This window comes from Oryza brachyantha, chromosome 8 (assembly GCF_000231095.2).
Source record: "Oryza brachyantha chromosome 8, ObraRS2, whole genome shotgun sequence".
Taxonomy (NCBI): Eukaryota; Viridiplantae; Streptophyta; class Magnoliopsida; order Poales; family Poaceae; genus Oryza; species Oryza brachyantha.
Window position 1 is genome coordinate 10,912,181 of NC_023170.2, and position 67,975 is coordinate 10,980,155.

Here is a 67,975-nt window from a genome sequence, read left to right on the forward strand (position 1 = left end):
CTTTGCTTTGATGCGGGTGGAGGATTTTGCGATTTTGCAATCAACGGATTTTTGGATCTTGCAGTATCAATGCTTGTGTGAGATGTCAAAATTCTGTTTTATTCAAGAATCCATTAGTTCTCGGACGCATTATTATTATTAGCTCTTGTTTGTTTACTAGTTTTCGGTTTTGACCTTTGCTGTCCCTGGAGGGAAATTCTGTTGACTTGTCCAAAATTCAGTCTGTGGCAGGATGCGCAGAACAGAGTTTACCTGATTAAAGAGCTCGACAGGCGAACTGGCCAGGTTGGTGGCTCCAGATCTGGCGTCTCTGTACCATGTCAATTACAACTAAGCTGCCTCTGTTGCGAGTAAACAACAGTAACTGTTTTCCTGTACAAACTTCAGGGCCAGTCGGCAATATCGGTGGATGATACCCTGAAGGTTGTTGCATGCAGGTAATTTCTGATATCTACTCTGTGGCTGCAATCTAGTAGTACAACTTAATTGTGGTGGCAAAGGGTCTTCTTTTTTTTTTCCAATTGTTTTTGGTGCTATATTGATTTGTGCTCTAAAAATTTGCACAGCTTGTTTATTTTGAGACTTCAGAGTTGTAGTGGATGTTTAGTGGTAGTTGATCATCGTCTAAACATCATTTATTTTTTAGGCAGCAAGGAAAACGGCTGGCCTCCCTTGAGATGGAGCTGGCTGCAGCAAAGCATGAAGGTTTTGTGGGGAAATATACCTACGAGACAAATGGAACTAATTCTAGAAAGAGGCCATTGATTGTTATTGGAATAATGACAAGCTTTGGGAGGAAAAACTACCGTGATGCTGTCAGGAAGTCATGGCTTCCGACAGGTACCATTTCATACTTGCATTTCTCACTCCCTGTGGTACTTTTTTCCTACAATTATAAATCAATAGGGTCATTCTAGTATCGATATTTGGTTGTCATAATTGAGTTTCAAGTTGTTGTAAGTTACTACTATCCCCATCCCAAAAAGACGTCATTCTTTACTATGAACCTAGATAAGGGTATGTCTAGGTTTCTAGCCAAAAGAGAAGTCTTTGGGATGGAGGGCGTACTTTTTTATATTGGGGTATGGGTTTTTCTAGCTGGTTATTTATAAATCACTAGAATGTTTGGCACTTTAGTTTTCATTTGATATGACTGCTGAAAACACGAGACCCGAATACAAAAGGCTTGATGTATGTCCATAATCTGTCTACTCTGCACTGTGTACCTATAACTGAAAAACATTAACATTATATAATACTGAGTTGTAAGAGCATGAAAGATCTGTTTGATAGAGCTCATCTACAGCAACTTTCTATTTGGTCAATGATGTTCACAATTTAGACCTTTAGGTGGCTGACTGGCATGGAGAATCAAATAGGGCATTTCTGTTGCTACATAATAAAGTGGCACCTTTTTTTTTTAAAAAAAAGGTGGATGGTTATCAGTTGATGAAAATAAAATGTGCTGGTTTTATTTCATTGTTTTCCCAACTTACTGTTGCATTAAAATGATGTCTGTTGTTTGGGTGATTTTAATTACTTATCTGCACAGGTTCAATGCTGAAGAAACTAGAAGAAGATAAAGGCGTTGTAGTACGCTTCGTAGTTGGAAGAAGGTACCATAGACGCGTTTGCTGTAGTATAATGACCATCTGAGATCTAGATATCTGATAGTTCCTTATCCATGTAGTGCAAACCAAGGGGACGCTTCAGACAGGGAGATTGATGAAGAAAATAGAAGTACAAAAGATTTCATGATCTTGGTAAGCCTGATTGATAAATCAAACCTATGATGGTACATAATATACAACGTTGAATGTTTATATCAAATTTGCTCTTTGTCATAATTTTTCTCTTATTTGTGTTGATTATATGTCACTTCAAAACCAGTTAAATGGCACGTATGTGTAGTTGGTTATATATGCCTTCTAATACAACAGCATGAGCCTTCAATCCAAAGCAAGTTGGTGTAGACTAATTATGTATGCTTTTTTAGTATGTGAAAAAGAAATCATGCACTGTGACTTTCAACAGTGGAATATATTGATTCTCATATTTTCAGATAATTTGTTTGGCTTGTTGGTTTACTTCGGTTCTTGACTTTGACTATTAAATTGCATTGTAGGATGATCATATAGAGTCTGACGAGGAGAGTCCTAAAAAGACAAGAAGTTTCTTCGCTAATGCTGCGGACTCATTTGATGCTGAATTCTATGCTAAGGTCAATGATGATATATACATAAATGTTGGTACGTAGCATTTGTTCATATCATAGCTCTATTAGTGATTTGCACTTCTATTCAATCTGGTATACTTTTGTCGGATCACTGAGACTTCTTTCTGTTCAAAATATTTGGATGCACATGAGATATTATACTGGTGATGAAATTTAGAAATGTTTGACCAGTACACATCCTTTAATACAAAAGTGACAACTGACAACTAATTTTGGTTCAAGGGTATGTATTTGGTTTTTCTATTAGCCTTTTTGTTATTGCCTACAACATTCCAGCATATTTTCTTGTTATGTAATTGTGATGATAATGAACATGAGAGTTGGGAGTTTGGGACAAAAGTTTCAATAACTGTGGTACATCTAAAGAAATAAGTTATATATGCCTGGGAATCGCACTGACCTGAATAAAAGGTCAGTATAGACGTTCTAGATGCTGGATGGCTATCTTTCGCGATGACTCTATAGCTGCTATAATTTTGAAATGATTACACAAACTGTCCATAATATGGGACAATTTTGGTTTGTGCAGACACTTTGAGTGCAATGCTCAAAGAACACTGGGACAAGCCTCGTGTCTATATTGGCTGCATGAAATCTGGCGAGGTCTTTTCTGAATCGTGAGTGCTTTCAGCAATTTTTTTTGGAGGATACTGGTGTTATATTTTCCCTTTGCACATTTTTCCTTGTTGGGCAAACTTTTCTAACAGCTTCCTCAAAAACAGGAATCACAAGTGGTATGAACCAGATTGGTGGAAATTTGGTGATGGAAAAACGTAAGTAATCTACATTATGAAAACATATATTGTGTATTTTCTAGTTGGGACATTGAAAAAACAGAAAAACAAACTATCTTGGCTTATCTATTTCAATTTATCTACTAATAGGTACTTCCGCCATGCTTCTGGTGAAATGTTTGTCCTCTCAAGGGCTGTAGCTCAATTCATCTCTATAAACAAGTAAGAAACATGCTTTGTGCAATTATTTTATTGAGAAAATACATTGTGTACCACTGACTTTAGCCCAATCCCACGATTTGCCACTGACCTTGTTTAGTTCTACCATCGACTTTTACTTAACTTCTACGATTTACCATTGCCGTCCAGTTAGCCTCCATTAGTACTGTTTATTTTTGTTATAATGAGCAAAATGCCCCTAGGTTGAAAACTTCCAAAATGTTGAGAACAAACCGAAGTACCAAATTCTAAGTTTTTGGTCAAATTTTAGATGTTTTACAATCTGATATTTACATATGAAATTTCAGAATATTTGAAAAAAAATGAAAGTTTTTGTCCCAGGGGTATTTCAGTCATTAGAAAATGAACAGTACTAGTGGAGACTAATTTAACGGGTAAATCATAGAAGTTAAGCAAAAGTTGATGACATATTATAGAACTGAACAAAGTCAGTGGCAAAAACGTGAAACTAGAATAAAGTCAGGTGGTATATAAGTAGATTCTCTCTATTTTATTGTGTAGTTCAACAAGGGCCCAATAGGTAGAAAGGAAGAGAAGTTTCATTAAGTACTTTTGGTGATGTATCTTTGGCACTTTTATCTGTAGGTCTGTTCTCCGGACATATGCACATGATGATGTTAGTGTAGGATCATGGTTAATTGGGCTTGCTGTGAAGCATGTAAATGAAGCAAAATTATGTTGTTCATCCTGGCCCTCAGGTATTTATGCATCCTTATGGAAAATCTTACTTGATCCTTTTTTCTGCTTGATACATGGTTGTTAGAATGTCCATATGGCCATGTCTATTCAAATACCATATCAATATTGTGAATGCGTTCATCACTGAAACATACTGAGGAAGGTTGGAAAGGTAGGGATGTGACACCAGATTGTAAACTTGGGACAGATAAGTTCTGGATACCTTGAGGCAGGATAATAGGTACTCCTAAGAATGCTTGAACTTACTCACAGTAGCTAGCAACTAACCAAATCTTATCTCTTGAAGTGACTATCCCAAAGACTGTCCCTACTGTGGTGTACTATGTATCTATTCCACTGCATTTGTTTCCATACTAAACAATAATATTATATCTAACCAATCAATTAAACAACTTTCAGCCTTATCTTTGGGCTTATATTAAGTATGAGCAAAATGGCTTATTGATGGTTAAAAAACAATTTGTGGGTAAAACTTTGATATATGTGCTCTTAGCAATCTAAAAGCAAAGACTGAAAAATGAACTATGGTGAAAAAACCTCAAATCAACTCCAAATTTAAGTTTTAAAATTAAAAATTTGGCTTATAAGCATAAGCAAAAAGATGAGGCTGAATTACTTGAATTTTCAGTTTATCACTAATCAATCTCACACTGTTAGCTACACATGTGGTTATGCACCTTGTCTGCTGCTACCTGGTGGGCCATGATGTGCACATGCAAACAGAAAAAAGGATTCAGAATTATATAAATTTCCACGAAATTTTATAAAAGACAGGAAAAGACAATGTGGTCGTAATCTATGTTTAAAGAAAATCCTCTTAGTTGCAAAAATTGTAGCGGTATCTATCCAGGTAGTAGCCTTCTAAGAATATATTGCAGTATACTGGATAGTTTGTTAGTCATACTGGGTTGGACAAGAAATTGAGAATATATTGCAGCATATATTTTGGATCATTTGTTACTCGTGGTGATGCCACGTTGCCACCAGGAGTGCAATAAGAATGTTGATAGGGGCGTGAACCCTATGAGAAACAACCCAAAGTTCTTTTGGACCATGTTGAAACATGGAATTCCATGGTTCTTACCATAAGCAATACATTGCACTCGTCAAGGCTGGTCCCTGTTATCTGTTTCTAAAGCTGACTAATATGCTATTTTCTCCACTTGAGAATCAATGTTTTCTTAGCATGGGATTTCTGTTTCAGCATTTGGTTTTAAATTTTAGATTCCACATGTTGACATGTATATCACGTTATGGGTTAGTTAGAGTTTGGGTGGTGTAATGGTGTTGGGTCTATTTACCTGCTGTTAGTTAATGGTCCTGCTAGAGGTCATGTAGAAATCATGCTCTCTTTCTAGGACGAAGATCGGAGAAACAAAATGTGATTGATCTGCTATTTGTGGTTACTACTACCACCTATTTGTGCAACTATGCTTGTGTCATTAGGTCATTTCAGTACGAACTTTCAGAAAACTTAAAATGTTAATGACCCAAAAAAAATGTATTTTCAGGAGCTCTGTGTTCAGCTCTGTGAGGAGCAACGCCTTCCAGGTGAAGAATTTTGTGAAAATTATGTTAGGATCAAGATGATACAGAATGAAGCATACCATCTGCGGACAATGAGACCAAGCTGGCGTTTTGAAGATTTTGTCTTTCTTCTGCCATTTTATGTGGCGACCGTTGAGCATGCAACTATAGTTCAAACCGAAACATATATATCTTCATTGCAAAGGAAAAAATCTTGTATCTTTTTCCTGCAAGACCACACTGCTAAAATCAGGGATCCTAACAAAATTCCATCTGCAGATTGTATCTTGGTTTTGCCTGTCGCTTGTAGATGTCCACCCTTACCATTCTTTTACTGACAGACACCATTGTTGGAGTGACAGAATCTAATAGCAAATCAGGAGATTATTTTGCTCCCATCAGAGTACTGCATCTCAAGTATCTCCAACATTTGTTGCCTTGTACCGATGGTTGTGAATCCTGATACATAATGATTTGCTTGTTTGTCAAACGAGTTTGACATGTAACCCTCAAAAGCCAAAACCAATTTTGAATCATCTAACTTAAATTCATAATTAACTCAAGGGGTTTTTAATCGTCTTCGGCACCCTTATAAGAGTATACTCCTTCCGTTTCATAATGTATGACTTTTTTACCTGCGATGTTTAACCATTTGTCTTATTCAAAAATTATATAAATATTATTTATTTTTCTTGTATGTTATTTTATTATCAAAAGAACTTTAAGCACAACTTATTATTTTTCTAATATTTATACTAAATTTTTGAATAGGACGATTAAAAAATTCAAACATATCAAACGTCTTACTTTGGGATTTGGGAATCGGAGATAGTAATAAATAAAATGAAGTTATCTTTTTGGCTGCCGTGCCTTCTCTTGTCTACCAATAACAAAAGAAATTTCTGGTGACCAAAATTCCAGATATTTGACTTCCTGCTCTTCTTGGTTATAATCTTTTATTTGTGAAGCACATCTAGCAAACAGGAAGAGGGAATGAATGCCCACGGAATCTAAAACCTAATAATATTCTTCTGGGGGAAATAAGAAAAAGAAAAGGATGGGTTTTTTTATTGTCCCAGTGTTTCCTGAGGCTGACTGCTGCAGTGACGCCATGCAATGAATAGATTTTGAGGATGACAACACGCCAAGCACGCTGGTTTTCTTGTGGTTTGTTGGCCAAGAGTCCCCGGTCTACCGTTCTTATTCCAAATTCTTATTTTCTTTCTTTTGGTCAATTTTTTGTGTTGTGAGTTTTTTTCTAATAATCACTTTCAGATGTCTTTTCTATTACAAGTTTACAATTGGTTGTCCGTTCTTATAAGTTATAATACGAGTTGTTTATATGTAGGGGTTAATTATATGATTAATTGTTGATAAAGGTGTTAGCAGATGGGCAGAGTACCCTCTACTGTGCATATGTATTTGGGGAATATGTTGTTGGTAAAACTTTTTTAAAGAAAAAAAACATGGACTATAAAAAGTTGAATAAGTCATGGCTAAACACACTGAATAATAAATTACAGGAGTAACTTTTTAGAGTGAGTATATTTATTCACATTTATATTTGTCCATAGAGAACTATCCTACTTAAAAGCCAACCTCAATATAATAAATAGTTGAGATAGGTATATATTTTACACACATATTTTTTCTACGTTGATGCATAAGCCATCTACGATGGAGATCACATGAAAATGAATTATTATACGGACGTAATTTTTTTTCTACATTTTCTACGTATCAGAATTTGAGTGATGATAAATAAAGTCATGCACATCTGGCTTACTCATGACAGCAACACCACCAACGCTCTCTTTTTTTCTACACTTTGAACCAAAAGTTATATGTGCCATACGTTAACAATATGATCTCAACTATAACGATATCTAAGGTACGCGCACGTCGTGTTCGAGACTAAATTCTACTTCTTAAAGCGACCATACTAATGAATATATATCATAACATCAATATCAATTCTCACGCTAAAGCTGCTTTGTATCGTCGGCTCATCGCTGATTGTCTCCGTATCACCGCTATCACAACATTCGTAACATGAATTTAAAAAGGTTTAGGACTATTTTTTTTACTTTAGGGGGTGTTTAGATGGCAAATTTTTTTGGCAGAAATGTCACATCAAATGTTTGACCGGACGTCGGAAGGAATTTTCGGACACGAATGAAAAAACGAATTTTACAGCTCGTTTGGAAACCTCGAGACGAATCTTTTGAGTCTAATTATGCCGTCATTAGCGCATATTGCTTACTGTAGCACTTATGGCTAATCATGGACTAATCAGTCTAAAAAATTCGTCTCATGATTTCTTCCATAACTGTGCAATTAGTTTTTTGGTCCTTTTATGTTTAATGCTTTATTTAGATATCTAAAGATTTGATGGGATGTTTTTGGAAAAAATTAGGAACTGCAAAGTGCCCTAATGCTTCCGACCTTTAGGGTCCATTTCGGTAGGGCTCTAAACTCTAGATCCTAACTCCAAACTCCAACTCTAGTGAGAGCTGCTCCTGTGAGAGCCGGGGAGCAAATCAAAACTGTTTGGCTAGCTTGGTCTGCTCCAGAACTCCTAAAAGAGAATACGAAGTAGATTGATAATAATAGCCTTGCGGATTATGTGTAGTCATGATTAAACCATAATTTAATGATGCTTCTTTTCATGTAATTAAATACCGATTATTTTTCTTTTGAACTTTAGCAACCCAACTATATGGTTATAAAATACTATAACACACAATATAAATATTTACTAATAATATATAGTAGCAGGAGTGGCAGATAAAGTAATTACAATAAAATAATAAAGGATAGTGGGTCTTTGGCATGGAGTGAAGTTGTAGAGCAGCAAAAACCCAACTCCACCCCTGTAGTTCAATTTTCAGGAGCAGCTCCGTCAACTCCGCTCCAAAAAAAAATTAGAATCTATATCGTTTAGCACAACTCCAGCTCTAATTAAATTGAAGTTAGAAGCTAGGACCGTGCCAAACTGAGCATTAGCAACTCGTGTGGTAGATAGAAGAAAATGAGATCCCCGTGGCAAACCCAAAACCTAGCTTGTGGTCACCCCAAACGACCCCTCTTCTAGAAAGAGACCATCAACGCACCTCTTCCTCTCTCCTCGCTTTCGGGACTCTCCCCCTCCTCCCTCTCTCTCCTCCTCCTCTCCTTCTTCTAGAGAGAGAGAGAGAGGGGGGGCAGCCGCCGCAACGCAGTCGCAGCGCAGCGCGCCACGTCCTCCGCCGATCGAGAGCGAGCCGTTCGGGGCCGCCATGGTGGGGTGCTCGAGGGGCGGGGGCCTCCCGGCCTGGATGACCGCCGCCGCCGCCCGCGTCGATCTCTCCGGCGCCGGCGGCTCGGGGGCCTCCTCCCAGCCGGGATCCTCGGGGTCTCAGCAGGCGGCCGCCGCCGCCGACCAGGAGCTCGGGATGGCCGAGCGCGCGCTCTCCGCCGCCGGCGCCGCCTTCGTCTCCGCCATCATCGTCAACCCTCTCGACGTCGCCAAGGTTGGGGCCTTTCGCTGCCTGCGATTTTGTTCCCGTCCACTCGTCTGATTTGATGGCTCTAAAGTTGATTCCCTTTTTTTCTTCTTCTTATTTTGGGTTTGCTGCAGACGAGACTGCAAGCGCAGGCGGCGGGGGTGCCCTACTACCAGCCGTCCCAGATGGCGTCGCTCGGCCCTGACGCGGTAACGAATCCGATGATCTCATTGCGTGTCGTGTGGTCGTGGTTGCAGTAGCGAGAGATTTGATGTCATCTGGGGGATTCGTGCTTTTTTTCTTTGCGACTTCAGATGAAGTTTGTTGTGGTGCTTCGACAGTTGATTGGGATACTGTGGAATGCCGTTTGTGTTTCTGTTTGTTCTGCGGCGCGACGGCCATTGTTATGTTGGGCAACTAGTTGATGTTAGCCAAGCTGAACTTATGAATCGTATATGATTGAGCGGTTGGTTTTATTGATCTTCGTGCTCCTGGAGAGGGGCATGTTTTGATATTGCTTAATGTATGTGGATGGTGCTTTCCTTGATCACCAAATCAGTCCATGGGGCGTTCAAAGTTCGAATTTTGGTTTTGCTGTTTGATAACCATATGATAATCAGACAATGAGTCATTTATAGATGATGGGTGGCCGTGCAACTGTGGAAGTTGCATGAAGTTCATTACATGTGTAAGATTATTCTGCTTGAAGACACCCGGATAATCAGTAGTTAGTCACCTGTATTGTATGTTGGCGGGAGGAAGTTGTGTTCACTTTGGCATGTGCTATACTTACACTTGTAGCTTTAAATTCTGATAAGGGCTGCACTTTGAAGGTGAACTATGTTGGAATTTTTGCTTGTGTGCAGGCAAGTTAGTATACAGTGCTAAACACTGTTTTGTTTAGGGCTTTAGGCAAATAATGTTGGTGAATGTTATCATGTAGGCAAAGAATGTTGGTGAATGGTATCACGAATGGTGAAGATTAGTTCTGATCACCTATGTACATCTTGAACATCTGTACATGTTAGTTTTTATTTCTGTATTGCTATTCGCTGGTCTTGTTTGATGTTGGTAATTTGAATCTTTCCTGGTTATATTATATTTCTCAAAGCTAGATTGTTGTTGTCCCTGCTATATTTACCTATGGAGAGAATAGCTACACGAAATGTTTTGGAACATCATCTTTCAGATCCATGCTTTTTATTTTTTTATTATGTTACAGTTTGTTTTTTCCTTTGTTATATCCCTATTCTTGTTAGTACCTTTTTGTTCATCGCAATCTCATTACTTATCTGCTAATTGTAAGAAACCCTACTAGTCTCTTAACTCTTGAGCGTGCTAGAAGAATGCTACTTATGTCATGCAATGTTTTCCAGATATTGTCTGATTTTAGATGTTCTCCATCATGTACACGCGGTGTCATTTATGGAAGTGAACCTGTTTGCCCACCTGACTGCTTTCAGTACAAGGGAACACTTGATGTATTCTTGAAAGTTGTTAGACAGGTATTGTGGCTTTTGATTGTTCATGTAATCAGCACCCTCTAGGCCACAAAGTTTAACACTTCTGTTACTTGATTGCTTCAGGAGGGATTTGGTAGATTATGGAGAGGTACAAATGCAGGCTTGGCGTTAGCTGTACCAACGGTGAGTTATCTTTTATGTTCAATTTCTTTACTCAATATGCTATGTTATTTCTGTGGTGTATTTTTACATTTGAGTAGCATCTTTTGAGTAGTTCCAATTTCTCTGATAAATAATATATGTGATATAGGCATTACCTGCACTACTCTATGTCACTTGCACTTACCTTTTAATGTGTTCAACATATTTCTTCCAAGATTGTTGTCTTACATGCCAAGAAATTTGACACCAATAGCTTATATAGCAAAGAGAAAAAGGCCCTGAAATTAGGTCTACCATGCTATTTTTTTTGAATTGGGCCTTAATCTTTAGACACATCAATCTTCTGAAATAATATATATATCACCTAATTTCCTGTCTGTACATTTCTCCATTTCTTCATGTATTATTTTGCACACCCTAATGTTTGTCTGCCGTGTGGCATGTTAGTGTTTCTGCTGAATCTTGTCTGTTCTTAATGTGCTTTGACCACAAACAGGTTGGAATATATTTGCCTTGCTATGACCTATTTCGCAACCGGATTGAAGATTTTACACGAAGTAATGCTCCTGGTTTGACACCATATGCCCCATTAGTAGCAGGATCGGTTGCACGTTCTTTGGCCTGCATTGCTTGTTCCCCAATTGAGTTGGCAAGGACACGGATGCAGGTATAGATCTCGCAACAAATGTATACATTCTTTCTTTCTCATTTATAGCACCTAACAATCACTATTCTGTCTTTATAGGCATATAAAGAATTTCGACCTGGAGTAAAGCCTCCTGGAATGTGGAAAACATTGGTTGGTGTTCTTTCACCACTTGCAAGTTCAAGTCAGAATGGTGAGTTAATTCTATTAATTTGAGAATTTTCCATGCATAATAAATTATTATACAAATACCTTGTTTTCATAGTCAGATGTCAACTTCAAGTATCGATGTCTTTATTCCAACAAATGAAATTGTTTATTAAGGAAATAAATTCTTCCTAATTCACTACTAATGAAACAGCACAAAATTACCGTGTTCTTTGGACGGGTGTGGGTGCACAACTTGCTCGTGATGTTCCTTTCTCTGCTATTTGCTGGTCAACGCTGGAGCCGGTTATTCCCTGTTCTCTGTCTCTTCATTATGTTTTTATTTGTTTATTGTGCATGCCACTATCATTTGCTAAATTTATTTCAAAAGTATATGGTATCTTCGCTTACTATCATCATGTGCAGATTCGAAGAAAGCTGCTTGGCATTGTCGGAGAAGAAGGTGATGCAGCTAGTGTTCTGGGGGCAAACTTTGCTGCTGGCTTTGTAGCAGGTAGTCTTGCTGCTGGTGCTACATGCCCTCTAGATGTTGCTAAGACGAGAAGACAAATAGAGGTTTGCACATTCTTGCCCACTTCCTACGTTTGTTCCTGCAATAAAAAAATGCTTCTGTTTTAGCATCCAAATCACATGCCCCACAATGCGACTTCTTTTAGAAAAAAATTTTTTGCCATCAATTTCATGCTCTGCATACTTGTGTTGTGTACAATCTTGCTCGTTTTGTTTCTGTTTATAATTTGCATTAATCATGTCATTTCAGAAGGATACTCAAAAGGCAATGAGAATGACCACCAGACAAACATTAGCTGATATATGGAGGTATGTCTTCCACATACTACGAAGGCATTTCATTCCCAACAAATAATATTTATTTTCCAATGGTGCTATAACTTTATATAGTTTCAAACTTGATCTACTTACAAGTTAATGCATTGGACGTATATGTGTTTGACTTAGCTGATTTGGTTAATGGCCTAATTAGATCCAGCAGAAAATCATGTTTTCTTGTTGCAAAAGATAAATGTCCTCCGATCAAGTTAGGTGATCGCTCACAATATTTTGGTTTGTATTTCAAAATGTAGGTGTAATAATACCTTTTCCATAGCTTTATTGCATTCCATATCTGAGAGTTCTTGGCTAGGTAATTAGTTTCAGATGGACTGATTAGTTTTAACCTGGCAGCTCTGGAGGTCTGAAAGGCTTGTTCACCGGCGTTGGCCCACGTGTCGCACGTGCTGGCCCATCAGTTGGAATCGTCATTTCTTTCTACGAGGTTGTCAAGTACGCTCTTCATCAAAGACACGCATCGTGACCAAGATTTTGTGCCAAAGGTGGAAAGATCTGCAATTTTGTAAGAACACAGCTTACCCAGTCAGCCAACTCTTCTGTACTGGTCGGCTAGTTGCGCTTTGGAGGGACAGGCTCGGGTGTAACATAGAAGGATAGAGTGTTCAACAGTCAGCAGAACTTTTCATGGATCGGACCAGTGTGGCCTGATACTTGAAGATTTAAAGTTTTTGCCATGGAGTGAGCTCCAGTACTCGAGTTCTTTTTGTCAGAGATGGACCATCATCATCTAAGCTTTCCTATTGCACCAGAAGCTGGAAGTGCTTCGATTAACTTATTATAGGAGGACCCTGTAGTGGAAGATGCAGCACTGACACTGATCAATCAATAATACCTCTCTGCACGTACTATCCCCGAACCACAGAAGATGCAATTTTGTTTGTGTTATTTCTGAGACGGAGATGGTTTCTGCCATCGTTTGTTTAGGACTGGCTGTTGAACTCATTTTAGTTCCCTTCATTTGATATGTTAATTACGCAGTAATTTTTGGACGAGTTGTTAATGCTATTCGAGCGCGAACGAAACCTTGTGTATGTCGGGCTGTCCAAGGTCTGACCCTGCCAGAAATGTGAAAAAGGATAGGAAAAATGCAGTCGTGGGCTCGGGATTATTTTGTTTAAGAGCTACCTAGTTTGAATAAACTATTGAAAAGTGGTACAAAAGAGCCACTCATTGGTTCCAAAATATAAATACTTTTAGATTTTAGTATCGTTTTCGGGGAAGTACTATCACCAATATTGCTTGTAAACCTAAGTTATTTGAAATAATAAGAAAGTTTGTTAAATGAGTAAATTGTGCTATAGGTGCACAAACTTAGGAAATGGGTGTAATATAGTACACAAACTTGTAAATTGCTTGTCTCTGTCAGTGCATGTAAACCAAAGCCAAAAGGACATGACTAATCGCACTAAATTAGACATTGATTTTGATCTCACATAGGCTCAAACGTCAAGATAATGTCATATACATTTGCACACTCTTGTTCACTTTATATATATAAGATTTAAAGGGAATGTGAAATAAATACAAAACAATGAAAAAAGTAAATAATATGTACGAAAGTTATTTGCACATATGACATATCACGTCCTAAGCAACTCTAACTCAACATAATTTGCCACGATATGTCGTTTGGAGCATGATTTGTCATAATATGTCGTTTTGCAACCTCTTTCACTATTTATTGTCAAAAAAGTATATCGTTTTGAACTTGGTTTGCACACACTAGCAAGTTCATGAACCACAATGAGCATTGTCTAAGTTTACGTATTAAATTGCACCCACCTAACAAGTTTGTGTACCAACAACACAATTTACTCTCGTTTAATTATAAATCCAGTAACATCACCTTTACATGATGATTTTTTTTGGTTTTTTAGTAGTCAATGTTCAAAATGTTTGAATTATCACTATTCAAAAAATAAGAATAGCTATATGTTAGTACAAATGCAGTAGTTATATGATATTTTTTTTACTGCTTGTCGATGTGGATTTCTTAGGTCATTCTTGGTGCAAGAGTTCATCGCGCGGTTTCCAATAGTGACACATGATAAAAAAAATTGAATGGATAAATGAAATAAGTGCCCTCAATGCAAAATTTCACTTCACAGTATCATATGCTAGCATATCACATAATTACTGCATCTAAGTGAATAATATGAGTTGATTAAATCTGTGGAGATGAAACAAATTACTTTCAGTGGTTGTTTCAATTTAGTATCATAGTCTAAGTAACCGTGTACACTAACTTTTTAACTCCATGAAACTCCAACTCCATGCTCTCATCGTAAATTCTATACCACATCATCATTTTTATTGTTATCCAATGAGATTGCAACCCTATCAAGTATGTCAAATTAGAGCGGGTATAATAGGCTAACTCAGCGGGTTGTAAAAAATAACATGTCATCTACATTCCTATGTGGCAAAGAGATAATTGAGGAGAGAGAATGGAGCGGGCAATAGCACGATTACTCATGCATTATAGCCAGCTTGCGGTTAGTGTTGACTTTAGAAAACATGTTTTGTGGGCCCCACACCAACCTTATTAGATCATATGCGACCTCCTCTCCCGTTCCGCATCAAATGTGCCGTGGAATCGACATTTCCACCAGGAGGGCGATTTTCCTCCTGCCAGGAGTGTGATCTCTCCTGTGTGTTTTTCCTTTTTTTCCCACACAATCTCCATCTCTCGCGGGCGATCTCCATTCCCCATCTCCTGCGCGTTGTGTGTACACAAATAACTTCTTCTCCAAAAATCCATATTTGTTGTGCCACATATGAAGCCCATGTCTTGCCGGACAAAGAGGGAGGTTGCACCGCCTCCTCGAACCATGGCAAACTCATCTTGTTCTATTGGTTCACTGCGCTGTTGCCATCTTGGTTTCCTCCGCCACCGTCGCAAGCCATGGCAGCTTGTGCATATGCTCCTAGGGGTCTGTTTAGTGGATCTTTAGATTCTGAGAAGCAACTTTTTGGTAGTCAGCTTCTGAGAATCTGGAAAAGCTCCTAAACCCAGCTTCTACAGCTTCTGGATTCTCAGTTCATTTTCTAGAATTTGTAACTACAGATTCTCAGAAGTTGTGGACCGTTTGGAACAACTTCTGCTAGAAGCAGCTTTTAGGAAAAACTGCAGCTAGGAGAAGCTCCCCCAAACAGGTCCTAGAACGACGGCTCCAACTGTTTCCAGCGTTGGTGCTTGCTCTCCTTTGGTCAGCATGTCAGATGTGCATCATAATCTTGAAGAGTGGTATGTTTGACTTTTGATTTTATTAGTTGATAATGGTATGCCAAGATATATCCCGTTGTGCGGTTTCAATGAAAAATTACTCCAACACAAAGATGTGTTTTTAGTGATAATCTCGAAGATAAGAAACTTGCTCGCCAAGCAACCATGATTGAAACATATCAAGATTTAATGAATAAAGACACAAGTGAGATTCTTGATGATGTTAGATCTGAGTTTGTGTCGATGTTGAAATGCATGAGAGAAGACATATTAAAAAAAAATCAATGAGGTATGCATTTTGTTGTGTTATTTTCGGTAGTTTATCAATAGAGCACAAGAACTTCTATCTTATTTTAGTTATTCTTTTGTTAAATGTCGTGTTGTTGTTATTCCTAGAAAATTGCCTACTATGGCTTAGTACTATTTAATTTTATCCAAAAACATCTAGGTAAGTGTGGTTTATTATCTGTAATCCTTTTATTAAATGTCCTTGACATTTGAATCACTGTAGCTTGTTTGATTTATTGTTTTAAACCATTTTCCATTGTCTAGCACTCTAGCTAAGTTGTTATCACTTATGTTTTGGATCTGTACGTAACAAAATGGCCAGAAAAGATGGAGGCCACTATTGACCACAACAAATAATTCCTTCGTATAAGTATTAAATATTTAAGTGCTTTAACCAACGATAACTTATATCAACTTAACTATAAAATAGATCTCGATGACATGAAAATTTTTTGAAACTGTACTGAAAAGACTTTATAACCACTAGGCTAACAACTAGCTTTACTATTGACCTTGATCTGAGGCGTTGTTTAGTTTGCAGAATTATTTTGTAAAAACATCACATCAAGTTTTTAAAAACACATTTTGAAGTATTAAACGCAATCTAATTACAAAATAAATTTCAGATTCCACCTGAAAACTGCGAGACGAATCTTTTAAGTCTAATTAATCCATCATTAGAACATGTTGGTTACTGTAGCACTTATGCCTAATCACATCCTAATTATGCTCAAAAGATTCGTCTCACGATTTTCTCCATAACTGTGTAATTAATTTTAATATTCATATATATTTAATACTTTATTTAAATATTTAAATATTCGATGCGATTTTTTGAGGAAAGTTTTTGAACTAAACATGACCTAAAAGCGTCGGAAGCTTAGCACGATTCTCGAGAGCAGATCATTCAGCTGGTCTGTCAAAAAAACGCGGAAGAAAGTCAAACCCGTTCATGCCAAAAAACGAAACAGCACGTGAAAATAAAAAATAAAAAAAATACATCTAAGACAAAAAAAAAAAAAAAAAAAGGAAAACTCGTCGTCTCCAACCTTCCGTTTCCGTTACTCCCCTCCTTCCCTCCCTCCCATCCCACCTTCCCCTCAGATCTCCAACCCTCGCCCTCCGCCTCCAAACCCTAGCCCCACCTCACCCCCCTCCGCCCGCCCGGATCCGGCCACTCCGCCCGCCCCAGCCCTGGCTCCTGCGGCGATGCGGGGCTCCATCGCCACCTACCGGGAGAGCCTCTCCCGGCTCGCCGGCGAGGTCGACGACGCCGCCGCCGCCGCCGACGAGGAGGCGGCCGCGACGGCGACCCCGTCCCCCCACACGCCGCCCTCCTCGGGGCTGCGGAGGCGCTACTCCTCCTCCTCCTCCTCCCGCGCTGCCCGCCCCGACCCCGCCGATCCCGACGAGGTGCCGCGCCGCTGCTTCCCTCCCTCCGCCCGCGAGCCTTTTGCTCGAATCGATTCTTGACCACAGTAGCTCGAGTGCTTAAGTTTCACTCGATATGAATTTATCAGCTCACATTGACAGGATGCTACGCTAGAGGGGGCATGGATATCCGTGTTGCCCAACTAACTCTTGTGGGAAAAAAAAATTTAGCTGTCATTTTGCGGAGCCGGTGGATATTAGGCCAGTCTCAATGGGGTTCATGGAGGTGTCATACACATTAATTAGGTGACACATCAGCAAAAAAAATGAATATTTGCATGAAACTATGAGGAGAGAGAGGGAATTCGTTTCATGTCCATGAAACGTTTGGGCACCGTTACCAAGTCCTCGGTAACACAGTGAAACTCGCATTGAAGGGCTTGAGGCGTTTCATGTGATCAAACAATGTCTCCATGCAATCAAACTTTGAGTAGTACTTAAATGCTTTATTTAGCTTTGAAAATGGTATAATGAAACGTTACACTGTGAGTAGCTGTTTCATACATTGTTTTATCGACTTAGCTGTTTTGAAAACTGGGTAGTGAAACTGAGCATTGCGACTGGCCTTAGTAACAGGGATTAGTACGCCATCTAATACTTTTGTTGTCGATTGTTCTAATTCTTGCGATGAAGAGCTGTAGGGGTCATGGAGTTGGTGGTGATAATGTGTTTCCGCTGAACTGTTGTTAATTAGTGCATACGGAAACTTTAGGTTTTTAAGAGTGTAGACAACTACTTCGCCTGGGAATGCTGTGAACAATGGAGAGTCAAATGGTCTGGCTGGTGACCTTTTGTATGTCTGAGCGAGGTTCCATTTATTGTATGGTTTAGTATTTACCCTAAAGCACTTTGGAGATTTGGAGATAGAACTAACAATTCTCTTTAACAATGGTGCAATTGCCTTTTTTTCATTATAGATTTCTAAACTCAAGGAAGATATTCAAAAGCTTCAAGCCTCGGAAGCTGAAATAAAGGCATTGTCCTTCAACTATGCTGCGATGTTAAAAGAAAGGGAGGTATGTATGGTTGAAAGGTCTACCCATATCTGATTTGCAGGCCTTTTTTACTGGAAACATTATTTTTTGGAATGCTGAACTCATGTCTTGACACCATTTACTGCAATTGAATACTGCTGTTTGCCCTGATGGGATGTCATCGAAGACATCAGTGAAATTTACTGGCTATACATGGTATACAATCTTTCTAAAGATCCCGCGGCTATGTTGACAGGAACAACTGGGAAAACTTCGTGAAGAAAATGGCTCATTAAAAAAAAATCTGGAGAGTTCTAAAGCAGTTTCAGCCAATTCTAATGTAATTGGGTGGTTCACTTTTAGGAAGTCTTATTGATCATAATGTATGCAAAGCTGTAACCTGTAAGTGCATCACTAACTTTAATTTTTTGTAGGGTGCTTTGGAAAGATCACCCCGTGGACTTCAAAGAAACTCAGTTCAAGATAATCCATTAAATATCTCAAAGCAAAATGGTTATGGTGGTGGTGCATCACAGGGTATCCAGCCAAATGGCTTGCACTCAATGACAGGGCATCGTAAGGTAGTTGAAGGCTGTGCTGTGGCATACTGTTTATTATTATTATTATTTTGTACCTTGTATTGTTTTCACACCTTTGCCATCTTTGGAAGATATTGATATTTTTCTTTTTGTCCTACGTGGACAGTTAAGAAAACTCTTCATTGGAAATACCGCTTACTCTTTATTGAATGGAAATTATCTCAGGCAGATGTCTCAGAAGGGGAGCGATCTAACTTTGCTGCTAAACAGGCTAGCCTTGAAAATGAAATCAAGCAATTGAAAAGGCAACTCAGTGAAAATTCTGAGAAAGAAACTGAAACAAAAAGGAGGTTAGAGGGTATGTCAAAGTCTAGTCTAAAGTATTCCATCTTTAATCAGATGGTAAACCATCTCCATATAATTTATAGTGTCTTTCTTTCTAAATACTTATTTCTACTTTGCAGATGAACACAAGCGGAATGAATTTCTACAGCAGCAGCTAAATGAACTAAATATCAACAAAGAGAGGGTATGCCTTTTAAATTTTTTTTATGAATATTAAGAAAACCATATATATTCTTGGGCTTCAGTGTGCGTATCAACTTTACAAACTATTTATTATGTCTATTGGTTTATATTACTATTTCTCCCATGATGCACCATCTTCTTCTGGCTGCATGCAAGGCAAAGTGAACATCTTTTACTAATGATCTCATAGATTTCAACTAGCATGGAAGAGCTACACAAGGAGTTGAGTGAAAAGGAGGCAAAGTTGAGACGCGTACAAGAGGATTTGAGTAGAAGGGACAAGGAGCATGTGTCAGATGCTTCCCTTCAGAGCCTAAGAAGTATGGTGATGGCTTTACAGAAGGAGAACTCAGATCTAAAGGTCTCACTTAATGGATTGATCACTTTTAATGCTTTGTAAATGATTCTTTGAACAAAAGATATTGTGTATCAAGAATAGCTGGAAGAATCATACTACAAACAAAGTTTACATTTGAAATTTTTTACTTCTGTAGATAGAGAAGAGCAGGCTTGAGGCAGATCTTGTGAGGAAGAAAAGTACATCACAAACAAATGATGGTGGTGCATCAGATGTTAATGAGATTTCTGATGCAGAAAAGGTATGTTCCTCTATGAAATGTAGTAGTTGATGTCCCTGGAACGTACATGGGGCAGATTGTTGGGCATTCTTTGGTTCAGTCGAACCATTATTTGTTGTTTACTTTGATTTATTCCATAATCAGAACTTTGATCTGACATTATAACCTTTAATATGTCTGAATTTTACTATGATGAAACAAAATCTTCTAAGATGCTAGCTTGTAAGATAGCGCTGCATGCAGTCAGCTGAATGTCTTCTAGTGCATAGCATAGTTGCCAGTTGACATTTCTAATGGCAAGAAAATAAATATACTGATGTGCTTGTAGTTCAACTGTTAAGGTTATGGAAGAAGTGACTTCGTTGAAGAAGGCATTACATGATGCTTCCTATGAACGAGATAAAGCAATTCAAGATTTGGCTCGGTTGAAACAACATTTGCTAGATAAGGTAAGCATTTGATCTTACTTCGTAATCGATATGCCCAGTTTTGTAATGACCTAATAAATAGAGGTTTATTGCTTTATTTGTATGCTCTAAATCTAACTTGTGTGCAACAACCTGCACACATTTAACTAGTTGTTTAAAAAGAATGATGGGATAGATGGTTCTAGACTTCTAGCATGCTTATTGACATACTATTTTTCATAGGACCTTGAGGATCAAGAAAAGATGGATGAAGATAGCAAACTCATTGAAGAATTGCGTGTAATCTGTGACCAGCAAAGGGCTCATATAGTGCAGGTAGAAAGGGCTTTGAGGTTTGAGATGGCGAAGCAGGAGGAGAGCAAGAAGACCATTAATGAAGAACAACAGAGGTCAAATGAGCAAATAACAGATTTGAAATACAAGCTTGCAAACTGTATGAATGCTCTTGAATCGAAAAACCTGGAATTGCTTAATCTGCAGACTGCCCTTGGACAGTACTATGCTGAGAGTGAAGCCAAGGTGATTTAAATCTTTGAACTATTTGTTCTTCCAGATTAACGTTTTCATTGTAATTTTTATGCTTTGATTTGGTCTTGATATCTATGTTTATTTTGTTATGTAGGAACGACTTGGAGGTGATTTAGCTATGGCCAGAGAAGAACTGGCTAAATTGTCAGAGTCATTGAAGGTACAGAGTACAAGTTCATCTTCCCTTATAACATGTACATGCTTTGAGCAAGCATTTGTTGATTTTGTTGGTTGCGGTTATCATTAGTCAGCATCACTTAAACTGAATTCTGCTAGATTATTGTGTCCATATTCGTACTGCAATGCTATTGGTTTAAAATGATATCGTAAAGCTATTATTTTTTTGCAGGTGGCAAACCAAGCTATTGAAATTTCAAGAAGAGAAAAGGAAGAAGTAGCTGTCAAACTTTCACAAGCAGAGAGGATGTTGGCAGATGGGAAGCGCTCCATGCAGAAGCTCGAGGATGACAATTCAAGATTACGACAAGCACTGGAACAAAGCATGACAACACTTAATAGGATGTCACTTGATTCAGATAATTCTGTTGACAGGTGTGGAATATTAATTCTTATTCTTCTTATTTAATGATTTTAACGTATACATATATGCTTGGACAGCTGGGTTTTGATTTTGTAATTATGCACTTATAAGTATAGCATAGTGAGTGATGAAGTTTGGTGGAAAACAATGTTGTGCTAAAGATGATCTATGCTATAAAGATCTTAAAAACTTTAAAGCATGTATACAGGATAACCCATGAACAAATTTTAGGTAGGACAAAATTTGTACCAAAATCAAGAAAGCGGTAAATCAGTGAAAGACCTATATTTTTCCAGAGATTGTAAGTGTCCTCTCCTTTTTGGTTCTAGAAATAATTGGTGATTTATATTGCGAGCCAGCTATTTAATGAGCATAACATGCCATTTGCAAGGCTGAAGCATTTTTAAAAATCTTTTTTACCATGTTTACTGCTGAAGTTTCCTTGTTATGCACAGTTTATATTTGCTTATTTGTCCTTGTACTTTCTTGTGATCTACCTGTACTTGGCTACATGACAAATGAATAAATCAAAATTCTTCTTGCAGACGCATTGTGATCAAACTATTGGTCACTTACTTCCAACGAAATCACAGCAAAGAGGTGCTTGGCTCCTTCAAATTCTTTATCGTGCCATGAACTTCGCAATTAGAAAACTAAAATAACACTTCAATATGGTTATGTCCAGGTTTTGGATCTTATGGTTCGCATGCTTGGCTTCTCTGAGGAAGACAAGCAAAGAATTGGTTCTGCACAAAGTAATGCTGGGAAAGGCGTTGTCCGTGGTGTTTTGGGTCTTCCAGGACGCCTAGTTGGAGGCATTGTTGGCGGAAATTCAGCAGGCATACCTACTCAAGCGTCTCAGGACAACCAGGTGTGATCTCTATGTGCATTGCACTAATCATTTGCTTTCGTGATGATAATTTCTGAAGGCATGGTATATCTGAAGTTTAGTAGCAAAGTTAAGAAAATTAAAAGTGCTTCATCTGCTATATCTGGTTTTCTTATTCTCTGAATATTTTACATTGTTTAGCTAATGCCGACATCCTCTTTCTGACATCATCTGCAGTCTTTTGCGGATCTGTGGGTGGACTTCCTGCTCAAGGAGACGGAAGAAAGGGAAAAACAACGAGAAGCATCTGAAGCTGCAAGACTGTCGCAAGAAGAGAATCAAACTGCCAGCACGAGCAACACGTTAAACGTCTCAAACCAGGCACCTGGTATTTCTACAAGTCAACAAATGTTTGGTCGTCCAGATAGTGAATTTGCAACGGTTCCACTCACATCCTCAACATATACCCCCACACAGATTCCCTTTTCAAGACCACCCCCAAGATGATTGTGATCAAAGTGTACAGTATTGAATGCCTTTTTCTTGCAGCGTGCATCATGACATAAGCTATTCGTTTCATTTGTTGACAATGTTATGATATAGTCAAATTCAAAGTTACCCCTTTTTGTGCCCCTCCTTATCCTCCCCAGGGATATAAAAATGTCATGTGTAAATGTACTCCTACCGTTTCTACAGCAAATGGAAATGACAAATTGCCAGAGTATATTTGTAGATTCTACAATCGGAACCCTTTGTAGTTTGTACCCTTCTTGTTCTGATATAAAACTGAGGATTTTTGTTTTCAAAGCCAGAGGGTTTTTTGTTCCTGAATTGAAAGCCATGCAAGGTTCGAATCTGGTTGCACCATCGATGCATCACGGAGTGGAGTGAACACAGTTTGACCGTTCATTTGGGATTGAATGTGATGCTCCACTTGCCTGCATCTCTTGCGAGGACTGAAGGGAGGGAGCATTTGCTCTTCTCTGTATTGTCACTAAAGGATCAAGTTCTAATTTTAGTTCAAACTCATCCTTGGACCACTTAGAAATCACATGTTTAAACCTAATCATTAACTTTCATAATAAATAACCCTTATACCCCTCATTCACATATGTAAGAAAAGAGAAAAATTAATATACCTCGCTATTTATGCAGCAAAACAATATGAGACTATTAATTTGCTGCTTGGAGTAGATATTAGATGCTGTTAATACACAGTAGAACTAATGGTGATATATAATTATCCATAAATCTTGTATGTGTGTATATATAGCATATAATTATATAAGTCATATACTTGGAAAGTATATATATATTTATATTTTATAAGAAGTCTCTAATATGCAGAAATATTTTATTTATGAGGATGTAGAGTCGATCTAGGTCATTTAATTAATATAGATAATTCTTGATCGTTGGATATGTCCATGAGACAATGAGTTTTAGCACTTGGTGCATTATAGGGTATATGAGAGTAGTCTGTTTCCTAAAAGACTGCTAAATACCGCTCTTCTAATGTAAATGCTAATGACTTATATTTGAATTTGATATTGCTTTTCTCCCATTATTATATAAATGTTGCATAGAAAATATGTTTTAGCAATTGGTGCATTATAGGGTAGATGAGAGTAGTCTGTTTCCTAAAACACTGCTAAATACTGCTCTTCTAATGTAAATGCTAATGACTTATATTTGAATTTGATATTGCTTTTCTCCCATTATTATATAAATGTTGCATAGAAAATATGTGTATGACGGAAGACATTGGACACGTTCTTTTGAGTAATGAAAGATGAAATGTTATTTAATTTTTATAGCTATTTAACAACATAAACGATGGAATTAACTACTACAAAATTAAAAACCTATTCTATAAAGATAAAATAATTAGCTTCTAAATAAAAACATTGTATAAAAGCTCGGAAAGTATGCATGTAAAAATCGATGAATAATCTGCTAAAAAAACACATCCATTCTGCTATCATTTTAAAAAACTCGAATATTAGGAAAAGACATAGTATATAATAGGCAGAAGTGAGGCTTTAAAGCCAGATTGTCTAGTCCATCTCCTTATGGAGCTAGCCAGAAGACCCCTTGATGTTTCTCGTTCTACTATCATTTTATTAGTTTACTAATTTATTGTGTCATATTTTATTCGGTGTGACAACTCATTTAGCTATATAAACCATGGAGGTAAGGATTGATCACTATACTCTTTTACGAGCGTCACATCAGTAGGCAACAGCTCGATCGGTAGCTGGTCGGTTGGCTTGGCTTCTCGTTGCGCATGATTGCGACCCTGTTAAGATCCACTCAACTTTTTTTTTCCTCGTCAATATTTGGACACTGATTAGAAATATTAAATATAAACTATTAATAAAACCCATCTTATACTCTGGACTATTTCGTAAAACGAATCTAATGAGCCTAATTAATCTATAATTAGTGAATGTGATGCTACAGTAAACATTTACTAACCATGGATTAATTAGTCTAAAAAATTTGTCTAATGAAATAACATTTATTTATGTAATTAGTTTTATTATCAGTTTATATTTAATATTTCTAATTAACATCCAGACGTTCGATGTGACAACTGATTAAAAAATTTCCTGATCCAAACACCACACGTATAACTCCAATCTTCTGCTAGATTTCGGGAACTCGAGATTCCATGCGATATCACTCCAGTGTCCAGACTCCAGAGACACTCCAGTTGTGATGCGTCAGGAGTTTCATTTGCTGCCCCCGAGAAGCTTTTGCTTATCTTTAGCTGAAATTTATATTTTTAACGCTAAATCTAAAGTATATTTTAGAGTGTTTTTATTGTAATTTATTTTTTAGCCTTTGTTTTTTAGATCGCTGACAATACGTATATAAAAATTTTATGTATAAATTATTTTTTGTTTACAAATATATTGTTTGACTTTTCTCAATCACTTTTTTTTTCCGTTGGAAGTAGCCACCTCCTGGCATCTGCTTAATTATACATAGAAATATTCATCGGAAAATTTTTCGTAACACGATACAAATCTAGAGTCTTGTAAAATGCGTATAATCATTTTTTACACATCCATATATATACTATTTCAGTGGGACACATGTCACACATCTGAAAATTGAACCGACAAATTTTAAAAGCAAAGATTACCGCACATACCTAGTTTAGTTATCAAGGGGTATATCACCAATACAGGATACAGGAATAGTTAGTCCTAAATACGAGTCGGTATGGATATATGATCAACTCCGTTACTACCTATTGACCCACTAAATCTAGTTAAAAATTCAACTAAAACACAATTATTTTATATTGTATACATATTGTATATTTAATAATTAAACTACTTTTTGTGTCCATGGATGTATGGCGTCTCTCTTGCATGCACGTGCTAATTATATGTACTATTTAGTACCCAGGCGAGTATTGTATTTATTAATTACTACTACCAATTACTAGCTGAGTTCTTGCAAGTAATGAGCCCCATAGATTTTTTTCCACATGTTTCCCAAACTGATAAACAATATATTTTCTAAAAAATATATACAAGCTATCGTCTCACTTTTTAAGTTATCTTTAACTTTATACGAGTCATTTTCATTATTTATATTTAAATACCTAAAAAAGTTAGATAATATTTCTTCGGAACGCAGCCTTACTCGAAGTTGGTGGAGAGATCACGAATTAATACCAATGATGTCAATCTTTGCATCGTGGTAACCGTGCTAATTCTTTAATAATATAATTAACGGACCATTAAGTGGCCACGTGTATATATGTGCTATATAGCACTTCATGTCCATATCAAACAGAGTAATTAAGCTGTCTCATCTGTGTGTACCTGAGACGTGATATACTCATTTTTATTTGATATTATTTGACTTTTATATACTTTTTGTTTGATCTTTTATCTTAATTAAATTTTTCTGTAAACATATGAACTTATAATTTATACTTAAAGAGTCTTAGTAATAAATTAAACCACGACAAATAGTTAAAAATTAAATAAATTTTTAAATAAAATAAATGACTAAACGTAGACGTAGAAAGCAATGATATTATTATTAAATAAAAAAAATACTTACATGTTAAATCTAGTGACCGAGTGAAATCGGCGGCCATTCGTGTCCGACCATATCAATCAGGATCCATCTCGATTGATTGGATCTATCTTAATTACGATCGGTGGTCTGGCCGTATCGTTTTCTTTACTCCTGCGTTAATGTAAACCTTTTCCTCTATCTAAATCGGGGAGCATCATCAATTTGTCATGCCGTAGATCAGTTTTGAGAATTTTTTTTCTTATGTGTTGATGAGTTTTTTTTTAACATAATCACTTGTATTTTCAGAATTTTAGCTTATCCTCTAAATGTCTGTAAGTTTTCGTTTTGATTTCCTTTAGATCTATTCCATCGGTTCATCAGTTTCATAAGTTGGCCACCAGTTTTTTTCTAAAATAATATCAAATTATTCAATGCCAATTTAAGGTCCTTCATATTTTGAAACAAATTCAAAGATTTGCTTAGATCCACACAAGAGTTTTACCAAGAAATCGTAGGCCAAAATTATTTTTTTTTTGTTTTCATTCTGAAATTTTGTGAATTTCATAAAATTTGATTTAAAATTTATTTGCAAGTTTCAAAATTGCGGTCATATAATTTTGCCCCCCTTATTAGTAAGCTAACACACAAGTATGAGAGAAAAGGGACAATATAATTATTTTTTTAAAAAGTAACAGTCGCAGGATGGATAAAAGAGATCCAAATAAAAACTTGTCAACACAGGGAACAAGATAAAATTTAGGGGTATAGAGAAAACATGAACGAAAGTTTAGAGCCACGTAAGATATTCGATCATTTTTCTTATCCGCCGTTCGCCTTTTTATATCCGTTAAAACAAGTAACAGTTTCACTTGACATTTTTTTATCCGGGGTGTGACGCAAAGCAATCTTCAAAGTTAAACTGGCTATAGTCTGATGTTAACACCTGGCAATATAAGTGAACAACATCCTTTAATTAGAGTTAAAAACATATTATATTTCCCGTTGGTTATAAATATTTGACACTTCAGTTCAGATAGCGTTTGGTCATACTTTGAAAAAATGACTATCAATTCTATATAGCATAAATCTTTAAAATCTATTAAATTTGTATTATTATAATAGTATTTTCAAGACAAATCTACGTAAACTATTTTCTTAAAATATTTTTTAACAAGTATACAAGAACTCATTGATAGTCAAGATTTTAAAATTTTGACCAAATCTAAACGGTAGATATTCATGATTAGGAGAGTACCTAAGTTAGCAATTCTGGATTATATAAATTTAGTATAAATGACGTGCGTGAATAGACGGTCGAATTGAGTATAACGTTAGTTTCATCGTGGTGCAACATGCTTATCTAAGTTTAAGTCCTTGACTTCATATAAACGCTCGTATTTATGGTTTTATTGATTTTAAGATATATTGGGTTAGTCTCTTGAAGATATTTATAGGAAAACAATGAGTTTATGTGTGTTCCTATTAGTGAGTGTTCATGTGTATTTGATTGGAAAGAAAAATGAAATACTCTGTCTGTTTCATATTATTAATCATTTTAAGATTTTTTAAATAGACGTATAGAAATATTTTAACACAAAATAGATATACTACAGAGACATATTTAATGTTAGAATTAATAAAATTAAACTGATGATAAAAATATTTTTTAACTTAGAACAAAACTAAATTTACGAAAGAAAAGAAGTATAGAAACGTTTTTAACACAACATATAGTACAGAAACATATTTAACGTTGGAATTAATAAAATGTCTGATGATAAAAGAAATACTTTTCACTTAGAAAAATAAACTAAAGTGAAAGAAACAAAGGGGAGTAGCTGATGAACAAAAGAAATTCTCTAGATTCCCCTCGTACTATACTATACTGGTCCTCCGTCCCTAATGCTCGAAGACATTCATTTTTTATACACGTTTGATTACTCGTCTTATTTAAAAAATTTACATAATTATTAGTTATTTTTATATTATTTTATTTATTGTTATATATACTTTTATGCATATATATAATTTTACATATTTTAAAAAAATTTAAATAAAACGAATGATCAAACACGTGTAAAAAAGTCAACAGCTTCATACATTTGATTTGTCTACGTATTAGATTTGATTTGTCTACATATTAGTGTTAACGCCAGAATTTGGTAATTTGCCGTTGGAGATTAAACTGTGATTAAAGACCGAATCAAACAGGAAAATAGGGCAATCGGATAGAAGACCAGGCGGAATACGACTCGGATTCAACCGATAGAGTCTGGATCGGATAAGAAAAAGAGTCCGATTAGACCTAGAATGTTACAGATAGATTCGGCAATAATCAGAGTCCGTGTAATTTAATTTTATCTAGTAGTTAGAGTTAGTTAGGATTTTATCTCTAAGAAATTAGAGTTCGATCGGGACATGTGTGTTAGAGATAGAATCTATCTAGGAGTTTGTTATTTCTTTTTATCTAGTAGGAGTTGTATGTCGTGTCCAACATGACCTAGCCTCAACCCGAGGGTATAAATATGTATGCCCGGGGTCATTATTTTTCATTTACCAATCGATTAGATCAACTTCTTTCGGCGCATCGCCACCCTCTTGTCCGAGGTTTTCAACTCCGGCGAAACTTGGCACCTGACGCAGGGCTGCATCGCTTCGATCTCCAGCGGAGGGGTAAGTCCATCGTTCCGCCGGGCCACGGTAATCGTATCAACTAGACTAGAATTGTCTCGGTTCGGTCTGATCTTCTAATCTAGTCACGCGATTGCTAGTTATCGTATCAGTTTCAACTTAGATCACTTTCGTGCTTTGAGTTGATCTCGTCGACCACTTTAGGCGATCTATGTTGGTTTGATATTCGCTGTTTGACATATTCAATCTAGTACTGTCTCGGTTAGGTCCGATCTAGTAGATTGCGTTTGTTAGATGGTTTATATCAGATCAATGTATTTTGCTCATTGTTTTATCGGAGTACCAACCGATAAGTTATCAGTTATCGGCTTATTGGCTTGATAGCAATCTAGATCTGTTTAGTATCTATCCTGACATTGCTAGGTTTAATCCTGAACTGTCTCGGTTAGGTCCGATTTTCTATGATTATTCTTAGCAATCTGTGCTAGATATTTTATAGATCTTGGTTGTTTGCCCGTCGTCTATAGCCGATGATCTTTGCCGATCTACATGTTTATCATATTTACATCAATAAAGTAGCCGATTGCTTTACTGCATTATTTCTATACCAATCGGCCTGATTTAGTTAGATTGACAGTTATTTATGTTGCATCGGCTTATGAGGAATACATGCAAATTGGTTTTAGCCGATCGTAGCAAATGATTCATTGTTTATTCCAAGTAATTCGTCGGTTTATTTATTAGCCGTATCGATCTTCATGTTTCCTATAATCATATCGTGCTCGACTATATACTGTCTTGGTTAAGTCTCATCTCTGTATGTCTAGTTCAACTTGGTTATAGGGGCTTGTCCGATCGACTAAGATTAATAAGTAACTTAGCGGATTACGTTGGTCTAATATTTAATTCAACTCTATCTCTATTGAGTTTCTAGCCGATCCAAGTTTTTTTTTACAGTCGATCATTTACCCTATCGGCTAACCGTTACAGCATCAACATCCGATCGGCTGGATATTTTGTTACCTATCGGCTCGATAGCTGATCGGCTTATTTTACTGTTTATCTTGTCAGTTGCAGGGTCAAACTGACTGGCACGCCTGCGCACCTTTTCTAAGAATTTAGGTCCTGCACTGGAGCTGTCTAAGATTGACTCCCAGGCCTTCATGTGTGCCGCGTCAACATTCATATTTTGACGTCGACAATTAGCAGTATTATTTTTCTGAATTTATTAGGGTGTAAAAGAATTTGATTTGTCTACATACAGTATATGCATATAACCAAACAAAATCTCTTATCAGCCGTTTCTCTTGTACAAACAACCAAACACAATCTAATGTTAGTCAGGCTAATCAGATATAGACAACCAAACAGGTACATCTGTATTTTATAACCAGACCACATTTAGCTTGAATGTGAGAGATGAACCAGGCTAATACAATACGAGCGACCAAACACCCTCGGAGACTCCAGACATATAGGGAAGTAGTACTACACATTTGTCTCATTCGCTTCTCGCTCCCCCAACGGGCCACTGGTCACCTCAGTACCACCGCGCTTCGTAGGGCCAAAGAAGGCGCTGCTGTACATGGTCCAAGAAATGGGGAGGAAATGGAGCGATGTACTCCTGGCCATGGCGGTCGGCGTAGCCTGCGCCGCGACGGCCGCCGTCGCCGCCGAAAGGGGGCTCTCGTTCGCCGGTGCCGTGGCGGCGCCAGCGCGGCCGGAGGGAGTGAGCTACCTGCGCAAGGCGGCCAACTTTCTGTGGCAGAGTGACGAAAGCTCTTACCACGTGTGGCCGGTAATTGCGAGAAAGCCTACCGTATTCAGTTTAGATCATTTTTATTTTGCAGTAAATAATCCTGTTTTACAGAGTTTGTGGGCTGTTTGTTTGGTTCAGTACACTGAGTAGAGTATGCACTTTTCCTTTCGAACTTTGATTTTTTTTTTCTACTGGATTTTTAGGACTCCATTATTACCAATTGAATTATGCTCACATTTGGCTGACCAAATTAGGATGTATCACTGAATATGGTGTTCTTACCTTCAGTGGTTGGCTTTGAAAACTGCTGTCTTAATCCCTAGGATGATATTGAATCTTTGGGTCCGCCAAATGATCAGATGTTTGAAAATTTTAATTTCATCGATCAAACCCGGTTCGTGTTATTGAATGATAATCTGAAGTTATGCACGCTAGTCAAAAATCTCATATACAGTCTCCCCCTCCAGCTCCCATGCATTCCGCGTGTGTTTGACACATGAACAAAAAATCAAACGTTTGATATATAGCAAAAGTGTGAATCTTTTCATCAAATTTTGTTAAGATGTTGGTTTTACTCCACGTTGCTCTTCATTTCTTGTATGTGAACCAGCTGGTAATCTACCAAAGACCAAAGTTAATTGGTATAGATAAACTGTTAATTTGTTGAATTACATGGATCGATTTGTTTTTGCAGCCGATGGAGTTTGGATGGCGAATTGTGCTAGGGACATTCGTTGGATTCATTGGAGCAGCGTTTGGGAGTATAGCTGGTGTAGGTGGCGGTGGGTTCTTCGTGCCAATGCTGACCTTGATCATTGGTTTTGATGCAAAGTCATCGGTGGCAATATCAAAATGTGAGGTTTGGTTCTTAATTTTACCAGAATTTCATCAGTTCTCACATCGATTATTTGAAAGAAGCACCCATGTTTGTACTCTTCTGCTACGGTTTCATAAACAGCAGTGCTACCAGACCAGTCAATACATCTTCTAAAATAAAATTATTAAATTACACCTTTTTTGAATAGCTAGGTTGTGCGTTTCTTCGGGGATTTTAAAATAAATTTACGCCTTTTGTGAATTTGTTTGGCAGGTATTTTTTTCAGACTGAAAAATTTGAATTTTAGAACCTAACTTTAGGATTAAATTAGGGAATTTTAAGTCTCTTACGTCCCACAGCTTTAGTTTTGGGATCCATAAGTAGAAATATATAAGTCTTACTCTAATTTTTTTTATTAAATTGGACGTGTTTCTGCAGCTTTAAAGCTGCACACCCAATTAAGTCAGCCAAGGAGGTCCCACTAGTGTCATGCCTATCTACCTTTGGTGCCATTCAACGTTGCCTTTTAAATCCAAATTTAAGTGACCATTGAAGAAATGAGGACCATGTATTCTTGTTTACGAAGATGTAACCTGCCGCAATAATAGTAGGCAGCTGTGATCAATGTCTCTACAGAATCGTTCTGTGTAGTCTGTCCTACCTATATCTCTCAAGTCTCAATAGGAGTTGGCATACATTTTAAACCATGCATATGCATTCAGTTTTGGTATTTCTTACATCATTTCTAGGATTTCTGAATTCTATGATTTGCTATTACCCGCTTCCATATATATTCAGTTTTGTGAATTGTAATGTTGAATACATCCATAGGTCCGTACTTTCTCATTTACCAGAATCTTATACATGACTGTCTTACAGCCATTATATTGGATTATAAATAGGGAAGCCACATCAGTTAATTAAGTTGAAACATTTACAAAATTGCTGTCAATCTATTTTCTAGAAGAATGGTCTACTTCTGAAAATAGATGTTTAGAAATCAATGTTTTCAGGATAATCAAGTATCACTGTACCGGTGTGGTCTAAACAAGGCAGATTTATGTGTAATGATCTTGCATTAAAGTGTCACCTGTAAGCGAGTGAAGTTCTGTATTTGACATGCACATATAAGCATTTTACAATTTGTAACGGGAGATTCATGTCTAAAGCACTTTATAAGGAGCTTTCAATTGTTGAATATCTTAACATTTACAATAAGATATATAAGTATAAAACATTCTGTTTTTCTGGAATGATAAAAAGACGCTTCCGAATTGATTATTGATCTAATCCTTTTAATGTAATGGGACTTTTGTCTCTTTTTAGTAATAATAACTTAATGAGAAATTGAGAACTAAAAAAACCATGAAAACATTTTTTTTTGTTGAACTGTTGGGTTTATGTATCTAAGTAAGATATTTTCTTTGGAACAGGTATGATAATGGGGGCAGCTGTGTCGACTGTGTACTGCAACCTTAAGCTGAAACACCCAACTTTGGACATGCCAGTGATTGACTATGATCTAGCATTGCTTATCCAGCCAATGCTTATGCTAGGAATCAGCATTGGTGTTATTTTCAATGTGATATTCCCAGATTGGCTGGTCACAATTCTCTTGATCATCCTTTTCATAGGTTCTCCTATGCATCCTGAAATAAGCTGCAAACAATGGCTTAAATTTATTGCCTGTTGACTTCAGTTTGAATTTATAAATTAAACTGTAGGCACTTCAACTAAAGCTTTTCTGAAGGGTATTGAGACATGGAAGAAAGAGACAATAATGAAAAGGGTATCGTTCTGATTCCATTGCAATATGTATGCTATCAGTTATCACATCCTTAGAGTGCTTGTTTCAGTCTCCTTTCATCCATTCATATTACAAATATGCCAATATAAATCTTGTTTTGATCCACCTATTTCAGGAGGAGGCTAAGCAATCGGAGCAAACAAGTAAGAAACCAAACTAGTCCTTCCATGAAATGTGTAGAGGTTCTCACTCATATATTCTTAATTTATCAGGTGAAATGTATAGACCACTGCCCACAGGACCGGAGGCTCCAGCTAGGTCAAAAACACCTTCAGATCATGCGGTAAACCAATGTGATAAATGAATTTCATTTTCCGTTGACAATCATATGCAGGACTTTAGGATTAGAGCTTGCCTGATGCTGCAGGTATCTATTTTGCAAAATGTTTACTGGAAGGAGTTTGGACTTCTTGCCTTTGTTTGGATAACATTCCTTGTGCTCCAGATCACTAAGGTGAGTAACTCAACTGCAAGTTAATTGTTGACATGATCAATCCTAGGAGCATATATTTGACGTTTTAGTTTGCCCTGGTCATCTTGTTTCCGTAAATTTGAATACTTCAATCCTTCCTACCTTGTTAATTACCAGTCAGCACTTTCATTATCAAACGTTCTTCCTACGTTGCAGCGATCATCTTTTTAACTTATGTGTTTTCCATATTGGGTTAGGCTAACCTTATATAATTTTTGCAACTATATTGTGAAGATATACCACATTCCCAGGAAGAGAAATACTGTAGAGTCGACAGTAACATCAAGTCATCCAGCTTAAGTTATTTTTCTTGTTTACAGAATTACATACCAACTTGCTCCACATGGTACTGGCTTTTGAACTTATTACAGGTATGTGATAGTGACTTGAATTTCGATCATAGATTCGTAGTTGATGTAGTTTTATGAAAATATTCCACAGAATAGAAGATATAAAAATTGTTACTTAAGAAGAATCATCAAGAATTCATGATCCATTCCTAGAACTACTTTTAGGAGGTTGTAATGCATCCTAGTGGTCAATTTCTATTATTTTCTTAAAAGTTTCTCTCGTTAGAACATACTTATACATTCACTCTATATACCATCCAGGCTATATTTAACTTCTTACTGTTGAAAGTATAAGCACATAATGATTTAATCTATCGCGTAAATAAATCATGACATCGTAAAGCGAAAGCATGACAGCACATAGATCAACCAACATGTACAGATCTAATCTAAACATGTATGCGAAATAGCTACACACGAATAGATTAAATAGATGCAGAACTAGATTAAACATAATTGACCTGTACCGAATGTTGTTCTGAAGAGGATTGGAAGCAGCACGAACGACTTGCGGTGTAGGATGTTGACGACGGCGAGCCGCGACCGATCGACGGGGAAGACGAGCCGTCGTTAACGAACAGCAAGCAGTCGCGTAGAGCGCTTCCCCAAAACCTTATTCGCCCTCTCCCGGTGCAGGACTTCACGAGGACGACGGTTCCTGAGACTTGCTTTCGCGATCGCTGGTGCACGCCAGCGAAGGGGACGGAGTAGACGACAATGGCGGCGCAGCACAGAGGAGAGGCAAACCCTTGATTGTTTTTCACGTATGTTGCAACAAGGTAGCGGTCCGATATTTATAGGACGTGTGATCAGCACGCCTACCACGTCGTAACCGAACCGGATAGGCCGCGCGTAACCTATCCGGACTCTATGCTATCTCGCGTAAGAAAGAATCTGATACGATAAATTTCCAAAAACTGATCACCGGAATTTCCATTTCACACAGCAAAACAAAACTGCAAAAGGAAGCCGCATCTGCGCAAGCACGAGGAGCCAATTTTGGCAGACCATTTATGCGCATGTCATGCGCGCGCGCCACCCGACCCGGCCCATGCCTGAGCCCGACCCCGAGCCAGGCCAGGCGAGCGAGCGCGCGCGTGTTGCTCTATTTTCTTCTTGCTCAAGAGCCTAGATAGCACTCTCCTATTTAAGGAGGTCTCACTCTCATAGAACTAGCAAGGTGGTACTAAATGTTCTCATGCATGCTTCCATGAGGTGGGTTTTTGTGATTTTTCTAGGAATTATTCTACACATGGGCCTTAGCCCAATTAATAATTCCAACAATCCCCCACCAAATCTCAAAAGACTTAGAGATTTGTCTGTCCCAATGTACTGTTTATATACTAGTATTGCGATGGAGACCGATTAAGGTTGAACATCCACCTAGAACCCTAAGCTACACTTACTCACAACTTGAACAATGGACTATGCCTTAAATTGCAAGTTTGGTGCAAGTAAGTTTCACTCAGAGCCTTGACTGTAGGCTGCCAGTAGCCTACCCCGTGGGTGGAGCCTATAAGTCATACTCCATGGTCTATTCATGAGCTTCCTAGAAGATTCATCCAAAATCTCCATAGACTACGACTACTAGTCAAGCTCATATAGGTGTGTTCTTTCAAGATTTCTCTACAGGATAGTATCTTCGCTAATTAAAGCCAACAGAACACATTAAGGCATTGCCAACCTGCCTTGTAGCAAGAGAGTACATGTATCTTCACTTAGAGAGGGTTTATTAATTAAGAATACTCTCCTCCAGTTAACTAATGGGTTGTTCTTCCCAGGTCCGTCCCAGGTCCTAATTCACGGGATCTCTGATCACATAGGTTGGGTTGCTACCATAGATGACTCATATGGGTCTCATACCCATCTCCTTCAATGCAGTGTCTATCACATTCCGTGATAGCCCCTTAGTAAAGGGATCTGCCAGGTTTCTAGCTGTTTGGATGTAATCCAACGTTATAACTCCGGAGTTTCTCAATTTCCTGACAGACTTCAATCGTCTCTTTACATGCCTGGATGATTTCATATTATCCTTAGAACTGTTCACCTTAACAATCACAGTTTGATTGTCACAGTTCATTAGGATAGCTGGCACAGGTTTTTCAACAATTGGTAGATCCATTAGTAGATCTCTCAACCATTCTGCCTCAACAGTAGCAGTATCTAGTGCCGTAAGCTCTGCCTCCATGGTTGACCTCGTCAAGATGGTCTGTTTGCAAGACCTCCATGAAACAGCACCACTACCTAGTGTGAAGACATATCCACTAGTGGCTTTGATCTCATCAGCGTCTGAGATCCAATTTGAATCACTATATCCCTCTAGCATCGCGGGATAACCAGAATAGCAAAGTCCCAAGTCCATAGTACCTTTTAGATAGCGCATAACTCGCTCGAGCGCTTGCCAATGATCATCTCCCGGATTAGAGGTAAACCGGCTTAACTTGCTCATAGCAAAAGAGATGTCAGGCCTAGTTGCACTAGCTAGGTACATGAGTGAGCCAATGATTTGAGAATACTCAAGTTGATTCCTAGTTTGTTTCTTGTTCTTGCGAAGCAACAGACTAGGGTCATAAGGCGTTGGAGAAGGTTTGCTATCAATATAGCCAAAGCGATTCAAGATCTTCTCCACATAATGAGACTGCGACAGTGTAATCCCATCGTCGCCCTTAATTAGCTTAATGTTTAGAATAACATCAACTACTCCCAAATCCTTCATGTCAAAGTTTTGAGACAAAAATGATTTAACCTCTTTAATCACCTCAATGTTTGTCCCAAAGATCAGTATGTCATCAACATACAGACATAAAATAACCCCATCGCCCCCACCATGGCGATAGTATATACACTTATCTGCCTCATTGGCTGCGAAGCCTGCAGATGTTAGTGTTATATCAAATTTCTCATGCCACTGCTTAGGAGCTTGTTTAAGACCATGCAAAGATTTTAGCAACTTGCAACACTTTGTCTTCTTGACCTTTTACTACAAATCCATCAGGCTGATCCATGTAAATTTCCTCATCCAACTCTCCATTGAGGAAAGCTGTCTTAACGTCCATTTGATGAACGAGAAGACCATGTGAGGCAGCCAGAGATAGTAGTACTCGAATTGTGGTCAATCGTGCAACAGGTGAATAAGTGTTAAAGAAATCTTCGCCTTCTTTCTGAGTATAGCCCTTAGCCACAAGCCGAGCCTTATACTTTTCAATAGTACCATCAGGCCTAAGCTTCTTCTTGAATACCCACTTCCATCCTACGGGTTTGCATCCATAGGGTCGCTCTGTCACCTCCCAAGTCCCGTTAGCGATAATAGAGTCCATTTCACTACGGACAGCCTCCTTCCAATAGTCTGCATCTGGGGATGCATAAGCTTCTGAAATTGACTTGGGAGTATCATCCACGAGATACACAGTGAAGTCATCTCCAAAGGACTTAGCCGTCCTTTGTCTCTTGCTCCTCCTAGGAGCTTCACTGGCATCCTCCTCAATAACAATTTCATGTGTAGGTTCCGAATGTTCAGTTGGAGTGACTGAACTTGGCACCATCTCAGAAGATTGGCTAGAAGTGTTATGTCCATCTTTCATTGGGAAAAGGTTCTCAAAGAAAGTGGCATCTCGAGACTCCATAATTGTACCAACATGCATGTCCGGTACCTCAGATTTAACTATTAAAAACCTATAAGCAATGCTATGATGAGCATATCCCAGAAAGACACAGTCCACAGTCTTGGGGTGCCAACTTACGTTTCTTAGGAATTGGTACATTGACTTTTGCCAAGCACCCCCACATACGCAAGTAAGAAAGTGATGGTTTTCTCCCAATCCATACCTCGTATGGTGTTTTGTCCTTATTTCTGTTAGGAATTCTGTTAAGTACATGATTCGAGGTCAATAGTGCCTCCCCCCACCATGCCTGAGGTAGCCCCGCGGTATCTAACATGGCATTCACCAAGTCAGTGAGCGTGCGGTTCTTCCTTTCGGCAACCCCGTTGGGTTCGGGAGAATAGGGAGACGTCCTCTCATGTACTATGCCATGTTCCTCACAGAATAAGTCAAATTCGTTTGAGAAAAAATCTCCACCATGATCTGACCTAAGTCTTTTTATCTTTCTGTCAAGTTGGTTCTCAACTTTTGCCTAGATTTTAAAATAGTCTGGAGCCTTATCTTTCGTTTTTAGCAAATACACATAGCAAAATCTAGTAGCATCGTCAATCAATGTCATGAAGTATCGTTTTCCACCCTTAGTCAACACCCCATTCATCTCGCACAGATCAGAATGAAGGAGTTCTAATGGCGCCAAGTTTCTCTCCTCAGCAGCCTTGTGGGGCTTACGAGGTTGCTCTGATTGCACACAATTATGGCACTTAGAACCTTTGACAATGGAAAATTTAGGAATCAGACTCATACTGGAAAGCCGAGACATCAATCCAACATTAATATGACATAAACGTGAGTGCCAAACATTAGCCTCATCATCCACACTGCCACAAATATGGTTCACAGACTTATTGCAAAAATCAGAAAGGGAAAAGCGGAACAGACCTCCGCACTCATAGCCTTTACCAATAAAATATCCATGTTTAGACACGACTACTTTATTAGACTCAAACACTAACTTAAATCCGTCTTTACATAGACGGGAACCACTAACGAGATTCTTGTCGATAGTAGGGACATGTTGCACGTTCTTCAGCTGCACGATCTTTCCTGAAGTAAACTTCAGATCCACCGTGCCAACACCATGAATAGAAGCATGCGACCCATTCCCCATTAGGACGGAGGAATCTCGGATGGCCTGATAAGAGGTAAACTATGAGATATCAGCACAAATATGTACATTGGCTCCTGTATCAACCCACCAATTAGTAGATTGACTGACTGAAAGAACAGTAGGAAAATTACCATACCCTGTCCCATCTTCAGTCTTGCCAATGGTCACATTGACAGAGTTAGAAGTCTGTCCAGCAGGTGCCTTCATGCCCTTGCGTCGTGGGCACCTCCTAGCCAGATGGCCAGGCATACCACACACGAAGCAAGTTCTCTCTTCTTTATTTTCATTGTTACCCTTCTTCTTGAAGTTAGTATTCTGCTTGGCTTTGAATTTCCTGTTGTTCTTGTGAGAGGGCTTGTGCACCACATTAGCACTTGACTATCCCCTATCGCCTTTAGACGTAGCATCCTTAGCCCAAGCCTTCTCTTCAACATCAAGAGACGAAATCAAACCCTCGACGGAATATTCCTGTCTCTTGTGTTTTAGTGCAGTGCCGAAATTTCTCCAAGTAGGAGGAAGCTTCGTAATAATGCACGCGGCCACAAACTTGTCGGGTAAGGCGCACTTTAGGAGTTCGAGTTCCTTAGCGATGGTTTGTATATCATGAGCCTGTTCGACCACAGAACGGTTTTCAACCATCCTAATATCATGAAATTGCTCCATGATATACAACTCATTGCTAGCATCAGTGGCATCGAATTTGGTATTCAGCGCATCCCACAACTCCTTAGCGTCAGTCATATGCATATATGACTCTACAAGATAATCACCAAGAACGCTAAGAATGTCTCCTACAAACATAGTAGTGGCTTCCTCGAATTCTTTCTGCTGTTCAGCAGTCAGAACCCCTTTAGGTTTACCAGTACTAAGCCAGAAGCACTTTATAGCCGTCAGCCATAGAGTGACCCTGATCTGCCATCTCTTAAAGTGCACACCGGTGAATTTATCCGGCCTAAGTGCATCGGCAAAACCAGCCATCGAAAAATCAGAGTGCCTATAATAAGGTTTTTGGATTGTTGAAAGTATAAGCACATAATGATTTAATCTATCGCGTAAATAAATCATGACATTGTAAAGCGAAAGCATGACAGCACATAGATCAACCAACATGTACAGATCTAATCTAAACATGTATACGAAATAGCTACACACGAATAGATTAAATAGACGCAGAACTAGATTAAACATAATTGACCTGTACCGAAGGTTGTTCTGAAGAGGATTGGAAGCAGCACGAACGACTCACGGTGTAGGATGTTGACGACGACGAGCCGCGACCGATCGACGGGAAAGACGAGCCGTCGTTGACGAACAGCAAGCAGTCGCGCAGAGCGCTTCCCCAAAACCTTATTCGCCCTCTCTTGGTGCAGGACTTCATGAGGACGACGGTTCCGGAGACCTGCTTTCGCGATCGCTGGTGCATGCCGGCGAGGGGGACGGAGTAGACGACAGTGGCGGCGCAGCATAGAGGAGAGGCAAACCCTAGATTGTTTTTCACGTATGTTGCAACGAGGTAGTGGTCCGGTATTTATAGGACGTGTGATCAGCACGCCTACCACGTCGTAACCGAACTGGATAGGCCGCGCGTAACCTATCCGGACTCTATGCTATCTCCGCAAGAAAGAATCCGATACGATAAGTTTCTAAAAACTGATCACCGGAATTTCCGTTTCACGCGGCAAAATAAAACTACAAAAGGAAGCCGCATCTGCGCAAGCACGAGGCGCCACCCGGCCCGGCCCGTGCCCGAGCCCGAGCCAGGCGAGGCGAGCGAGCGCGTGTGTTGCTCTATTTCCTTCTTGCTCAAGAGCCTAGAGAGCACTCTCCTATTTAAGTAGGTTTCACTCTCATAAAACTAGCAAGATGGTACTAAATGTTCTCATGCATGCTTCCATAAGGTGGCTTTTGTGATTTTCCTAGGAATTATTCTACACATGGCCTTAGCCCAATTAATAATTCGAACACTTACTACTCCTTAAAACAACCGTAATCATACCATGTGTAATGTAACTTATTGTACTTGTACTCCTTTTATAAATGCAGATCCCTGTGTCAGTTGGGGTGACCATGTATGAAGGAATAGGATTGGTGCAAGGGAGGAGGGTTATATCATCGAATGGAAATGAGCAAACCAATCTAAAATTTCACCAGCTACTCATGTACTGCTTTTTTGGAATAACTGCTGGTATTGTTGCTGGTCTGCTTGGTGTTGGCGGCGGCTCAATCCTTGGACCCATGTTCTTGGATCTTGGAGTCCCTCCACAGGTAACCTGTATTGTCCAATTTTCGTTGTTAAGTAATTAGTAAAAACCTAATTGTGACATGTCCCTGTCTCAGTACTAGTGCCAAATATCTAAATTTGATCCGTTGGTACTAAAAGCATGTCCAAAAAACCACAAATTCTAAAACTCCTAGTACCTCCAATACAAATTCCTTTTGAGAATCCCACCAATTTCATGCCCACAAATACCACACAGAATGCAATCCCTCCAATTTATCTCCACCAAATTCTAACTACCATAAACTCAGATCTGAAATTTGAATTGGGACCCAATCCAATCCCAACCCCCCCTTGAAATTCCTTTGTTCCATTCTTCCCATAAAAACTGAAGATAAACATTGCAACTCCTTTCTTTCCTTCATAATCTTCTCGAGAACTCAATTGAAAGTCCATCCAAAAATCCCCATGCTCATACTGTAGCTAAGTGTCCATAGGTCCAAGATTCAGATCCACTCAAACCCAAAATGTTTAATTATGTTCAAATATTTTGTGAAATCCGCAAAATTCTTATGATTTGATTCTCACATTGGTGCTTTCCTATGGAAATTCATTGTACAGTTCATCTCAACAAGGTTCCTCCTTTAATTCCAAAGTTCAAACTTCAGGTCTAAATATTTGAAAACCTCCTGAAATGCCTTTCTAGAATACCTAGATTTTCCATCGATTCAATTCTCAAATTTTAATACAATTAGTAAGTTATTTTCCTTTACTCCCAACAAATAATAATTTATGTAAACTGGAAACTTCAAATTCCACTAAGAACATCAAAGGTTCCTGCTTCAAATCCTCCTGTTCAGTTGCCATTTTTCTAAATTCATATTTAAGATTTGGTTTCAAAACTCAATCCACACATTCAAGTATTCTTCCATTCAATTCCCTGGAAATTCATAAGAAATTCAAGAATCCCCTCTTGGTCTGGCCCACACTTCCTTGTCTTCTGTTCACTGACTGAAGCGGGTGTGGGAATGCGGCCTAGCTCCACTCAGCTCCTCTCCATCACTACTCTCCCACATTGTTGCCAGCACGGCCGCACCACAGCCTACTTCTTGATTTTTGTACAGTTCTCTTGTACATTTGACAAGATTAGGGTGTTCAATATGCATTTTTTTCAAAGCTGAACTATGGCCACTGTATTTTACTCTTTTTTTTTGAATAATTTTAATATTACTTGTTTTGTAACTGTTGAATTTGTTTTTGCCTCTCTAACTGAATCTATCTATCGTAGGTTGCAAGTGCCACTGCCACCTTCTCAATGATGTTCTCATCTTCCATGTCTGCTATTGAATACTACTTCTTGGACCGGTTCCCTGTGCCATATGGTAATCTCTCTCTCTCTCATATGCTTATGATACCAACCACATGTTATTTCTTACCTCTAAGGTGGTAAGACCCAACAACAAATCCTATCCATTCATTTTTCTTTGTTTTGTGTAATGGTAAATAAATTTCCAGCACTTAATTAATTGGTGAAAGCAGAAAAAGGAAAGCATTAATGACTACAAACATTCCTTCCAAAATTAACCAAATGCAAAAAATTGGGGTCCAAAAAATTCCAGAAATCCAAACGGTTCAAATGCACTTGCAGGTTATTAATTCAAATATATAGAAGTGGTTATTTAAATTTGCTTGGTACTCAAAGTTCCATGAGAAATCATGGTAAGATATGAAATTAAAATTGATATATACAAATTTATATTTTACAAATCAAATGGACTGCAGTTTTAAAATCCAGAATTATGAAAGCTGCAAGGAAATTAAATATTGTTTAGATTCCAAAGTATTTGAAAATTTCATAAGCATGTAAGTCTGAAATACACGCACCAATGAATTATGCTAATTTGGTAATAGAATTCAGAATTCTCATTCAGGATTTAAACACGTACAAAGTTGAAAATTATAAAAGTATCGCCTAGCTATCTTGTAATTCGAATTTTGAATATGGTAAATGACAACGTTCCATTAATTGCTTACTTTATAGACATTAATTTGTTTATAGCAAGCTGAAGAATTTTTTCCCTTTCCCTTTTTTTGTCTATTACCTCCAATGAGGTAAGAGGGATCATATCCATTGGATCAACACAAAATGGACGGTCTAAACAGTCTTGGATCACTATAAAAAAAATCCTTCTTTGAAACATCTGCAGCTCTTTACTTGACCGTTGTGGCCTTCTTTTCTGCGATCGTCGGCCAGCGAGTGGTTAGGAAGTTGATCAATTGGTTGGGGAGGGCATCGATCATTGTCTTCACATTATCCACAATGATCATCCTCAGTACATTCCCTCTAGGTACTGTGTTTTCTCCCCCATCACCACAGATGTCTCTTCTCCTTCGACGATTTCAACAACATATATATCCTCATTGCACAACTTTTTTATAATCTGTAGGTGGAATTGGTATCTCCAACTGGATTGGCAAGATTGAGCGACATGAGTACATGGGATTTGAGAACATCTGCAAGTATGATGCATAGGAGGACGTTAAAAGGTGTCGTATATTTTTTAAATATATACGAAGAACTCGTGGGATGAATATTTGCTATGAATTATATGATCACTTAATATTTGATTTCAATATATACTATAAGAAGACATGAAAAAATTTGTATTTAAGCTCATTATAAATTTAGACTAGAGGGTTGCGCAGTTTTTTTTTTACTTTTGATTTATGCAATGTCAACAATATTTTATTTATTATAGGAAGATGGAAGGTTGTACGGGATGTAACTCATGTTTTGTATAAATTGGTTTTTATTAAATTTGGCTTTATAGAGTTTAAATATTATGTTAATATTAGATAATGTGAATAAATTATTTAATTAAAATTATTCTTGCAATATTAACTTGGTATTGCAATGATTCTAAAATTAGTGTATCAATTTGTTGTTGCAATGTTTCTGAAATCAGCATATAAATATTGTGTAACAAGGCCTGCAATTACTATTTAAACTAGAAAAAAACTCTTAATTTATTACAATGTGATCCAACATATAATTAATTATGTAAAGCTATAATAGTTACTGTTAACTTGTGTTTTGTTGCTATTTTGTTAGAGTTTGTTTAAAAAGTCAAATTAACAAATGCTTGATAGGCAAACAAATTTTAACGCTTGGTATATAGATAATTGCATTAAAAAAATTATAATATTTTATTTATATTATTAAATTAGACCATAGCGTTAGCATATGTATATCGCTAGAATTGAAAGTTATCAAAAATAGTTTATCGCCTCTCGCTCACAGAGAAAAGGAAACAAGTCTCTCTTTCACTTCCGTTATATGGGTGTGGCAAAAAATAACACATGTCTTTTTGCCGGAATGACCGAAGGAGGTCATTCAATGTATTAAGATAGAAAGAAAAGTTACATGAAAAAATTTTACATCGACAACCAAGGATGTGTACCAGAGCACACGCCCCGAACCATATGCCAACCATTCGAACACACCACAGAGAGAAAAGCCGAGTACGGAACCGGCCATTGCTATGCGAGACCGATCGGCACCGAGCTAACGACACCACTATGACACGAAGACTTTAAAATGATGCCCTCACGAGGGTCGTGATGCCAAAAGATGATGTCGTCATCCATCCAAAGACTGAACAAGGTTTTCACCTAGATCTCCTTGCCGAGAGAGAAGGGATATCTTAACAGTGCCATCACGAGGATTACTACGCCCGGGGGCGAAGTCACTGTTGGCCCAAATAATTAGGCTAAGCTTTCGCTTGTAACCCCCTACCACCGTGGTACGTCACCCAATCCGAGACCACCAACTAAACATCGACGACACATGGCTTCCGCCATACCCGACTAACACCTATCCGTCGCCTCTCCGTTCCACCACCCACCGGCCTCCTTGCCAGACCTGGCCGAAGGAGAACCCGGGATTGGATGATATTCCTTCAGCAGCCTAGGCTTCCCTCACTGACAAGCTGCCGCCTCAACCTAGCCAAGAAACTCTCTGCAGAGAAGGGGAGGAGCACCGGAGAGGGTGAGGGTGCTGACCGGCAACGAGGAAGACGACCCGCCGCCGCCAGCTCCCTTCGCACAACCCTCTAGACGCTGGAGACGTTGTGCTCTGGCTTTGGCGCACCGTGTTGCGGAGGCCACAAGACTCCGCCGTCGTCAGCTGCCCCAACGGCTCCTCCTCCTCCTCCTTCCCTGTCGCCGCCACTGCTTGCCCTCAGGCCCTGCACCGTTGGCGGCCACGCCGGCCGTCGGCTCCTCCTCCTCCTTCCCCGTTGCTTGCCCTCCCTCGCCTGCCGCCTGGCTAGCTGTCGCCGTGAGCTCACTGGCCCTAGCGTGTGCCCTGCCTCCGCCGTCGACACCACGCGCTCCCCCTCTAGCCCGACACTGCCTCTCGCCTTCCGCCGCCGCCTCGCGCCCTCCGTCGACACCGCGTGTCGCTACCGTTGCCGCCGCCGTCGTGCGCCCTTCGGCCCGTCGCAGTCACGCGCCTCCCTCTCTTTGCTGCAAGCCGAGGCAGCCTGGGCCGGGGTAGAGCCCTGCCGCCGCCGTCATGGCAGCCGACTAGCTTAGCCGGCGGCCGCTCTGGCAGCAGCGAGGCAAGGAGTGGAGGCTGAGGGGGAGGGCGGCGGCGGCGGCTAGGGTTTCGCCATAGCCACCCTGGGGGAGCAACGCTGCAAGCTTTTTCCATAGGTGACCACTTAAAAGTAACCCATGTCTCTCCCTCTTTCCATACTTCGAGGGATATGAAATAAACTGGCCAAATACTTCTCAAGGTTAGTTAGATCAACCATAATAATATTTTAGGATGCGATACAGGCGTAAAAGTAATACAACTTACTGTGAGTATATTAATTTATCTCCAAATATACTATTGAAAAACCCAATTTTTATCACAACAATATCCCATAATAAAAAGTTATTGTCAAATTGGTTTACATCGAACCATGCCAATATCTAAACAAGTAGTATCCAACATTACTCTAGCACGCACCAATGCACAGCATCTTATCTGGTTGCCTTTCCTTGCTGGGAACGAATTTAATCACGGGCTACTCGTCGTGTACTAAATCAATCGTAATCTCCACTGCACACTCGTATATGATTATTTGAAATATATCTCCTATATATTTGACTGACGCCGTTAACTTTTTTTATAAATGTTTGACTATTCGTCTTATTCAATTTTTTTGTCAAATATGTAAAGCTATATATATACATAAAAATATATTTAACAGTAAATAAAATGATATAAAAATAATTAATAATTATGTAAATTTTTTAAATAAGACGAATAGTCAAACGTATATAAAAAAATCAACGGCGTCAAGTATTTAGGGGAGGAGGGAGTATCATCCTAGCTCATAAATGGAATTGCTTCTGCCACCTCAATTGCTTGCTTGCATACGCAGGGGTGATTATTTGTTTTTTTAAGGAAAAAAAGTTAAAAGATATATTTGTAAATAAAAAATAATTTATGAATAAAATTTGTATGTATCTGTTATTAGCGATCTAAAATCAAATGCTAAAAATTAAACTGGAATGAAAAAAAAAATCAAAAATCAACTCTAAATTTAAGGTTAAAAATTTAAAATTTGGCTTATCAGTATAATTAGGAGTGAAAAATGAGGGTGATATCACGTAAACACCTAATTTTTTACACTATCTCATGCACACTACTATATATATATATATATATATATATATATATATATATATATATATATATATATATATATATATATATAACCTTACCTTAAAAATATATCACACTACAATCAGTAACAATATATATTTTTTTCCACTATCTCATGCATGCAATTAATTAACTAATCTCTGAATCTGTCAATGTGAAATCTTTCCCCAGATACGCGCGGTGTACAGTGGTTTATATACATGCATATTGACCCTTCATCAGGTTTCTTGCCTTGTTTAATTTGTTCACTAGCAGGCAAGCAGCAAACAAATCTAGGGCAAATGAAAGGGCAATATGTAGCAGTATTTTTGACTTTCAGTGGCATACGGTGCAGTGCAGTACCGTACTGTTCAGCCGAAGTCCATGCATGATCCTTACGTATTGCATTATTTTGCCCTGTATTCCTACTAATATTCTGTCTTACATATCATGCTTCCAAACGCATCCTATTCCACTATTACTTATTCTTCAGCACGGTTCTGGGTGACATGGCATTATTATTTGGCCACGCCAGTTCTTCAGCCATGATTAAAGGAGTGATTGTTTGGCTCTTTTATGGAGAAAATTAAATGATATATTTGTAAATAAAAAGTAATTTATGAATAAAACTTGTTAAGATGGAAAATAAACTTCAGTAACACCCTAAAATTAACTTCAACTTAAGGTTGTAAATTCAAAATTTGGCTTATTAGCATAAGTAGAAACAAAAAAAAGATGGGGTGAAAATGTTTAGATCTAAAAATAAATCTAGGAGTGGTCTAAAAAATAATGAATAAAACGGCTCTCTTGATAACAATTAAGAAAGGGCACATTTACTACCATATCCAGTTTTAAAAAGCTTTGCTTTAGGGACATGCATGGAGACCATATCTATTGATTAATATTGAAATGCGCTTCAATAAAATTATATATTTGTTAATATTTTTATAAATATTGTAATAAAAAATAAATGTTAAAGTTGTTTTTTTGGAGATAGTGTATTTGTCCAAAACGACGAGTATTTTTGAACGGGAGTGAGTACCAGAAGCATCTTAAATTAAATTCTACTACTACCATCTTTGAACAAAATGGGCCAGTGCAATTCAATAACACGATCTACTTATATATCTGTGACGAGTAGATCTGCCTCTTGCTGTAATCAAGCCTGCTGCTCGATTCCAGCACGTTGGACAGGCTCCCTTTCCAGCTTCACTCATGTATGTCTGCATAGACTCTACCTGAGTTTAATTTATAAGATCGATAGATTTCATTACGTTTTCTGATCTGCACGTGTCAACAGATTAATTTATAGCTGATCGGTATATAAATGTTAGTCAGCACATGGACGACAGGCCTAAGTAGCCACCATTTTGTACTTTATATATGCATGCTTTTCTCTGTCCCATGCATATATGTGAAGAGCAATTATTTCGAAAATTTATGTGAAGAGCAATAATTTGTGTGAACCTCCAACCAATGGATTCAGATGGAGATGCAGAAAATTGGCTCTTATATCTACCATAGAAAAACAAGGTGTTATGCACATATATTCGTGGACTAATTAATTTACATTATTCCATAATTTTAGGTTGCAAATAATTAATTTTGTATTTCAAGTGCTAGTAGATCCGATAAACCTTCTAAGGTCGACCATGCACGGCCATTGTTGATAGAAGACAAGGAATAAGGTGTAGGGCTTCGAAAACAGTTTTTAGCACACGGGTGTATCTACGGTCACGGCCATTTTAAACTTGTATGTTGGTGGAGTGATATAACACATATTAAACTATATTATCTATTTTTTCATATTTTTTGATGACTATTTAGATGACATGCAAGTAATGGGTGTACATACACCTGTGTGCTAAAAAATTGTAGGTGCTTTGAGTTTTGACGTTCTGAACCTGTGCAGTTGATATTAAACTTGGTCTCAAATATTGTGCTCAGTTGATAATTAACCCTTTAGTATTTTTCAGGGGATTAAGCACAGGAGTAAAAAAAATAGCATGTGAAGAAATTAAATAAGAGATAATTATGATTAGATGTAGAGACGAGGAAGTAGGTAGGTACAGGGTGGGGAACGTATCCTGTACACAAGATGTACATACCATGCACAGCAATTAAAAATATCACAAAAAAATCTGAAATAATTGTACATTTACTTAATGATATTCCACCTACGTATAAGTCCTCATCCCCAAATTCATTATACATTGAGAGCAACAAAAAAAATGATTTATGCTTCTAAAACTATTAGCTTTTTTTACATTTTTGGGGTGGCTAAAATATAATAAATTTAAGATGAGACTTTGTACATAGGTGGAATACCATTAGAAGTAAATGCATATAACACTAATGTTTTGCTGAAATTAAACATAAGCAGAATGACTTATTGATGGTTAAAAAGTAATTAATTTATTAATAAAACATATATATATATTTTAAAATTCAAATTTTAGCATAAGCATAAGTAAAATGATGGGGAATGTATTTTTTTCCTAAATTTTTTTGTGATATTTGTTAGTTGATGTCCACAGTGTGTACGAAAAACTTGTGTATATGACATATTTCGTAGGTAGGGGTAGCTATATTTTGGAACAATTTTAATGCTAAAAGTAATTTCGTTATGGAGGGAGTATTCGAAGAATCTTTGTGTACTTGCTACTCGGCCAACACATCAAATTACACACGTAACACACATCTTCATCTATTTTTCTTCAGGAGTTTTTGTAAATTTGCATTGAATTGAGATCGTCTGCATTACTGACATGTGGGCCCACTTGCAATGAGCAGTACTGCATAGGATATGCATCCATTTGCATTAGTTTTTTTTAAAATTGTAAGAATGCCACTAAAATGACAATTCTAGTTATATTTTTGTAATTTTCTAATAGCAGTTTTACAATATTTGAATCCAGTGATAAATTTATAATTATCCCTTTTCTTTATTAATTTGTTGATCTCCGATCGGATAAGAGAATACTGTTAGCAGTGTGTTGTCTTCAATCATTACAAATAACGGCACCACACCACAACTATGAAATCCTGCATTTCATACACACCAAGAGATCGATCATGATCTCCTAAAAACTACAAGCACATCTATCTCTCCAGGGATACAATGTTCTGCAAGGCAGACGAGAAAGGAAATGCCATGGTAGGCAAGGTTTGCATGCATGACAGATCGAGCTCATCAAGATATATATAGATTTGATTTGCTTTGGACTTCAATTACGTGCTATCAAACGCTATTGATTTCGTGTGACGTTTTCTTAAGAAGGGTATTTTTACCCGGTCTCTATATCCACTCGGATATATGCAACCATTTTTTAAGTAGGGGATCTAGCCCCTCAAATGCCCAATCTAAAATTCATGCTTCTATGGAGATTTGAACACAGGATCTTAGGTGTTACTTAGGTCACTATAACCACTAGGCTACATGCCCTTTTACATACGCACAGAGGATGATGGATGAAATGTATATCAAACTCTGCTAATACAATAGGAGGTGATGTCGTCGTGCTATTCTCATTGTTGCTGCATCCATGTATATACTCCCTCCATATTTTTATGTATGACACCGTTGACTTTTAAAATCACGTTTGACCATTCGTCTTATTCAAAATTTATATCCAAATATACCAAATTATAATTCATAATTAAAGTTTCTATAATAATAAATCATATTATAACAAAATAATTAATAAAATTATATAATATTTTTAATAAGACGAATGGTCAAACATGGAACTAAAAGTTAATGGCGTCATGTAAAAAAAATGGAGGGAGTATGTATCTGTGTATGTATGCATGCATGCATGTAGTATGTTATGTGAACCTAACTGTGGAAATGACCTAACTCCAACTATTAATTGACTGACTGAGTGATGCATGGATGAACGAAGATGCATGGGCCTAACTGTTGGAGGGTCAGCTAACTAATAAGCTAATTAAGCTAGCTTAGGGCATAGTAATTGTGTGCGAGTCCTACACTCTTTGCTAATTCATTTGCTCGATCGATCCTGCACACCCCACACACACACATGTACACAGCTTGTTTATCTCGCTAGCTAGCTCGTCGTCACACTATAAATACGTCGCCCCAGCCATGATCGTTTTGCACCACGACATGATCAATAACTAAAGTGATCAAGAAGAACAGAAATACACTAATATATACTTCTAGAGGGAGAGATCGAGCTAGAAGAAGAAGAAGATGGCCAACATGGTGGAGAAGGTGCTATGGGTGGCAACAATGGTGCTACTAATGTGCCTTGCAGGAGCTGAGGAAGACGGCGGCGTTGGGCTGCTGGGGTCGCCGGACTACGGCGACGCGCTGGCGAAGGCCATCCTGTTCTTCGAGGGGCAGCGGTCGGGGCGGCTGCCGGCGAGCCAGCGAGCGACGTGGAGAGGGGACTCGGCGCTCACCGATGGCCGGGAAGAGAACGTATGCCCAATCATATTGGCGTCATTGCATTATATTTGATTTGCATGCAATATTTTTCTTAATCTGATCTTTCGCTTAACATAATGCATGCATACGCTCATCTTGAAAGAAAGTTTAATCTGTTATAAATCCATTTGACTCATGCCCTGCATAAGATCACTAAATGCACGATTATGTATAATATCTGAACTACCTTCACCTCATGTTAAGTAAAAACCATCGTTTCCACGAAAGCCAGAAAAAAAAAATCAAGTGATTTATTTGAAAAAGGAGTGTTTCCTTTCTCTATGGGTATACAGTCCATCGTCAATTATATGGATCCGTTGCAATGCACGGATATATTACTAGTAACAATAAATATTCACTCTTCGTTCATTAAAAAACAGGTTAGTTTTGTCTTGGATAAATGCATATGACTGTTAGTTACTTTTTATGTAGCACAGAAGTAAATGGTGGTAAATGCTATGAAGCATTTTCAAGGACAAGTCTAACAATTTCACCTGCAATTATATAGTTTAAAAGTTATCATTGGTAAGAAAGTATAATCAGCTAAACTTTAAACTGTCTGTGAAGCGGAGGAGTATTAATCGGACAAGGCTTCTCAGACATGAGTCACTGAAAGTTAGCGAACAGTAGGTTAGATGATATGTTTCCGTATTTATCAGGTCACGTATATATTCACGATCTCATCATTGCAACTACATATATTTATAAAAGAAAGTGCAAACTATGTACGAATGATTAGCGTTAATTATTGATCATGGCATCATGCATGGTGGATTAATTTGTGGGCGCAGGTGAACCTCACCGGCGGCTACTACGACGCCGGCGACAACGTCAAGTTCGGGTACCCGATGGCGTTCACGGTCACCCTGCTGGGCTGGAGCGCCGTCGAGTACGGCGCCGCCGTCGCCGCGGCGGGGCAGCTCGGCGGCCTCCGGGCGGCCATCCGGTGGGGCGCCGACTTCCTCCTCCGCGCCCACGCCTCGCCGACCACGCTCTACACCCAGGTCGGCGACGGCGGCGCCGACCACCAGTGCTGGGAGCGGCCGGAGGACATGGACACGCCCCGGACGCTGTACAAGGTCACCGCCGACTCGCCGGGGTCGGAGGCCGCCGCCGAGGCCTCGGCCGCGCTCGCCGCCGCGTACCTGGCCCTCAAGGACGCCGGCGACGGCGCCTTCTCGACGCGCCTCCTGGCCGCGTCCAGATCGGTATGTGCCATGGATGAATCTTCATTTTCCATCATCACGATGGACACAGCATCTGAAATTCTTCGAGTACTCTCTCCAGTTGTTTAATTCTTGTCATTTAGATAATAAGAGTGTAGTTAAACTTTAAAACTTTGATTATTATTAACTTCTAAAATATTTAATTTAAAAACACTAGAAAAAACATGTACAGATGAATCATAAAGAGTACTTTCATAAACGTAAACATTTATTTATTTTTTCATATTTTTAATAGAAAATTATAGTCAATTTTGATGATTGTATCGTTGTCTAAAATGAATGATCAAACAGGGAGTAGTCTTGATTTGCATACAGTTTGCTCGTGGTGCAAGAACAGTTAATTTCTGGACGAAAGCATATTGCAGTAAAATTTATTACATACCACTGATTGTTTAAATTATTATATAGTTAATAATTAATCATGTGGTTTTGACTTGATGAACGCCATCAGCTGTTCGACTTTGCCAACAACTACAGGGGATCCTTCCAGTCATCCTGTCCCTTTTACTGCTCCTACTCTGGCTTTCAGGTAAAACAACCATGTGAATCAACCATCACAACTCTGAACATCAGTACAAATATAAGAATTTTACTGATTAATTCGGGGCGAAAATTATCTGCCAGGATGAGCTCCTCTGGGCCTCAGCATGGCTCTTCAAGGCGACCAGAGACGCCAAGTACCTCGATTTCCTGACGAACAACCAGGGCTCCAGCAACCCTGTGAATGAGTTCAGCTGGGACAGCAAGTATGCTGGAGCTCAGATGCTCGCAGCACAGGTCAGTCATCACAGAACCACTGAATCATTGATCATGCAGTGAACTTCAGATAACTCTTTGCGTTTCGCGAAAGGGATCGCCGATAAGTGTCAAGTTTTCATGCCTCTTTGTGCTTTCAGGAGTATCTGGGAGGAAGAACAGCGCTTGCAAGGTACAAGGATAACCTGGACTCCTTCGTCTGCGCCCTGATGCCCAACAGTGGCAATGTGCAGATAAGGACCACTCCAGGTACAAACTTGGAGAAAGTTCACATTGCTTTTGAACCGAACAACCGTGTTTCTGGGAAGGCATTTTGACATGTTTCTTGATGCAGGTGGACTTCTTTTCACGCGCGATTCGGTCAATTTACAGTACACAACAACTGCAACCCTTGTTCTATCCATCTACTCTAAGGTGTTGAAGTCTTCTGGCTCCAGTGGAGTTCGCTGTAGTGCTAGGACATTCTCCCCAGATCAGATCAGTTCATTTGCAACATCCCAGGTAGGCTACATTAGCACTTTCACAAGTTTCAGGTTTTTCTCAGGATGGTACTGTTCAGCATCCGGCAAACTTGCTGTTTTCAGGTGGATTACATCCTGGGGAAGAACCCTCTGGGCATGTCATACATGGTAGGGTTCAGCACAAAGTTTCCAAGGCGCATTCACCACCGCGGCGCGTCCGTCCCATCGATCAAGGTTCTCAGCAGGAAGGTCACCTGCAAGGAAGGGTTCTCATCATGGCTCCCAACAAGCGACCCGAACCCTAACATCCATGTCGGAGCGATTGTTGGTGGACCTGATGGGAATGATCAGTTCAGTGACAACAGGGGGGATCCATCACACTCTGAGCCAGCCACATACATCAATGCAGCCTTTGTGGGCGCCTGTGCTGCTGCAATGGGGCAGAAGCAGGGGGTGAAGCTGGATAAGCCTGTGGACAACCTAGCATCAATGGTATCCACTTACTAGAAAATAGAGACATACATGCACACAATATATGCAAGAATAAGGTCATTATTATTTATTCACGTTCAACTTCTATGTGTGAGGTTGCCTTGAAACATGAGTGTTTAATTGTAATGCATCCCTGTTCTTTACCAGGGTGTGAGATGTGATATTAAATAAATATAAGTTTGTTTATACCAACCATATGTGCTGACCAAATTCCATATGCAAAATCCAGCATAAATATTGCATCATGTAACTTCACAATTTCCACTATCTCGTTTTAGTTTGATCCAACAAATGGTTATATACAAACGTGTTGCAGTATTCCAGCAGCAACTGGACAATTTTCCTATTTTTCACTGGCAATTCTGTTGCTAAGTTTTTCTTTCTTTTGTTTTCTCCTCTTTAGTCAAAATGGACCATTAAATTGCTCAATCCATGAACCAGCCAAAGATGCCCAGTTCACAGCAGTGCCCACAAGTAGCTCCCAGAACCAAAGGTCCACCGCGAGAACTGAAGAAAAGATAAGCAGAGCAAGTGTCTCGTATCTATTCAAAGGCCACCCTGAGACTTCAGCCATGGTCTTCAGGAACGGAAGAGATTCCCTGTCTAGCTCCCGGCTTCTTATTGACCATGCTGTGACCCATTGCACGTCAGCTGGGACCATATTGAGCTCTTCCTGAAGACGTCTTCCCAGATCTGGCATATGCCCACCTCCATAAAGGACAGCTATTCTCTTATATCCTCGGTTTATTGCTTCCTGTATCTTCTCAGTAGCAACTCTGTTCCTTTCCCCAATGATAACTGACTTTTCCTCAATGGGTGAGGTCATAGATGTGAAACTACAAAATACAGAATGAAAATAAGAATTATTCAACAATGCATAGCTTTCCTTAGTGGACAGAGTACTCTTTTTCTTTTTCTTTGACAGAAGGCCAAGGCCCTGCTTTTCATTAAAGCAAGGAAAGAGTTTGAGAAAACCGGGGTTGCCGGCTTCATAGCATGGAAGAGCAACACAGCAAGCTACCAAAGCTAACATGAACACAAAAGCATCCCACAAGCCGAGATGGAACCAAGTGGACAGAGTACTCACTCGGAGGTCAATTGCTTAGCCAGAAAAATCTTCAGTGCAGCTCCAAAATCTAGTCTGGACAATGCTTCAAGCTCAGGATATCCACCTTGATCACTGACCGGCAAGCAAAGCCCAGTGATAAGGAATAGTCCAACAAGTGGCATTGGTAGAACACGTGAGGCCCAAAGCAGCTTGGACCTCCAAAAGTCAAGACCATCAGGTAACGTTGGTTGTACCAAGGCTTTAGTTGATTTCAGTGTCATGTCCACAGCAAATGTGAAAAGACTTTCACCTCTTTCACTCTGACAGAAATAAAAGGTACAATTAATATTTAGTCTATCTCAAAGTTCAATGGGCCATGGCAGAAAGTAAACTACAGAATAATGTGCATATGGTTTTACAGGACTGTTGGGTAAATTCAGTTAGCAAATCATGGGGGAAAGGTACAACCAAAATATCCTGTTCCATAACTAGTATGACAAATGGAAACCTACAGCACCCTCCAACAGTAATAGCACAAACCGATCCAAAAATCATACTTCTTATTCTCAAGCTGTTATCACAAGGGGAGGATTGAAGGTGACAAAAATGTGTAGTGTAAGCAAGCACATCATTACCTGGAGCTGCTTGAATGTCTCAAAATCAAGGTCAGCATGCTGCCATTTTTCATTTCCATAGTCAAGGCAATCAAGCTGGTAATCCAACGAAAGGATGTTTGCCATTTGCTTCTGTATGAAACCAAGAATACTGAATCCTCTACGTGAAGATTTCAGCTTATTTGCAAATGTTGGGTCCTTCCGATTTTTTAAGTTCTCACGGCTTGTCACCATTTCATACAGGACACAATCATAATCTCGAAGTGCTTGCTGGAGCCTATCGAAGTATCTGACAAATAAAACTGTATATTTCAGCTGATGCACTTAGCCTACTAGTCAACTATACAGATATTGCAACATTGTGAGAATGGAAAATGAACACAGTGTATCTTCCAATAAGCAAATGATGAGTGCCATAGACAAAAGTTTTTCAATGCCAACAACTATGACTGCCAGTAGATAGTAATGGGTAAACATGAAAGAGCCTAGAGCACATACTCTTTGTCAGCAATGTGGACAGTAGAAACCAAATCAACCTGCAGCAAACAGAAAGTTCAAAATCAATCACAGACAAGAGGCTAATTGAGAAGTAACACAAGTTCACTAGTAACTACTTAGTCGGAATTTCTTATCAATCAAACACTAAGCTAGCTCACAGATGGAATTTATTCCATTTCATCTATGTCGATAGCTCATGTAGACTATCAAAAACCCAAAACCCGAGTACGCCCGTAGCAAGAAGAGAAGTAAAATTACAACGCCGGGGAATAGTTCTTTTTTTTTTCAACAAGCTGAAACCGTGAGAAGTGAATTGCAGTTTGCTGCTGGGATTGCGCAGAATTTATACTCGTCCCGTTGAGAAAAGTCTCCATGATTCGGAGAGACACGGTGCCACGTAGCTTCAGTCAAGAGGCTTACATGGAGGAAGGGGTGGAGGATTGACCACGGGAACCGCTTCTCGTAGCGCACCACCGCCGTCTGCAGCTCCCCGCCGCACACCCCGGTGCCCCCACCTCCGACGGACCCCGGGCGGCGGTACCGCAGGTAGTCGGTGATGGAGCTGCAGCTGCTCGCCACGAGCCGCTCCGGCGCCCCATCCGCACCCGCCGCCGCGACGAGGACCCCCCGCCGGCGCGCGCGGGACGGGAACGAGGCGGCGGCGGCGGCGAGGGAGGGCGCCGCCGTGGAGAGCATGGCCGGCCCTCCCGTCCCCCGCGCGTGGCAGCGAGCTAAGGTTAGGGCTGTGGGGGCGGTCGGTCGGAGCGGCGTCGGCGGCGGCAGTGGAGGAGGCGAGGTCGCTCGCTGCGGTGGTTTGGCTTTCCCCCGCGGAGATGGGGGAATGGATGGTGGTGGTGATTGGTTGGTCGGTCGTCGCGGCGGGGACGGGTGGGTCCCGGATGCTGACAAGCAGCGTAGAGGGTGGAATTTTTTTTATTTTTTTAAACTTTTTAAAAAATAAATTTATTACTAAACCTACGAAAAAAATATTTCTATCGTACGAACCTTTTGGTCACATCACCAACATTATACCATTGTCGATGGGTGGCAGCACTGTGGCGTGCCATGCCCGAACAGACGGAGTGACGGTGTTTTCTTGCCACGCCATCAACATTGGTGTGGCCAAAAGGTTTAGTTTTGAAAATATTTTCTACGGAGGTTTAGTGATAAAAATATTTTAAAAAATGTATAAAAATAAAAAAAATTCTAGATGGTGGGGAGTGGCGTGGCGTGGATGGCCGTGCGGCGACCAGACCGACCGTCCATGGTGAGCCTTGCGTTACGTGGAACAACTTGGGCTCGCCGATTTTACATTCTGTTCCCACGCGTGTTATTTATCTCTACCGTTTAAAAGCCGCGTGTGAGTTCCATAACGACAAAAATACTCTCACTTCCGGTCTTTTCAGTTGACGTGTTATCTTTGCTGGACCCTTCAACTTAAAAATTGTTGCGTACATATGTAAAATTATAAATGATGTTTAAAGTTAGCTTAGTAACACATTAGATCGTAACAAAATAATTAATAATTATATAATTCTTTTAAATAAAATAAATGATCAATCGTACTGAAAATAATAATATAAAAATAATATCTTACCGATCATTATCGTTTTAAAATTTAACATTTTCAATTTCTATCTGAATTGTTTTGAATTTAATTTCGCACTAAATAGTGCAATTCATAAATTTTCATAAATATGAAAAATTTCCGACCATACCGATACCATTTCCAAAAATATTATTAAAATATCATATCGTTTGCGATCGGTTCCTGCTGTTTCCATTCCTAATTGTCAAGCCGTCGGTCCTAGAGATGGCAACGGGGACCCGCGACCCGAAACCCGATGGGTATTTACTCCATTAGGGTATGGGTATGGGCTAAATGTATTACCCGTGCGTAAGTAAACGGGTAAATATCTTCACCCAGCGGGTACGCGGTTATGAGAACGTTCCTATGATACCCATACCCATTTACCCGCGGGTAATAAATACCCGAAAGCCCAAATAAACATTCTGGTTCATATACGAAATTAGGCTAGCCCAATATGAAACCCTAGGTATTTAAGCTTCAATCCATATATGAAATTACGTGGATTTATATATTGTCTACTACTACTTAACTACTACTTGATGGGATTTATGGTACTGTGTAACTGATGTGGATGCCTTGTCGTTGCCTGGTTGCTACAATTGGATCAAAACATTTTGTGTTATTTTTATTGTCATGTCAAATTTGGTGGGTAAATGGGTGACCCGCGGGTGAGACTTATCCAGGCGGATACGGGTATTGGGAATTTTTTATACCCGTGACAGGTATGGGGATTTTGATGGGTCTAAATTTTAATAGCGAGTATGGGTATGGGTACCAATACCCGATGGATATTTACCCATTGCCATCCTAGTCGGTCCGTCCTCCCTCCAGCATGCGCCTCGTCTAATTAGCTTGGCAATGTTCAACTCTTTAGTTTTATATAAAAGATCTCATAAAAAAAGTTTTATATAAAAGATGATCGAATGGTCGGTGCGGCATAATAGTTTGGTATAGCCTGGTTAGATTGGGAGGTTAGTTCTTTTGCCCTGACAAAGGTAGTGGCACTATTACACTTGCTCTATTTTCTTCATCAAATATAAAATTTACATGTTAATATACTCAATTTTTTTTTGGTGTTCAGCATCTATTACAAAATTATTAAGGTTACTAAAAATGCATGTCATATGTATGAGTTACAATAAATTTATTTGATGTTAATCTAATTCAATATAAATATAACAATTTTTACTTTAATTTCGAGGTGAAAAAAAATCCAAAACAGAAGTATTTGGGAACTTCTGATATTATGTTCGCTTTGTGGGCCACATGAATTTTCGTCGGATATATTCTATAGTTACGTTAAAATCCCATATCGGTGCCTCAGTCCAGAAAATTGACGAACATGTACCTGAAAATTTCCGTTGATTTGAAAGTAACCCATCTGAACTGCAACAAACAAAAAGTTGGTTCACTAACAAAATTTAGCTTAAGTTGAATTTGTAATCTCTATCACATATTCATAAGAGGAACATTTTATCTCATCGCCAGCTTGGGGATGTAGCTCAGATGGTAGAGCGCTCGCTTAGCATGCGAGAGGTACGGGGATCGATACCCCGCATCTCCAAATTCTCCTTTTTTTTTTCTTTGGCCCTTTGTCGTAAAAGAGATGAATATATCTAGCGATAACAACGGGTCGGGTTTGGTATGGCAGAGGAATTACCCGTCTGCCAAATTCTCTGTGTTTTTTTTTGCTTTTGCCCTTTGTCGTAAAGAGACAAATATATGTAGGGATGGCAACGGGTCGAGTTTGGTATGGGTAGAGTAATTACCCGCCCACCAACTCGAAGGTTGCGGGTTGAATTTTCTGTCCGTACCCACGGGTAAAATATGATACCTTACCGGGTAGTTATCGGGTGCCCGTCAGGTATTTCATTTCACATGTCAAAGTACATTAAAAATCATTTCAACGTATACAACAAACTAAACATACCGCTCATAATACAATATTGCATCACATATAAAACGTTCAACAAATACAACATATTATTCATAATAAAATATTGCAACAAATACAACAAACTAATCATAGCAATAATAATAGCACATAACACATTATCTGATGTTCGGATTCAGCCATTTAATATTGCATCACACATCAAAAGTTTAAGACATGTCACATCAAAATTTTTAGCTAAAAAAGTACATCACGAATATTACTACATGACTAACATAATAAGGTTTTAGCCAAAATTCAATATGTGGGCTACGTTCGGGTACCTTACGGGTTACCCGCAGGTGGGAAAAAATACCCGTGCCCGTACCCGTGTTGATTCTGGTCGGGTACGGGTACTACCCGCAGGTAAAAAATTATACCCGTACCCATCCCCGTTTGGTCGGGTACCCGGTACCCGTATCCAAATTGTCATCCCTAGATATATCCGATGTCATCTTTAGTCTTTTAATGAAAAAAAGAGATAACATATTTGTAAACGAAAAATAATTTACGAATATAATTTTATATGTTTTTCTCGTGATTTAAAAGCAAATGCTAGAAAATAAACTATAATAAAATACATCAAAATTAACTCAAACAAAAAATAATTTGCGAATATAATTTGTATATGTGTTTATCGTGATTTAAAAGCCAATGCTAGAAAATAAACTATGATGAAAAACATCAAAATTAATTTTAGCTTATAAGCAAAAAAACAACTTAAAAATGGGGGTGATCATGTTTTCCTTCTGCTCATTTTTGTTGGGAGAAAAAACATATTGTTTTCGTTCTGCCCTACTTTATTGAAAAGATGTGCAGAAACGTTTTGCAGAAAAACACAAATGACATATTTAAAAAAAATTTATAGAAAAAACTTTTAGCAATCTAAAAGACAAGATAAAAACCCTAAAAATTAAGTGTATATTTAAAGTTAAAAATTCGAATCATGGCTTAAGTTTGACATAGCCCGTCGTCCTATTATCCCCCTTCTGCTTCTACCCTACACACGGCGCCGCCCACCGCCCCTGCTGCTTGCCTTCTCAAACCGACTAGAGCAGTGTTGGGCAACACCCTACCTACTACTACCCATATTCTCGTTTTTCAAGCGCACAAATCCCAGACTATTAAACGGTGTATTTTTTACGAAAATTTTCTACAGGAAAATTACTTAAAAAACCATGTTAATATATTTTTTTATTTTTTATAATTAATAATTAATTAATTATATATTAATCTATTACTACCGTGGCCTAGCTCAGCTGCAGGCATTCTTGGTGCTAAGCATCAAAATAGGGTCATCACCGCCTACTGCTCCTCCGCCTGACGCTCCTCCTGCAGCGTCACCCCCGTTGCTTGCGGAGGAGCACGTACATCTTCTATTGTTAAATGTTGCGTATCTTGATTACACTTGACTTGGTGTAACCATCTGTAGGTATCTATTGTTTCTATGATTGATGATGAAACATTCGAAACAGTTTTCGTATGATGGTGAAATTAACATTTATTAACAGTATGGCACAACATCATTATCCACCACTTTGCGAAACGCCGATCGTCCGGATGGTAGGCGTTCCCAGAAAATGTGGCGTGCGATGCACTTGTTAATTAATCCTAAGCGGCGGCACCTAGCGAGCGCGGCCGCCCGATCTGCCGGCTATCGTATCGATCGATCAGGTTGAAGCGTCAGATGTAATTAAGTCCAAATCAAAAGAAACATTATTAGAGTTGAGAGGGGCTGCACTCCTAGTAGTACAATCTGAAATCAAGAGAGACAGTGATGCTACACTGTTATTGCTGCGTGTACGGACTTCCTCCGGTTTTTTTTAAGATGTTGCACAGTTTGACTGTCTGTTTCATTCAATTGTTTTTTTAAAAATATGCAAAATTATAAGTTAGGTTTAAAATGTCTTTAAGTAATAGACCAGATCATGAAAAATAATTAATAATTATATAGATTTTTAAATAAGACGAATAATAAAAAATCTAAAAGTAAATAAAATGAAGTGAGGGAGCTGTAATCTTTAATCTGACACATACGCGTGGTAAGCCATCAACTAATATAAAATTAGTATACTAGTCAATTTTTTGCCACATTTTCTGATAATTAAGTTTAAAGTTAAAAATTTAAAATTTCGGCGTATAATCAAGATAAGCCGGGGGCGGGGGGGGGGGGGGGGCAAACCCGTTTAGGTGTGGGGCTGTTGTGAAAAACAATGGGGACACATGTTGCTATTCTTGGCAAGACAACTAGTCAAGAGAAACGGCTGCACATACATGCCGCTTTCGGTACGGGATACAAGTTAACTTATCCCATCGTTTTTCATGTGTATGTTTTTAACTTCTAAATGGTGTATTTTTTATAAAAAATTTCTATAGAAAAGTTACTTTAAAAAACAATATTAATCTATTCCATATTTTTTAATAATTAATTAATTATGTATCAATCTATTACTATATTTTCCATGTTAGGTAAGTTAATTTATCCACTCTGCCCTTGACCGTAAGGTCCTGTTTTGCCCTTGACCGTAAAAAGTTAAAAAAAGGAAATTTTTAGAAATTAAAACCGTAGAGCCCTTGACCGTAAAAAGTAAAAAAAAATTAGAAATTAAAACCGTAGAAGAAAGAGAGAAGCTCGGTACAGCACCCATTTTCGTCCTTCGCATAAGGAAGCATGCGCTGGAACCCCCCCCCAACGCTGGTGCGTCTCGTCATCGCTCGACAGAGTGCGAGCGCGTACATACCTATATGAAACAGTCGAAAGCAACGTAAATGGGCGGTATGGTACAAAACTTCAGACAACCAAAACTTCAGACAACCAAGCTGCAACGAAGTGATTAAGGCAAACACTACGGTGTGATGTTTTTCCCGCTCATGTTTTAATTTATAACCTAAAATCTAAATTTAAAAACTTAAATTTAAATTTATAGTTGAGTTTGAGAACTTTTTTAATTGTACTTTATTTTTCAGACTTCTTTTTTATCACTGAGAATACCGATATAAAAGCTTATCTAAATTATTTTTAATTATCGATAAATTGTTTCGCTTATACTCAAAGTTCAACAAATCAATTAGAGTGTTCAACTTCTCCTTAGCTAGCGATTGCAACTATAAGAGTAATTTTATGGTCTTTAAAAAATAAGTAAATGTATCAAAGTTTTCAAAGTTTTGAATAAAATTTAATCCTTAAAAAGTAATGTGAGGTATCATATTTTAAATATAAAATTTTGGTACATTAACATATTTAGCTATTTAAAGCTATAAGTTTTTACGCTAGTAAATATATATACCAGAAAATATAGCACCATAAATTATACCTTCTCAAGTAAAAAAAACCTGGCTTACATCATCCTCTTGCTTCACCATTTGCTTATGAGACTGAAACAACAAAAAACAAAATGCCATTGATCGGGCTATTTTTCAAAAGAACATTCAAAATAAACTTATATGCATATGCAAATACGTTGCTTGTCATTTTTTTAAAACAAAAACGAAAAAAAAACCCACCTCGCCCGTCTCCGTCCACCCGCGCACCCTCTCTTGCTCTTCCCCTTCTCTTCTCCCCGCACCTGCTCTCCTCCGTCCAGTCGCTGCGGCTGCAGCAGCTCGATCACTGTCGAGCCGCCGCCGCCGCCTCTCTCGTCAACGTCGATGGCCGCTCCAGTGATCACCGGTGAGGTACTTGGAGGGCGGTGACGAGCTCCTTCACGGGGATGCCCATCCTCGGTAACACTTGGGTCCATCGTATTCTTTTCTGGTTGTAATTACCTGATCGTTTAGCCATGGTTTATGCTTATAATCTATGGTTTGAATTTTTAACCTTGAATTTAGAATTAATTTTAACGTGCTTTTACTGAAGTTCAGTTTTAGCTTTTAGATTGCTATGAATATGTATATAAAAGTTTTATTTGTAAATTAGTTTTCGTTTATAAATATATCATTTGATTTTTAAAACCACGGAGAGAATTGATTTACATTGGTTTCAGAAGCTATCATTAGGGTTGTGGTTAAGGGGCGTCTATGGAACTGGAGATAGTTGATGAAATTAAAGTAAACTTTTTCTATCCCAAGGCTAGATTGTTGGGCATTGGGCCCACGCAAACAAAGGGTGGATGGGTTGGCCCGGCACAACAGAATCCAACAAACCACCATGTCGTTATTAGAGTAGGGCTGCGATTGGTAGAGGGGCCGATAAGTTAACTTACTGGCACGTAAAACATACTAATAGATTAGTACATAATTAATTAATTATTAATTATTAAAAAATATAAAATAAATTAATATGTTTTTTAAAACAACTTTTCTAAAGAAATTTTTTATAAATAAATAATCTATATTTAATAATTCTAGTTACTATCCAAACATTCAATGTGACAGTGACTAAAAAATAGTCCGTGGGAAACAAACGGACACTTAGTAGACGATATTGTCTCCCCATGTTTCTACTACTACTACTAATATAGGTAGTACTATAATTTAATCAGAACCATTTGATAAAAATATATCAATAATATATATTAAATTATATTGTTAGTCGATAGCGCTAGAAAAATCTTTAATAATAATAGGTTCTGTCTAATGATAGATAGACATTGATATATATATATATATATATATATATATATATTGAACACTTAGACCAGTCCAACACTTCTTTAACGGGCCTTAAACATCTACCCGTTACAGGTCAAAACATCCGTGACGGACATTAATCTAAAGCCGGTCACGGAACAAACATCTTTGACGGGTCTTACTTTAAGGCCCATCACCGAAAGGACATCTCTGACGGGACTTAACCTTTGGTCCGTTGGAGATGATACATCTATGATAGACTTATTCTCAGTGCCCGTCATGGATCGTGTGCCCTGGTAACAGGTTGTACTAAGACCAGCAATAACTTTTGGTGACGGGCCAAAATTTATCCGAGTCACGTATTACTTATCAATGGTGACGGGCCAAACCATACTCAGCCATCTGTGACGGACCCTATGACGGTCCGTCATAGATAGCTTTTTCACTGATGGGCTCTGTCACGGTTGGGCCATCATATTTATAGGGATCTGTAGTAGTGGCAGTCCAAAAGATAATGCACACTCCTACGGCAATCTGATAATTGAAGCACAGAGATGAGACGAGAGTAAGATCGCTGCTTGCAAATTGGTCGACATCTCTTCCATGTAAGCACGCAAATACGCAATTCGTGCAGTATTGCCATGCCCCCTATTGGACTAGTAGGTTTCACTGCTCACGCACATGTATACCTAGCTGGCTATATATCCATCTCAAAATAATTATAAATTTAACCATCAACAAAAAAATATGACTCTGTTTAGGATAAATGATAAAAGTTATAAATAAATAATTTAAAATTTAAAATAAACTTAGGCCTTGTTTAGTTCCCAAAATTTTTTTCCAAAAACATCACATCGAATTTTTGGACACCTAAATAAAGCATTAAATATAGATGAACCAAAAAACTAATTGCACAGTTACGTAAGAAATCTTGAGATGAATCTTTTAAGTCTAATTAGTCCATGATTAGCCACAAGTGCTACAGTAACCAACATGTGCTAATGACGGATTAATTAGACTCAAAAGATTCGTCTCACGGTTTCTAGGCTAGCCGTGAAATTCGTTTTTTCATTCGTGTCCAAAACCCCTTTTGACATCCGGTCAAACATTTGACGTGACACTTCTTCTAAAAATTTTCTCAATCTAAACACCACCTTATTTTAGAACGAAGAGAGAAAGTACAATTGCATTCTTACGCATGCGTTTTAAAGAGAGTTTTGGACTTGGAGTGCTGCATGCAATTTTCAGTTTGATGGTACACGCAATTATATTCGAACGGTGACATGCAGAAAACATATTGACAGTGAATGATCACCAAGCGTCAAACAGATTGACCTGTCAACACCTTATTATCTGATCAATAATCTTCTACTCTGTTGTATAATAATCTCATTTTTCGTTTTTCTCTATCTAAAGTTTGACCATTCGTCTTATTTGAAATTTTTTTACGATTAATATTTTTATTATTACTAGATGATAAAATATGAATAGTACTTTATACGTGACTAATTATTTTAGGTTTTTTCACAAATTTTTCAAATAAGACGAATGGTCAAACGTTGGACATGAAAAAACGAAAAATATGATTATTACGGGACGGAGGCAGTACTAGCTTGCTACTACGGCATGTATTCTCTCCACACAAGGTACCTCATCTTCAACAGTACCAGCCAGTCAGCCACACCAACCAGTCAATCAATCAAATAAGCGTGTTCTTAGTCCTTTCTTAAAAAATATTTTAATAAATTGCTAAGACCATTTTGAAAAAATATTAATTTTGTTTCTTAGAAAAATGATTATCCTCATAATCAGATTGATAATCCATGGCTCAATAAATTTGAATTCAACTCTATGGGGATGATTGTTTGGCTTATTAAAAAAAGTCAAATGACATATTTATAAATAAAAAATATTTTATTAATATAACTTTATATATGTATTCTTATCCATCTAATAGCCAAGACTGAAAATAAACTAGATGAAAAAGCTCAAAAATCTACATTAAATTTAATGTTAAATATTCAAATATTGGCTTACTTGCATAAGCACAAGCGAAAAAATAGGGCTATATATGTGTAGGTCAAATATGTTAGTAGTTATTTTCATTACACATTTGAAATAAAAAAACATAGGGGGGTGATTGCCAAATGTCATATTTGGTAACGGAAAATAATTTGTGAATAAAACTTTTATATATGTGTTTTTAGTGACCTAACAGACAATGCTGAAAAATAACTATAATTAAAAAATCTCAAAATCAACTCCAAATTAAAGGTTAAAATTTAAATTATGGTTTATAAACATAAACAGAAGCGAAAAGACGAACCCCGACGAGTTATCGAGGGGAGAATAATAGACGGGAAACTTCAACTGCAAAAACTTACCCTCTCATTGGTTGCTAGTTGATTTATTAGCCCTAGCTAAAATTTGAATTTTAATCAAAAGATATTTTTACCATTGTTAATTTATTTTCTGACATTGCGAAGAACATGTATGTATCAGCTTACGTACAGATTTTTAACTACTTAGGTTTGAACTTTATTTTGTATTTTGCTTGGCCTGGCACGTGAGTGCAGTAGTGGTATACACATGGCAGTACAACAAGGGAATCCATTATCTATGAGGAATGGGGACTCGGTGGTAATACCTTTGTGTCAACGTAAACGATATATAAATAAAAATTTTATATTCTGGGAAGAAGGCCTGCAGTACATTGTTGCCATGCACTCAGTCTGGCACATTCAACATACTAAGAAGAGGAAATACCTTATGTACTACTACTTTAGCTCAATTTACCACTGGCTATATGTTCAGTTCTACAATATGTCATCCACATTTTCTTTACTTCTTCAATTTATCGCCGTTGTTCAGTTATCCCCACTAGTAATATTTATCTTTCTTATAATGACCGAAATACCTTAGGATCGAAAAGTTCCAAATTTTGGAGAAAATCCGAACTTTTTGGCAAAATTTTAGATGTTGTACAATATAATGTTTACAATATAAAATTTTAGAATATTTGAAAAAATTGAAATTTTTTGACCTAGAGATATTTCGGTCATTAAATAAAAAATAAACGTACTCACGCTAAAATATGAAACTTACCGGGACAAAATCAGTGCTATGAAGAGAACGTATTTATTATAGGATGACGTGGCAACACATAGAGTTTCTTATATTATTATATTAGTTACGTGCAATTGTGGTTTTCTTTATGAAAAGACCGTCCAAAAAAACTGTGGTGTTTAAGTTAAGTGACTCTTTTTTTAGATAGGCATAATCAAGTACCGACATTTACTCTACTTCAATTCGGAATTTGTTTCCTCCGTGTACCCATGCTAATTGATCAATTCCTTGACTTTTTTTTCCTCCATGTGTCGTAGCTTGTCTCCCTACCTAGAAAGTGATAGGGGCACGTACATATCCATTTGCTCTTGAGCCATTCGCATGCGAGGGGTTAATCTATAGGTTTGACTACTATTTTTATGTTGCAAAATCTAAACACAATATATGCATCCAAGCTGGAATGATGGTGACTGCATCCAAATTAATCATTATTGTGTGTGGTTTCATTTTATTCCATACTGCTACTAAAATGGATGTACTACTCCTAACATACTATTATACCGTATTATTTCGTTAAACCATAGTTTTTTCTTTCATCAAATAAAA

At 38.3% G+C, this 67,975-nt stretch overlaps 6 protein-coding genes and 1 non-coding gene across 7 annotated transcripts in view; 6 read left to right on the plus strand and 1 right to left on the minus strand.

The window, feature by feature from the left end:
* Positions 1 to 5,842, plus strand: part of LOC102706220 (hydroxyproline O-galactosyltransferase HPGT1) — a 6,513-nt gene extending 671 nt beyond the window's left edge. The window contains exons 2-12 of the mRNA XM_006660037.3: positions 222 to 285; positions 388 to 437; positions 647 to 840; positions 1,553 to 1,616; positions 1,691 to 1,763; positions 2,126 to 2,249; positions 2,766 to 2,853; positions 2,959 to 3,009; positions 3,121 to 3,192; positions 3,796 to 3,908; positions 5,421 to 5,842. Coding sequence (XP_006660100.3) covers positions 222 to 285; positions 388 to 437; positions 647 to 840; positions 1,553 to 1,616; positions 1,691 to 1,763; positions 2,126 to 2,249; positions 2,766 to 2,853; positions 2,959 to 3,009; positions 3,121 to 3,192; positions 3,796 to 3,908; positions 5,421 to 5,443 — 916 coding nt within the window. The 3' untranslated portion in view covers positions 5,444 to 5,842. The remainder of the gene's footprint in view (positions 1 to 221; positions 286 to 387; positions 438 to 646; positions 841 to 1,552; positions 1,617 to 1,690; positions 1,764 to 2,125; positions 2,250 to 2,765; positions 2,854 to 2,958; positions 3,010 to 3,120; positions 3,193 to 3,795; positions 3,909 to 5,420) is intronic.
* A 2,713-nt stretch (positions 5,843 to 8,555) lies between these two features.
* Positions 8,556 to 12,797, plus strand: LOC102706498 (mitochondrial carrier protein MTM1-like). Its single transcript, XM_006660038.3, has 10 exons — positions 8,556 to 8,948; positions 9,056 to 9,130; positions 10,298 to 10,426; positions 10,508 to 10,567; positions 11,043 to 11,213; positions 11,292 to 11,385; positions 11,554 to 11,645; positions 11,766 to 11,915; positions 12,121 to 12,179; positions 12,543 to 12,797. The coding sequence occupies exons 1-10, from the start codon at positions 8,715 to 8,717 to the stop codon at positions 12,670 to 12,672; spliced, it is 1,194 nt and encodes a 397-aa protein (XP_006660101.3). The 5' UTR covers positions 8,556 to 8,714; the 3' UTR covers positions 12,673 to 12,797.
* A 4,043-nt stretch (positions 12,798 to 16,840) lies between these two features.
* Positions 16,841 to 22,911, plus strand: LOC102716993 (golgin candidate 4-like). The gene is made up of 15 exons (XM_040526925.1): positions 16,841 to 17,136; positions 18,072 to 18,170; positions 18,385 to 18,468; positions 18,563 to 18,709; positions 18,893 to 19,025; positions 19,132 to 19,196; positions 19,386 to 19,556; positions 19,690 to 19,794; positions 20,115 to 20,222; positions 20,424 to 20,720; positions 20,824 to 20,889; positions 21,079 to 21,281; positions 21,816 to 21,870; positions 21,956 to 22,141; positions 22,337 to 22,911. Exons 1-15 carry the CDS (start codon positions 16,933 to 16,935, stop codon positions 22,604 to 22,606), a joined length of 2,193 nt encoding a protein of 730 aa, XP_040382859.1. The 5' UTR covers positions 16,841 to 16,932; the 3' UTR covers positions 22,607 to 22,911.
* Positions 22,912 to 30,371: 7,460 nt separating this feature from the next.
* On the plus strand, positions 30,372 to 43,616 carry LOC102716712 (sulfite exporter TauE/SafE family protein 3-like). Its single transcript, XM_006659295.3, has 12 exons — positions 30,372 to 30,572; positions 31,228 to 31,387; positions 32,784 to 32,984; positions 33,075 to 33,139; positions 33,273 to 33,300; positions 33,370 to 33,440; positions 33,525 to 33,611; positions 33,950 to 34,000; positions 40,790 to 41,011; positions 42,253 to 42,346; positions 43,172 to 43,312; positions 43,412 to 43,616. The coding sequence occupies exons 1-12, from the start codon at positions 30,372 to 30,374 to the stop codon at positions 43,495 to 43,497; spliced, it is 1,407 nt and encodes a 468-aa protein (XP_006659358.2). The 3' UTR covers positions 43,498 to 43,616.
* A 7,183-nt stretch (positions 43,617 to 50,799) lies between these two features.
* Positions 50,800 to 54,242, plus strand: LOC102706776 (endoglucanase 20). Its single transcript, XM_040526838.1, has 7 exons — positions 50,800 to 51,109; positions 51,907 to 52,323; positions 52,793 to 52,870; positions 52,966 to 53,118; positions 53,238 to 53,346; positions 53,432 to 53,598; positions 53,682 to 54,242. Exons 1-7 carry the CDS (start codon positions 50,879 to 50,881, stop codon positions 54,063 to 54,065), a joined length of 1,539 nt encoding a protein of 512 aa, XP_040382772.1. The 5' UTR covers positions 50,800 to 50,878; the 3' UTR covers positions 54,066 to 54,242.
* A 75-nt stretch (positions 54,243 to 54,317) lies between these two features.
* LOC102707054 lies at positions 54,318 to 57,026 on the minus strand. Its single transcript, XM_015840638.2, has 5 exons — positions 56,631 to 57,026; positions 56,211 to 56,248; positions 55,734 to 56,001; positions 55,138 to 55,418; positions 54,318 to 54,886 (listed from the first exon to the last, which is right to left on the minus strand). The coding sequence occupies exons 1-5, from the start codon at positions 56,904 to 56,906 to the stop codon at positions 54,454 to 54,456; spliced, it is 1,296 nt and encodes a 431-aa protein (XP_015696124.2). The 5' UTR covers positions 56,907 to 57,026; the 3' UTR covers positions 54,318 to 54,453.
* Positions 57,027 to 59,292: 2,266 nt separating this feature from the next.
* Positions 59,293 to 59,365, plus strand: TRNAA-AGC. Its single transcript has one exon. It is a non-coding gene; the product is annotated as a tRNA-Ala (tRNA).
* Positions 59,366 to 67,975: the final 8,610 nt, after the last annotated feature.

Bases quoted from the DNA above. Each gene is read 5' to 3' on its own strand.
- LOC102706498 (XM_006660038.3), top strand. From the start codon at position 8,715: ATGGTGGGGTGCTCGAGGGGCGGGGGCCTCCCGGCCTGGATGACCGCC. The intron at 8,949-9,055 runs GTTGGGGCCTTT...GGTTTGCTGCAG, and splicing joins ACCCTCTCGACGTCGCCAAG to ACGAGACTGCAAGCGCAGGC. The intron at 9,131-10,297 runs GTAACGAATCCG...AATGTTTTCCAG, and splicing joins CGTCGCTCGGCCCTGACGCG to ATATTGTCTGATTTTAGATG.
- LOC102716993 (XM_040526925.1), top strand. From the start codon at position 16,933: ATGCGGGGCTCCATCGCCACCTACCGGGAGAGCCTCTCCCGGCTCGCC. The intron at 18,710-18,892 runs GTAGTTGAAGGC...AAATTATCTCAG, and splicing joins CAATGACAGGGCATCGTAAG to GCAGATGTCTCAGAAGGGGA. The intron at 22,142-22,336 runs GTGTGATCTCTA...CATCATCTGCAG, and splicing joins AAGCGTCTCAGGACAACCAG to TCTTTTGCGGATCTGTGGGT.
- LOC102716712 (XM_006659295.3), top strand. From the start codon at position 30,372: ATGGGGAGGAAATGGAGCGATGTACTCCTGGCCATGGCGGTCGGCGTA. The intron at 33,441-33,524 runs GTAAACCAATGT...CTGATGCTGCAG, and splicing joins AAACACCTTCAGATCATGCG to GTATCTATTTTGCAAAATGT. The intron at 33,612-33,949 runs GTGAGTAACTCA...TCTTGTTTACAG, and splicing joins TTGTGCTCCAGATCACTAAG to AATTACATACCAACTTGCTC.
- LOC102706776 (XM_040526838.1), top strand. From the start codon at position 50,879: ATGGCCAACATGGTGGAGAAGGTGCTATGGGTGGCAACAATGGTGCTA. The intron at 52,871-52,965 runs GTAAAACAACCA...ATTATCTGCCAG, and splicing joins GCTCCTACTCTGGCTTTCAG to GATGAGCTCCTCTGGGCCTC. The intron at 53,599-53,681 runs GTAGGCTACATT...TGCTGTTTTCAG, and splicing joins GTTCATTTGCAACATCCCAG to GTGGATTACATCCTGGGGAA.
- LOC102707054 (XM_015840638.2), bottom strand. From the start codon at position 56,906: ATGCTCTCCACGGCGGCGCCCTCCCTCGCCGCCGCCGCCGCCTCGTTC. The intron at 56,002-56,210 runs GTATGTGCTCTA...TTTATTTGTCAG, and splicing joins GTCCACATTGCTGACAAAGA to ATACTTCGATAGGCTCCAGC. The intron at 54,887-55,137 runs GTGAGTACTCTG...TGTATTTTGTAG, and splicing joins GCTAAGCAATTGACCTCCGA to TTTCACATCTATGACCTCAC.